We start from the raw sequence: 72,089 nt of genomic DNA on the forward strand, positions 1-72,089 counted from the left end.
TGAGGTAAATGTGATAAATTGTTGTCTAAATTTTGTGTACATTTAAAGTATGTCACATATCTAATATATATATATATATATATGGTTGCATCTACATATGTAGAAGACCAGGAAGAAACAAGTTGACAACAGACAAGAGAAGTCTAAGTTACAATCGTCCAATGTGCCAAGACCCTTACACATCTTATATAGTTATTTTCAGCGTCTTGATGAAACAGAGAATGTGATTTTGGAATTAGTTCTTGATGTATTTGGCATGGAGCGCACAGTCCATGTTAATTGCGATGGCATATTTCCCTTTTGTGAATTGAAGCCAATCACAGACACTTGCATAGTTGTGTATATGTGGTAAGCTTTCAATTGAATTGGACTTTATTTATGTGTTTCATTAATTTAGATTTCATCATTTTTTTGGGATATTTTCCCATTGTAGGCATCTATATAGAAAGATACAGGAAAAGATGTTGCTGCAGGATTTCAGATTGGTGGATCCAGTGCCTGTGGAATATGTACCATCAAGAAATCAGAAAAGAGATTTCATCCAAGAACAGTTGAATAAAAGGGCTTGTTACTTAAGCAGTAGGCTAATTGGTACCTCATCTGGTCAATTGGTTGTTGTGCCATGCAACGTTGGGTGAGTAAGAATAACATTATATATCACTCTCACTTGCATATTTTGAGAACTTGCAAGATGCATATATACACTAATTATATTTCTTTGTGTAGTTTTCACTGGATTTTGACTATCATCAATGTTGAGAAGGAGATTATTTTTTTGTTGGATCCTCTTAGTCACCGCATTCGTGATCAAGATTGGAAATATGTTGTCAACATGTAAGTTTTTTGGCTTCTTTTCTTACCTTTGTTGAAACATTCAAGTATTTTGATGTGGCAATACAATTCCCATGGGTTATATGCATGTAGGGCCTTGAAAATGTATAATGCGGAGGCTGGAAGGAAAGGGAAAAAAACAACCAACATGGGTAGTTGTCAAGGTATGTCCTTTTGATTAGCAACTGTTTCACTATCCTTGAAGGAGTTATTCCAATATTTCTTTTCTAACATAGGCTCCTCAACAACCGGATGCGGAGCAATGTGGTTTTTATATCATGCGATATATGAAAGATATAATTGAAAATTTTGGAGTTGACCACAAGGATTCACTTCCAGCGATGGTAATAATACAATATTTTCCATTTTGCATATAAGCCCTAAAGATAATTTGTTTCATTTTCCAACACTGTTTTAGTATCATAATTGATACAAACTCATTGATTTTGATTGATTATGAATGTCTCTTAGCTTTTGAGATCTTGCTGCTGCTATGCTTTTCCCCTGGTGCTTGATGTGTTTCTATGTTACAATGATTTTTTTGTGAACAACCGGATGCTTTTCCCCTGGTGATTTTGATACTTTCTATGCTTTTCCCCTGGTGCTTGCTATGATTTTTTTGATACAAACCGGATGCTATGCTTTTGTTACAATGATTTTTTTGATACAAACCGGATGCTATGCTTTTGTTACAAACCAGATACTAGTTGGAGACTAAATGATTGCCTAAGAAGAAATGAATTAGAGATTAGGAGCTGCAGTGAGTAGAGTGGCTGGATAAGCTATCTTAAATGGTAACCTTAGGATTAAAGTATTGATTACATTTTTTGAACCTGCTCAACTTCCTCTAAATATCTAACACATTGATACTCGAATTTAACCTAACCTATTAAGATAACACATTGATACTCGAATTTAATCAAACCTAAAGGGTATGCCCATTACCATATTTAGCTATACCAATGAATTTCAAGTTCAACTAGAAGTAAGAGTGAGTGTCAATATGCCTGTGCGTATCTCCTACATGAAGCAAATGAATAAAAACTACAAGTAAAGTTTACCTACGTACCCTGTTATGACTTCAGAAGAACATGCTGAATTTTCCATGTATGCTAGCCTTTAATATAGAGGGCTACAAGAGGATTATATCTTAGGTCAAGACACTCCAAATCCATCATAAACCAAAGGGAAAATAGTTTCTACTTATTAGAGGATTGAATGGACCCAAAAGGAAGCTCTAACTAGAGGACTGCTGTTTTGTGTGCTGAACTAAGGAGGCAGCTGCCTTCTTGTCGCATTCCTTGCTGCTGTGGTTGGTAGCAGAAATCACAGAAAATAGGGGGCTTTGTGCAGGATATTCAGGATACCAATATAGCATCAGAGGTAGTACAATAAATAGTATATCTCTTCATCAGAGGTAGCTTTGTTCTTCTATGCTTCCTTCACTGGATTTGTTGTGTATATTTCTTTGTTCAACCATTATCATGCCTAGTAAGTTGTTGTATGATGCTGTCGGTTCTTATCAATCTGTACACTTGAATTAGAAGGAGCAAATTATCTATGTTATATTCTAAGCAGCATATATAAGTGTTATATATGAAAGTTTTAGATTCTATGTTATATTCGTTATCTTCCACAGCAGCCTTTAAAAACTCAGTATTCTATTTTATTTGATACATGTACACATTTGTTTTAGTTATTTGACATATGGTGGATTTATGTGTTTTTACAGTTTACAAATCTCAAGTACTCCAGAGTTGAAATTGATGAAGTGCGGTTCGAGTGGGCTGAATGCATGCTAGATTACATTTGAAGTGTGGTTCTACCTTGATGTGTTAAAAGAATGTTCTACCTGGATTTTGATATCTATTAGCTAGCTTTTGATGTAAAAAGAATGTTTGGGTATTTTATGGATACTGTTGTAAGAAGAATGTTTGGGAATTTGTGAATATTTGTGTATTTTATTGATATTATTGAATGAAGAATATTTGTATAATTTGTGTATTTTTTTTTATTGTCAGTTTTTCATTGTTTCGGAAATCAAATGTGTGCTGTTAAAAAATATACATATTACATCGGTTTTCCACCGCTGCAAAACCGGTGTTATTAACTAATATTACATCGGTCATGTACCGCTGCCAAAACTGGTGTTATTAACATACAATATTACATCGATTTTACACCGTTGATGAAACGGTGTCGTTAAGTGATACTACACCGGTTAATAACCGATTTGAAGACCGGTGTCGTTAAGAGATACTACACCGATTTTTACCCGATGTCAAAAATGGCAGACTTTTAACATCGGCTTCATAGATATCGGTCGAAAATGAAATAGACACCGGTGGAAAACCGATGTCTATGAAGGTTTTTGTTGTAGTGACACCTTTCTGATTTACACCTTTTTGCTGCTTCTCAACGAAAACCCTTCATATTCTTCACAAAAAACCTGAGTTTTTATTTCCGCCGCTACTTCCCTTCTTCTTCCCTTCCTCAAGCGCGTTCGGACATTGTTGCCACAATAGCCGCCCAACCTCCGTCGCCACACCTCCATCTACACCATCTGCTGACGGTGACGGTACATTCCTCTCACAGTACCGCACCTCATCGCACTCTGTTTTTTTTTCTCGCAATGTTAGTTGGCGATCCCAGCACCTGTCTAATAATCTTACTGTATCAAGTTTCATATTGTTAGTCAATTTGACTTGCAGATCTATTTGATCACCCGCTTCACCCTCTATGCTTCTACAACATCCACCTCTCCTACAAGTAGATGTCTTTCACCTTTCAATCATATTATTTGTCCCTTGAAAAAATATATCACAGATTTCCTTCATCCCTTTTCTCATTTAAGTGAGAACTTAGTCTCCAGATTATTCTGAAAAAGTCAGGCGATCTTCCCTCTGGTAACACCAAGGTGACAATTTTTTCTAAATTTTGAATATGGCTCATGGCTCAATATAATTCATTTTAGCAGGACATTACAAGCTTAGATTTTAGTACGCCACTGATTTGATCAACATTAGCTTGTATTAATTTCCTACAAAAGGTTTGCATATCATGGCACCTAGTTCATCATTCATCTTATTGATAGACTCATTATTCAAAATAACTTTGTTTATGCATAATTTAACCATCTTTTATCATGTAAAAACAACAACAACAATACATATGATGAAGGTGTTATTTTATAGGAGCATTATTACTTATTAACACTTTTAGAACTAGATAATGAGACAACATTATCATTATTTGAGAGATATGAGAGGAATAAATGCTAGTTGAGGAAATTGAAATGTAAACTGAACCAAAGTTAGTATTATAAGTTGATCTAGTGTATAATTAATAGGCACGGATTGTTGAACATGTTTATTCTCATTCATGGCTTTTATTATTTGGATATGCATATTAGATTTTTGAGCATGTTTATATCTATATATCATTTTTCGATCTTTTTATTTAAATTATTAACCTACTAAGCCTTTTTAAAAAAAAAAAAAAATTGTAGATGCCACCCAAACCACTTCACTTACAAACTAGTTTAACCATATCAACTAGTTTAACCATATGGTTTCGTGGCCGAAAGGTCCAGGGTTCGATCCTCGGGGTGTCATTACCTGGGGTTAGCGTCCCGGCTATGCGCTTTTAGCTGTGTACCTGTATTTACCTCCCTCCATATCCTTGAGACCGGCTCTAGGGGGGCCGTTGATGTGACGGTTCCACATTTAGTTTAACCATATCAACTGAGCAATCCTCTATTCCTATTGATGTTGAACTTTTACAAACAACATCTAACGCTACAATCACATTAGTTGTTCCTCCATCTATCAGCCATCCAGATTTATCAACTATGACTCCAACATTTTTACGACAAGGTATATATTCACAGTTGAATTAAATTCTATTAATTATTTAATATTTGTTTATTATTTCAACTGGTTCAAGAATTGATACTTTTTTAATTTTTTTTATAGGTCGTCATTCACGTTCATCATCCCAGTCATCTAAAGGGCTTTCACATGCGCATCGTATAGCAAACGAGACAATAGGAGGAAAGAAAATTACTGTGACATTAAAATCAATTTATGGTAGGCCAACGGGTCCGACAAGAGACAGCTAATATATTTACTACTACGCTTGGGGCATTGGTGTGCAGTTTCTTACCATTTACATACAAAAGTTTTAAAGAAGTCCAAGAGTCATACAAAAATCAACTAATTTAGTGCATTTAGGTAATATTTTTTAAGATAAATTATTTGCAATAATTTCTTTTTTAATAAATTATTGAACTAATTATTATTATTTATCAGTCTATGTTTTGAGTTTCAAGGTTATGATGATGTAGAGGTCTATCTTTTGAAGTTGATGAGGAAATCATATTCTCTCAAGTAAATGAATGACACCAAAAGTATAACAAATTTCCAACTAGTTGGACTTTAGACCAGAAAAAATAAAAAAAAAGCAGAATAATTTACCATCACAGGAATCATGGACATTTTTATGCAATTATTGGGAGTCCAAAGAGTTTAAGGTGATTAATTTTATTTTATTACAATATTTTCAATTTACAATCTTCATTTTATCATATGATAGTTACTAATTATTGGTTGTATTTTTTTATAGAAAATTTCTACAACAAATAAAAAAATCATCACGGTGGCTCTAGACATGTGGTTCAACACATAGAAGATGTATGTTAAATTAAAATTAATTTTATAATTATATGTTTGATTCTATATAAATATTTTTTTATTGTTTTTTTACTAATGACATGATGTTTATTTTTTTAATAAAATTGCAAGGGACATGATGCAATTGAGGCATGACGTCGATATTATTGCATAGAGGAGGTTGGGTGGACGAGCGTGCTTGCACGAGAGTAATATGTAAGTTATAATTTAATAATTATTTTTTTAATATTTATATTTTACTTTTGGTATGATAAGTATTTTAGATTCATATATATTTGTTTAATAGGAAATGATGATCACCCTCTACAATGATAAGAAAACCTTACTTTTGGCAAGAACAACAAAAGATGGAACTTCTCCACCCACCCTCGATGATTTTAAGAATTTAGCATTTGAATGCCGCCAGTAAGTACTTGGTCACAAATCTGGTTATATTCGTGGGTTAGGATTGGGACCCAAATCGTCACCAAAGATATACAAGACTTCGACATCTGCTACTCCTACATCATCTACTATATAAGCATAGATGGATGTTATGCGAGAGACAATTGTTGTACAAGATGCGCAGATATTTGAACTAAAGGCCCAACAAGTCAAGATACAAAAAATATTACAATAGCTCCTCATGCGACAACAAGATAGTGGATTACTCGGACAGTCTGAGTCGACTCCCACCCACGAAAGAGAAGATTATCTAAATATTTGATGTTTTAGTTAGATATTTTATTGTAGCATACTTTTATCAGTTACTTTCATTTACTTTCTTCTATCATTTTTAGATAATTTACTAGTATGGTAAAATTTTTCTTTTTATCAGTTATTTAATTAAGTTTTGAAATTTATCCATTATTATTTTATGAAAACACTTCATAAATTGATAAAAATAATTTTTTTAAAAAATTTAGCAACAAAATGTACTTTGGCTGGTAACTGAATTGAAAATACCGATCAAATATAGATTGGTGGATAATTTTTTTAATATATTACCAGCTATATATATATATTTGGTAGTTATTTAAAAAAATATTATCGGTAAAATTTTACTGGTCAAATGTGTATTTGGCCGATCAAACCGTTGTATTCTGGGAAACAAACAACCATAGTAAGCTTCAAAGCATAGTCGGAGGTGGGTGAATATGTTTCGAGGAAACTGCATCAATTGCAGGTCTCAATCTGCAGCTCAAAGCCCGACCGGCTTCGCTCGGTCTGCTCCTAGACCTATTGCTCAGCAGATTTGTCGCTCTGTGACATAAATCTGCCGCTCTGTAACGTAGACTTGCCGCTCTGCAACGCAGACCTGTCGCTCTGTAACGCTGCACTGTCGCTCTACAACACAAACCTGTAGCTCTGTCACTCTGTAACACAGACCTACTGCTCTGTCACTCTGCAACACAGACCTGCTGCTCTGTCGCTCTGCAACACATACCTACAGCTCAGCCGATCTGCCCCCTCGACAACTGAGTCAGCTCTTCGGTATGTAACAGAAACATGCCCCTGCTGGCAGCCTGAGATTATCCGCTCAGGTCATTTCGACTGTAAGTTGAATTTAATTCAGTGTAGTTTAAATTCAACTAATACGCTGTAAATTTCCGACAACAGATTGTTTCTTCCAACAATCACAATGTAGAAACTAGGAAGGTGACTGTCAGCATAAATGAAGAATTTGAAGATGAACAAAAGTAAATTCTTAAAATTTAGGAGGATAGAAATAGAAAAAGTTATGGAAAGGAGGAACTCTGTGTGTTTTTTCTCTCTTTTTTTATTACTTTTACAAAAAGTCCATAATATTTTAAAATTTATTATTAAATCATTATTTTTTTTTAAAGCTTTACATAAACAATATAAAATAATTACTTTAAAAAAATTAGGCCCGACCAAAGGGGGCTTATGTGCCAGCCCCACCTTAACCATCCTAGAGTAGACTCTAGTTATAACTCCCTAACTACTACATCTAAAGTTGATCATGTTTGTGCAATTCCCCTAATCTTTTTCCAGAAGGCTAAAACATCTGAATCCTGTTTGGAATCAGGAACTTAAGTTATCAGTTTCTAAAAACTACAGGGCACTAAAAGTCGTAAGTTAATTCTCCTCATACTTGATCAATGAACTTTTGTATCCTATATATACACACGCGAATGCCTCCTAGAAATGTTCATGTAAGATTTTTGTTCCACAAGCAGCAACTATTTGATAACGACCTGATTTCCTCCGATGATCCGATGAGCGTAGCCGAGGTGGACCTCCAACCGATGATCACAGCAGTCATGGCGTTTGGCGATCCCGACTTGCTCGCCAATATGCAAATTGGGAAGTGGCTGCGATCCAATGACAATGCCCTCACAAAAGACAGCATCATCAATATAGTGTCACTAAAGTTGCAAATAGCTGAGTGCGGAGAGATTGGCCTAGAACTGGAATGGATTTCCCTGACCCAGTAAATCTCAAGTTCATACAATGTTTACAACTTCAACTAAGTCTTGTTTAGCCACCCTATTTTGTTTCGTGCATATCAAACTTTTTGCAATGTTCGATGAGTGCCGAGACGAGCAACGAGTGAAGCGATGAATGTCGACCGAGCAACAGTGGTGAGCGGAACGTGGGAGCTGAGTGCCATGTAGAGCGGCGAGTGGAGTGATGAACGTCGACCGGGCAACAGCAAAACACGAATGATAAGTGCCGAGCAGAGCGGCGAGTGGGGCGGTGAACGTCAACCGGGCAACAGCGAAACGCGAATGATAAGTGCCAAGCAGAACGGCGAGTGGGGCGGTGAACGTCAACCGGGCAACAGCGAAACGCGAATGATAAGTGCCGAGCAGATCGACGAGTGAGGCGGTGAACGTCAACTGGACAACAGCGAAACGCGAATGATAGGTGCCGAGCAGAGCGGTAAGTGAAGCAGTGAGTATGATGAGTGCCGGGCAGAGCTGCGAGTGAGTGATGAACGCCGACCGAGAGGTCGTTGAGCGTGAGAATATGCTCACTTATAACTCGCACTGGGGCGAGAGTATGGGACAACCGACCTAAAAGGTCGTTGGACGTGGGCACAGGGCTCACTTTTGATTCTCGCATGGGAGCCGACCTGAAAAGTCGTTGGGCGTGAGAACAGAGCTCACTTATAACTCGCACTGAGGCGAGAGTCTGGGACAACCGACCTAAAAGGTCGTTGGGCGTGAGCACAGGGCTCACTTTTGATTCTCGCATGGGAGCCGACCTGAAAAATCGTTGGACGTGAGAACAGAGCTCACTTATAACTCGCACTAAAAATATTCAGGCAGGTTCTGATTTCAGCCTTTTCAGGTTTCTGAATTTTTCAGAATTTATGAACGTTTTCTTTTGGGAATTTTAGGTTTTATACTTGCAAAATTTTAGGTTATATAAAAATTGTCACTTTATGGTGAGGATAAAATACAATTAATGCACAGATTATTTATTATTATTATTGTCTTCATTACCACTTTATAAGTAATAACTATATAATATATAATTATATATTCATATGTATAATTGCATAAATAACTAACTGGCTTGAGTCAGTTTCTTCTAGTTTTATATAAAAACTGAAAGACCTAACCCAAAGCCAGAATATATTTTGCATCTTCAAAATCCAAACAAAACACCATTAAAACCCAAGAAAACCTCAAGTTTTGGTTTGGTTTGGTTCTTTTTTTTTAATTCAATACAGGCTCGATATGTCTAATTTTTTACCCACCCCTACTTAGAGTAGATGTTGAAACTCCAATGTAATTTTTATCTAAAATACCTTTATTAGTAATCTCTCTTATTGTCAATGTCTCTCTTCCAGCATCATCCTCATTCTCTTGAGGAATATTTTTCCAACAATATTAACTCCATCACAAAGATAAGTATTTTTCTTGCAACCCTTCATGATTTATCACTTTGTGTATAAAAACTTCAGAATCCTAGGGTATCCTTAATTTGAGCAAATAAAGGAAGAAGATATAAATTCAAGAAGATTTTTCATCATGTCTGGCAATCAACCCTTCATGAAGTATTTATTTTTTGGGTATTTGGTCAAATCCTATACGTGGTGTAATAGTTTTCTTTTAATTACAAAAACATAATTATATTCTTCTAAACTTGTGAAATATCTTACCAATTTTGATCCAGTTGGCAATTCATGTGGTTTCACAGTCATCCAGTCTCTTCTTTCAAAATTGAAATCATTCTGTGAAAAACAAACATCATTGGTAAGTCGTACAAGAAACTTAACATAGCAATACAAATAGATATTCAAGTCGGCAAACGATTCCACTACATAAAGAAAATGAAAGAGAAGAATATACTTTTGTAATAATTACTTGAGAAGTGTTTCTGTAGCCATTCCTAACCAAATTAATCCAAACAGGGCATTTTTAAATTGCATTCAATCTAAACTAGTTTCGTCAAATTGCAAAAACAATCTCCTCTCTCCAAGCAAAGAGCTTTTTTCCATGACTCAGTGCAAGCAAATCAAACAAATGCCGGAACAACTTTGAGGTCACCAAGGTTTAGAATGGGCAGCAGCACAATTCTACCCCAAAGTTAACATTTTTGGAATAATTTAGAAGAACATTGGCAGCCATTGGAGACTATTTCAAAACTTTTTTTTTTACTTTGGAAGTCGATCCTTCCATCGATCAAACATCAGTAAAACGAAAAGAACAGACGACGGAATTATCAATCTATCGATTTTTCATTTTCCGAACATCATTCGAAGACTCAACAGACATGAAGCAGAAGGAAGAACCAGATCCGGAAGTGAATGATCGCCGGATTCATCCCTTATCACGGATCGTCAACAACACAACCCACAACAAAAACGAAATCTAACGTTATTACTAATTGCGGCGGAGGGGATGAAGTTCGTCTACGAGAGCTGGCCGCAGTCGGCGATGACGACGGGCTTCTTGGTGGCACCGCTCTGGGATCCGACCTCCTCGATCCCCTTCACCACGTCCAGCCCCTCAACGACGTGGCCGAAGACCACGTGCTTACCGTCGAGCCACGCAGTCTTTTCGGTGCAGATGAAGAACTGCGAACCGTTGGTGTTCTTCCCAGCGTTGGCCATGGAGAGAACACCGGGGCCGGTGTGCTTCTTCACGAAGTTCTCGTCGGCAAACTTCTCGCCGTAGATGGACTCGCCGCCGGTGCCATTGCCGCGAGTGAAGTCGCCGCCTTGGCACATGAATCCAGGGATCACGCGGTGGAAGCTCGAGCCCTTGTAGTGTAGCTGCTTCCCAGACCGCCCCACCCCTTTCTCGCCGGTACACAGCGCTCGGAAGTTCTCCGCCGTCTTCGGCACCACGTCGGAAAACAGCTCCATCACGATCCTACCTGCCCGAACGCCGCCGACGGTCATGTCAAAGAACACACGAGGGTTCGCCATCGTCGTCTCAAAAACAGGAGGCGCTGTTCTGATCGGTTCTCACTTGTATTTTTCAGTTGATTAGGGCTCATCATTTATAAAGGCGGCGAGGGCGAACGACTGGACGGAGATATTCTTTAGAAAATATCTGGTCCGTTGAAATGATACGCGTGTCAACATCTTAAGCATCGTAGGGTTTGAAAGGCCGGGAGGAGTCATTACCGCACGATGCCGCTGATTGGCGCAAGCACGTGATTATCACGTGATTCGAGCATAATCGCCTGGCCTTATTTGTGGTTCTTATAAAATAAAACAAATGGGCAAATTAAAGGTTAAAATCAAAAGTCGTCTCATTTATAAAATTATCATGTGAACAGCTTATTAAAGTAATGAACTATCTAAAATACTCTTAATTATTTAATCAATCAGGGGTATTGATCCGGCAGTAAGAATGGGGGACCCACTTCCTGAAGGGTCTTAGCTTGAGAACCGATGAAGGACTGACTAAGCGGTTAATGGCCGAGCCGATCAGCCGGGTTGGTCCGAGCGGAGTTAGAGATAACTCATCCATGGGGTTGGGTGTCCGACGCCAAGGCAGGAGGATCGAAGGGCCGACCAGGAGCCCGAACGGCAGGGGCCAAAGAGCCGAGCGGGCAACCTGCCCGGACAAAATAAGGGCGAGGGGACAAAAAGGTGGCCGAGCGGCCTATGCGCTCGGCTCGGGATATGGGATATCGGTAGAAGCATGTCTGATGATTAGGTCGTACACAAGATCGCACGATGGAGGATCTTGCCGTCACATCATGGAAAGGTTGATACAGTAGCAGTATGGCCTCGGGGACGCCTTTTCTGACGGATCCATATCTGGGCATGGCCCTTCTGACAGACCCATGCCTGGGCATGGTCAAATGCAGGTGATTGCTTTGATTGGCGCGCCCAGGCTTCTTCGAGGGGTCTATATAAGGCCTCAATTTCTTCACCGGAGGTATGCACGTCTTCATCTTGAGGCCACCTTTTTGTCATTCCTCGCCTGACTTGAGCGTCGGAGGACCGTCGCCGGGACACCCCTCCCGGCTCGGTTTTGTTGTAGGTTCGCCGGAGCACTAGAGGATCCAGCAGAGAGCGCCACGTGCCTAGCGTCCACTGACTCTTGGTTCGGACAGGATCAAATTGGCGCCGTCTGTGGGAACGCTCCTGCATCCGATCGGAGACAATGGACGAGGCTGGACGACAACACACGGTGACGCTTTCAACAGAAGAACTCGAGGCTCTGGTCGAGATGAGGGCCGCCAAACTCATGGAGCAAAAACAAAAAGCATCCGCCGAGCGGGCGGAGCAACAAGCAACATCTGCGTCTGGCGGCCTCCAACCACCGTCGCATTCCATCGGGCCTTGTTTCGCACCCCTGAAGCCATACCAGCCCGAAGAGATAGAGGATCTTCCTCAGATGAAATGCCAAGGCGGGATGACAGGAAGGGGAAAGCTCCCCGAGCGGACTCCTCCCCCGAGCGGATCAATCGCCAATTTTCGGAGGTTATCCTACGAGACCCAAGCACTACGTGCCTCCGACGATCGGCGAATACAATGGAACAACGGACCCGGATGATCATCTGGGTAAGTTCGATAATACAGCCACGCTCCATCAGTACACAGATGGAGTAAAGTGTAGAGTTTTCCTTACCACCCTCTCGGGATCGGCTCAACGGTGGTTTCGAAGGTTGCCGGACGGATCCATCACGAGCTTCAAGGAATTCCGAACGGCCTTCCTCCACCACTTCGCCAGTAGTCGGCGTTATCAAAAGACAAGTGTCAGCTTATTCGCCATCAAGCAAGAGCCGAGAGAATCGCTTCGAGGCTATATTCAGCGATTCAACCAAGTGGCGATGGATATCCCAACGGCCACATCGGAGACGATGATGAATGCCTTCACGCAAGGCCTTGTGGATGGGGACTTCTTCCGGTCGCTCATCCGAAAGCCGCCCCGAGATTATGATCACATGCTACATCGGGCCAACGAATATATAAATGTGGAAGAAGCGCAAGCCGCTCGGAAAAAGGAAACTCCAGCCGAGCGCGCACCTGTTCATGCCGAGCGGAAGCAGCACACCGCTCAGCAGCCACCCAGAGGACCGAGGGCCGAAGCAATTCGATCCCCTCACGTCAGATCGCACGTACAAGAAGTGGCTGCCGCTCGGCCCAAGCCAAAGAAGAGGTGGACCTCTATGTTCTGCAAATTCCACCAGACGGATACGCACAACACGAGGGATTGCCGAAGCCTTCCCTTTGTGTCTAATCCTGTTCCCAGGAAAGCCGAACGACGGTCGCCTCCCATCGACAGGAGACGTAGGACTCATGAAGTTGACCGGACCCGCACCGAGGGACGACACCAGCAGACACCCGATCGGCACCGATCCCCGAGGCAGGAGAATCGCCGGGCGTCCAGAGAACGGTCACGACCGTCCGCTCGGGAGGAGGAAAATAGGAGCAATACTTCCCGGGGCGAGATCAACGTTATTGCTGGTGGGCCGACCGGAGGAGATTCCAACCGAGCTAGAAAGGCGGGCGTCCGTCAGCTGCAGATCCACGCGGTCGGCTGCAGCCAAGAGCACCGTCGTTAAAAATCGAGAGCCGCGCCGATCGGCTATAAACATCCGTGCCGACGAGCACCGTCGTTAAAAATCGAGAGCCGCGCCGATCGGCTATAAACATCCGTGCCGACGAGCACCGTCGTTAAAAATCGAGAGCCGCGCCGATCGGCTATAAACATCCGTGCCGACGAGCACCGTCGTTAAAAATCGAGAGCCGCGCCGATCGGCTATAAACATCCGCGCCGACGAGCACCGTCGGTAAAGATCGAGCCGGCCCGGCGACTATAACATCCGCCGACGAGCACCGTCGTTAAAGATCGAGAGCCGCGCCGATCGGCTATAAACATCCGCGCCGACGAGCACCGTCGTTAAAGATCGAGAGCCGCGCCGATCGGCTATAAACATCCGCGCCGACGAGCACCGTCGTTAAAGATCGAGAGCCGCGCCGCGACGAGCACCGTCGTTAAAGATCGAGAGCCGCGCCGATCGGCTATAAACATCCGCGCCGACGAGCACCGTCGTTAAAGATCGAGAGCCGCGCCGATCGGATATAAACATCCGCGCCGACGAGCACCGTCGTTAAAGATCGAGAGCCGCGCCGATCGGCTATAAACATCCGCGCCGACGAGCACCGTCGTTAAAGATCGAGAGCCGCGCCGATCGGCTATAAACATCCGCGCCGACGAGCACCGTCGTTAAAGATCGAGAGCCGCGCCGATCGGCTATAAACATCCGCGCCGACGAGCACCGTCGTTAAAGATCGAGAGCCGCGTCGATCGGCTATAAACATCCGCGCCGACGAGCACCGTCGTTAAAGATCGAGAGCCGCGCCGATCGGCTATAAACATCCCGAGCGGAAGAACGAATATCAAAGTAAGACCGTGGAAACTACAAATATTAAAAAATTCGGGCCCGATTGGGAGTTGGTCCTTCGATACTCGGCTTTGTGGACTTCACGCAGGCAGGATACGTGCAAAGTGAGTAGGCTACCTCGCTCGGACCCTATGCAATGTGCCAAGCCGATCGGACGCGTGAAGGAGAACCCTTAAGAGCGGGACTGACTCTAAGTATCAACGTTAAGCAAACAGAAGAATATTATGGACAATGAGTAGGAAAACAAAGGAGCAGCGTTTCTTTAGAAGAAGAATTATGCCGAACGGCACGCACAAAAATTTTACATCCGCCGAGCGGATGAAATACAGAAGGTACTCGAAATAACCCGCCTCACTCAGGGTCTTCAAAGCTGAAGAAGGCGTCAGGAATATCATCAATCATGGCCGCCAGGTCGGAAGCGGGAATATGCATTCCCTCGGGAAGGTGGCCCCCTTTCTTCAAGTATGTCACGGTGACCTTGACCGCTTCGGCGAAAGTGGAAGAGACGTTGCCACCGAATTTTAGGCCGAACCTCTCCGAGTGGAGGTATTCCTGGCGCGCGACTGCTAGGCGACTCGGCTCACCCTCTTTATATTTTCTGAGTGCCGCTCGGGAAGCGGTTAAGGTGTCTTGAACAGCCTTCAAGTCCACCTCGGCCTTTGTGTGCTCTGCCGAACGGATCTCTCGCTCGGTATTCAGCTCGGCCTCTAGCTTCTTAGACTGCTGATCTAGGGCCTGGACTTCGACTTTCATTTTATCCAGATCAGCAATCGCTCGCCTCTTCCGGCCACTGGCGCGCTTCACGTCCCCGTCCCGCTTCTTCACCAAGTCTTCGAGTTGGGCCACCTCCGCAGCCAGATCGGCAGCCTTCTTCTGTTCGGCCTCGAGGGTTTGTTTCTCCCGCTCGGCCGACGGACCCCCCGACAATTGAAGTTTTTCCAGGAGACCCTCCAGCTCGGCTAGCTGACGGCTAGTGGCGATTTGCTCAGCCCAGCGCTGTAAAGGAAATAATGAAATCAGGAATCAAATAGTGGCATGGAACAGGAAGAAAAATGAATACCTGAGTGGCCTGCTGCATGTTGTTGTCGCCAAGCTGCTTGGGCGTCATGAGGGCCGCTTGAATCTGCGCGTCCTCAAAAAGCTTGGCAAGCGGACCCGTCAAGGTTATTTCGTGAACGGGGCTTGAGGGCCGATCGGCGGACAGTAAATATTCCTCCGATGGGAATCGGAGGGTGGTCTTGATGGTTGGGTGGCCGGCCGGCGCTTCTTCAGCTGCGGTCGCCTGGCCAGAGGACTCCCCTATGGTGGAAGTTTCGCCCAACCGATGTAAGCGGCGACGAGTCCGGGGAGGAGAGTCGGTGGGCTGCGCAGGAGGCGATGTCACAGGAGTCCCGATCTGCGACGGCGTGCGATCGGGCGAAGTTACGCCGATCGGCTCATGTGGTTCCCCCTCTTGGGGTGGCGGAGGACCGGAGTCTCTTCGACGTTTTCGCCGAAGTTCTAGCGGTGGATCCCCGGACGGGGGAATTCCCAGCTCGGCGGGAGCCGAGGAAACAGGATCCGCCTCAACCTCCGTTGAAGCGGATGGGGCAGCATCTGTTTCAGGGGCGGACTGCGCCCCCCCTCTCCCGCATCTGCCGGGCGGCTGGGGATGAGACCCCGCTCGGCGAGCTCCTTTTTGGTGGCCGCCTCGATCTCCACGGCCTTCAGTTTCAGATGAGCGGTAGCTTTGGAGCGCCACATGACTTCAGCTGCAATAGAAGAAATTAAAATCAGTTAGATAAAAAAGGTGAAGGGAGTAAAGAGTCTCTTACCCATACGGTAGGGAAGATTGGCCCGAACGGGAGATAACCCAAAAATATATAACACCCCCTTGAGCAGCAACTGGTCGATCTTGTATCGCTGACCAGACAACCAGTTCGCTGCATGAAGATAGGCTGGATTGCTTCTGAACTTGCCGAGCTCCGGCTGAGTCGGCACAGCGGTCTGCCACCTAGTTCGGAATGCTGGCCGCTCAGGAAGTCGGATATAAAAGAAAAACTCCTTCCAGTGTTTGTTGGAGGTCGGCATGTTATCAAAAAATTTAAAGCCTATTCTACTTTGGAAAATGAAAGTGCCCGGCTCGGATTGTTTGGGGTAGAAGAAGAAGTGGAATATTTTGGGGTCAAGAGGGATACTGTGCAGCTTGAAGAGGACGACCACCCCGCTCAGCAGCCTAAAGGAATTCGGCACAAGTTGGCCGAGCGGGATGCGAAAATAGTTACAAACCTCTACAATAAAGGGATGGGTAGGAAATCTAAGGCCACCTTGGAATTGGTCGAAAAAGAAATAGATTGTGCCGATCGGCGGATCATGCGGTCGGTCAGTCGGGTCGGCTATAATTATTTCATAGTTGTTGGGAATCCCATACGTCCGAGCAAGGCGCCGAGCACCCTCCTCATCAAACCGACTCTCCATGGTCATATACCAGGGACCGTGAACGTTGGTGGCGGGTTCAGAGGAACTTGCCATCTCGGAGGGGCAAGAGGATAGCCAGAAATCGAAAGAAGGGGAGCGAAAGAGGCGAAATGGGCAGGGAAAACCTAGTAAGTGAAGAAAGAAGACTCACTGAGAAGGAAACGGGCGGAAAAGATCACCGGGGAAAAGGTAGCAGCCGGAAACTGGGACTGGATCGTCGGAGGCTACAGCGGCAGGGGAGGCAGACGGAGGAAGCACGAGCAAGCATGCGGCGAAGAGAGAAGATGGAGGCTTTATACTGCCGAGGTTGGTTGGCCTCCGCCGTCGGATGCAGGTCACGAAAGACGAGGCCCTCATCCGACCGTCTATTTCAAAGCAATCGCGTCCCATCGTACTAAGCATCGCCGCCACGTGAGAAGAGCCACGTGGCGCCTTGCCACTAGGCGCAATTAATGCGCGTCATACCGCGCATGCTGCGACTTAATGGGAAGGATTTGCGCGATTTTCGAGAAGATTTAAGCAAGCAAACGTCCACGTTGAACAACAAGGCATCCGAAACGAAGAGCCGAGCGGCTGAATCCGGCATAAGGGCCGAACGGCTAAAAGGAAGATTATGGAAGCGGCGACCGCCCGCTCGGACACATATAGTCCAGTCAGTCGGACTCACTGCCTCCTTCGACTAGACTTGAAGGGAAGGCAAGTGATCCGGCAGTAAGAATGGGGGACCCACTTCCTGAAGGGTCTTAGCTTGAGAACCGATGAAGGGCTGACTAAGCGGTTAATGGCCGAGCCGATCAGCCGGGTTGGTCCGAGCGGAGTTAGAGATAACCCATCCATGGGGTTGGGTGTCCGACACCAAGGCAGGAGGATCGAAGGGCCGACCGGGAGCCCGAACGGCAGGGGCCAAAGAGCCGAGCGGGCAACCCGCCCGGACAAAATAAGGGCGAGGGGACAAAAAGGTGGCCGAGCGGCCTATGCGCTCGGCTCGGGATATGGGATATCGGTAGAAGCATGTCTGATGATTAGGCCGTACACAAGATCGCACGATGGAGGATCTTGCCGTCACATCATGGAAAGGTTGATACAGTAGCAGTATGGCCTCGGGGACGCCTTTTCTGACGGATCCATATCTGGGCATGGCCCTTCTGACAGACCCATGCCTGGGCATGGTCAAATGCAGGTGATTGCTTTGATTGGCGCGCCCAGGCTTCTTCGAGGGGTCTATATAAGGCCTCAATTTCTTCACCGGAAGTATGCACGTCTTCATCTTGAGGCCACCTTTTTGTCATTCCTCGCCTGACTTGAGCGTCGGAGGACCGTCGCCGGGACACCCCTCCCGGCTCGGTTTTGTTGCAGGTTCGCCGGAGCACTCGAGGATCCAGCAGAGAGCGCCACGTGCCTAGCGTCCACTGACTCTTGGTTCGGACAGGATCAGGTATAAAAGTTAACAACTAATTTCTACCATAATCATTTTGTATATTGTAATTTCATTTTTCTGAATAATAATCTAATTAAAATAATAATTTAACTAGTAAAGCAAACGATGGAGACTCTAGAATATTACTATATTTTAAATGAATATTTTTTTGGTCATGATCATCCATGTGAAAGTTAGGATGTAACTTCTATAATATGTAGAAGTTAATTGTTAGATTGTATAATGATTATTTTATATTATTTTAATTTTACTTTGAATAATAACTTAATTAAAATAATATTCAATATTAAAATTAAATATCCTCTCAACCAAATATTTATAGATTTCACCTATCAAATATCTTATTCTCAAATATCTCGAATTATATAATAAAATATTTTAATAAAATAATCATTATCTTTTATGGGGCTCACTTGCATACCACCACCTATCATAAAATCACCAAACATAAAATTATGCATGATGTTTTTTATTCATCTCTCAAAATATCCCCACAATAAAAAATATTTAGGGGGAATATTTGAAAAAAATATCTCCTCAAAATATCCCATTAAAGATGCCCTAACATATCATTTCTATAACATGCAGTAATTACTTACTAATTTCTACACGTTACTGATATTAGACAATAACTTTTATACCTTTTAAAATTACGTACTAGCTTCTATATATTGTAAAATCCACCTGCAACTTCTACAACAATACTAAATTCATAAATATTTTTGATATAAAATTATAAAAGGGATGACCGTTTAACTTCTTTTAGAAAAAGAGACACTAATGCCACGTTTCACTTAATTTAAAACGCCTTTCTAATTGTAGCCATTTAAACATGCTGAAGCAATTTTTAATGTATAATTAATTAGGAAAAAAATACTTTTTATCTTAAAAAACAATTATTTTATCTTCTCAAAAATCCGATAGGAATCAGTTTACAAACTAAAACTAAAATTGGAGAGAGATTTGATTTTGTTAGTTGTAATTTAGGTAATTTAGATAAACCACCTTATGAATAAAGATATTAAAATAGAAAAGTAATATCAAATTTGAAGTCAATCTTGTCTTTTTTTTTAAAAAAAAAAAATATCCATTTATTGGTTCAGCGAAAAATAATAATTTTGAATTCGAATTGATTTTTCGCTAATTTAATTTGGTATGATTTGATGAATTTTTAGCATTCTAATTTAAAAAAAAAAATCATAACATCTTCCCTCATTTTTTATCTAAAACTATAGCAATTTTAACTCAACAAAAATTAAAGCACGACGAAAACGGAAGAGTACGATACTGCTAGTTGTGGTAGAGAGCGAAGACGACGATGCCGTTCATCTATCAGAGCTGACCGCAGTCGGCGATGACGACGGGCTTCTTGGTGGAGCCGCTCTGGGAACCGACCGCCTCAACCGCCTTCACCACGTCCATCCCCTCCACGATGCGGCCGAAAACCACGTGCTTGCCGTCGAGCCACGCAGTCTTTTCGGTGCAGATGAAGAACTGCGAACCGTTGGTGTTCTTCCCGGCGTTGGTGCAGATGAAGCATTTACGGCACCGAAAACTCTTTACGGTTTCGATGAGCATTATGGTCTTTTCTTTTTCCTGGAGTCCGTCGACTGCAGCAACACTAGCCTGTTCATTCAAATTTTCTGCCAAGCGATGGTGTAAATCCTCAGCTGGGTTCCCAGTTGCTAGTTCTTGTGAGACTTTACATTTGCGGGTGATGAGGAAGCATTAGCAATAAGTTGCCGATGTTGACGAACCAAAATTGGGTGATAGGATCCGCCTTGCATCTGTACAGAAAGGGGAGGAGAGAGAACTGAAGTCCGAGCACTTTGGACAGGAGGAGCAGAGGAGTCATGTATCCGCTCATTCTGTGGCACTCCGATAGCTGCAGGAGGGCAGTAGTTAGCATAATGAGCTTGCCAGAGCTGTTGCTGCTGGTATTGTTGTAGCTGTATATTGCTGATGGTGTTGTCTATTTGGTGTCTATAGAATTGATTTCCGATAAAATGCGGTACTTGTAGTTGCACCTGGATACAAAAAACAAAAAAAAAAAAACAGTTAAGTTCCAGAAACCTCATCCTGAATTCCCAATTATGTAGTTAAGTATCCTGAAAAGTTAATCAACTAATGATCAAGTCAAAAAAGAAGGAAATGAATGCAAAATGACTTAATAGACAATGATCTTTTTTTTACCTGTTGAGCGGCTACAGGTACTAGCTTTTCTGAGTAAGGTAGAGGATAGGGAAAATTAGGGAAAGGAAATGGCACAAGGGAATGATGTGGATGGGTATGCAAATAGGGGGAATGAAGCTGAGCGGCAGACTTGGCTCCATCGACAGGACTTACAGTATCACCACCGGCTGACAATGAGAGAAAGTCGTAGGCCTGAAAAACAAAGCTGAAATCTATTAGGTAAAGTACATCTAAAATAAGAACAACGATAGCCAGAAATTACCTGTTTTTGCTTGGCATCTACTAGGCCAGAATATTGGTGGGTTTGCATCAAGCTACTATTACAGAAAATTCCATTTCTTTCTTCGTTCTTATTCCTCTCCAGTACAGAAATAGAAGCAGAAGCCCTGCCACTCAATCCGCTTTGTGAGCTAACTCTCACATTGTTTGCTGGTCCACATGATTTTGTATCCTCACTTTGCTTAGATTCATCACAAGTCAACAAAAGTTTCCTCTGTCTCTCCTTATCCTGATAGCATTTGATATTATGTCCTATGAATACATGAATGGCACACTTCTTCCACGTCGACATTGCAGTAAGAGGAACCTGCAGCGAGAGAAACTACATATCTGCATAAAAATTCAAGACTAGGAACTAATGAAAAGAAAGAATCGCAGAAATGACTAGTATTTTGGAAGTGGCAAGATTAGACAATCCAAATAAACATTTGCCAGGACCGAAGTATGAAAACTACAAAAATAAAGCATTCAGAAAAATGACAATACACAAAAAAGATAGTCTAGCTTCTCCTGAAGAGAAAAAAGAAGAAGAAAAAAAACAAAGAAAGCCAGACAAGTAAGAAAACTACATATCTATTCAGTATAACTTTCAAAAGTTTATACAATTGCAAGGTGTCAGTTAAACCAGTATAAGCCATTGAAAAAAAAAAATTTAGCCATCAAATGGATAAGTTCAAACTAAGTTATGGAGGTTTAAAATACAAAGGAATCTATAGAAAATTGTCTTTCTTAAGCATGCATTTATTACCTTCTCAGTTGGAAGTTCAATTACTCTAGAAGAAAGTCCAGTGATACTACTCACAGGACCAGGCCAGACAGTAGAATTGCTTGATTGCTGGATGTTTGATGGAGTTGCTGTAAATTGCATTAGGAAGTTATTATCAATTGAATCATAGATCAAACTAATTAAAACTTAAAACATACTCAATTATTTATGTTATAATGTTATTGGGAATCAATTCACTACCTACATCATGCGCACACTTTACAATACTTCCATTGTCACACTCAACTTGCTGAACTTCATTTCTCAGGGTAGTAGATTTGACACATCCATTCTAAACATAATTAAGACAAATTAGTGCATTTCACAAGGAAAAAACATCTTAACTCAGAGAATAAGTATTACTTGCTGCACTTCATATTTGCATGAAGAGTGGGTTTCAGTAGCATCAGCCTGACCCGGTTGTATTACTCGATCCCCAAATTTTTTTTTAAAAAAAGGTGAATTAAATGTTATGCGTTGTCAACCAAACATTATGCACAAGAACATAGCACAGATGGAAAAATCAACCTATCTTCAGTACAGCAACGAAGTAGGGCTCCTGGATGGCTGGAAAATTTCATAAATGCTGTGGAAGGAGTATTTTCTGGGGGTTCATTTTCAGTCAAAATGAGTTCAGGAGTTATATTCAAATCAGAATCAACAGTTTCTCTTTGGCCAACTTCCATGGACTGCTCAGGAGCATGCACTTCATTTTTTGCATCTTCTAATGGTTTCTCCATGCAAGAAGAGGTATTTTCATTGGGCAGGGATTGATGCAAAAGATTTTTATCCACTTTCGAACCTGTTCAATCAGATACGATGCAAAAAATATTCCAAGAGAGAAAAAAAAAGAATGTACAAAAGTTGTAAGATTCACCTTTTGAACAATTAGCCAAGTAAACCTGGTGTCTATCCAGTGCTTTACTGTCTTCCTTATATGCAATTTGCTCACCTATCGGTAGCATTCTGGATAGTTCATACAAAGCCTCAATAACAAGCTCTTCATCCTTTGTAAATGCTTCAAGCAGCTACAGAAAAAAGAAAATAAGGATGAGATATACCACTAATTATAAGTTGTAAGCAAAAAAATTCTACCACTATAAACTGACCCCATTCTGCTTCCCTTCCCTTCCGCCACTGTTTGGTAACCCCTGAAGTCTATTAGAAGTTCGATAGTGTTTCTTCTTAGCATTTGGTATCGTGAGAGATAAGGGCCCTCTGCTGCGTTTATTCATAGCTGAAGCGAAGAAAAAAAGATGACGAACTAGTGTAAATTAACCTGAAATAATATAAGCAAAACATTCATGCATAAAGACACAAGCTATATAACCATGTCATGTTTGGTAATATTTCACGAAAGGAAAGGCAAATAGTTGCAGAAAGGTTCTGAGAAACTAAAAAACTTCAAATGACAATAGAAATTGGCTGAAAAATGATTTCTATATGATTCTTAAGTTAATAACCAGAGATAAGCATTAGAAGTGACAAACAAACAAAATTAGAAAATGTTGCTAATCAAGCCCAAACTTTCAAGTATTCTGGTTCCACAACACTTGCAAAGCATGTGGACAATTTCACAATGAGTTTGGATTGCAATGGAATACAATGTAAAATGGACTCCATGTTGATTATGAAGAGTATGATCATGACAATTTGACTGAAACCAAAATTTAGTGCTACCATCTGCGCATCTCCTCAATAGCATCTCTCACAAAGAGGGCTCTCTTGATACATCATTTACATTCATAGTGTCAATATAAAACTCGCTGATACACTTTTATATGGTTCTCTATATCAAGCAGCCTTGCCCCCGGGGCAGGGTTGAGTTGGCTAATGCGGAACAAAGTTGCTATCATAGGGCAAGGGTTCAAATCTCGGCAAAATCGAGGGAAAAAAAACCCTCCTCTGCATTGGCCAACTACAGCTTCCTAATTTACCTCCTCACAGATGGTCGTGGGGCAGTTCGTGTGGGGCCGTTAGGGTGGCAGATTCCACCTTTTTGCTACCATCTATATCAAGCGGCCTTGAGCAATTAGCATACCTGGACTGGAACAAATTAACTATCAACCTATGGTGCCTTCTAAACATATCTATGTTTTATTTACTTGGTGATCTAGCAATGAAATTTTTTTCAGCTGCGCATCTAATCAAGCTGTCTTATTCAGTTTCTGTTATTTAACCATTGATTTTTTCTATGGATAGGATTGGAATAAGAGTGCAGTCAAGCCTATCATTACTTTTCTTTGTTCTTTTGTTCCTGAACTTGGGACATATCTGCCCCTCTTTTTCTACCGTTTCATGCTCCTCTGGAATCATATTTTTTTGATATGGTCGTGTGATCCAAAAAAGGCATAATTTTCACAACATATTACCTAAAGATAACTGTTGCGCACACTTTTCTTCTTCCGACAACAATAAAGCAACAATAAAAAAAATAGCAAATTCATACCCGATCTCAGTTTCCTTGGAACAAGGGCAAGATCAACAGCATCATTCTCCTCAGCAACCTTTTGAAGCAAAACAATCAGCTAAATAAACACAACTTAATCAGCGCAAAAGGCAAAAAAGGATCAAACCTTTCCACGCAGCCTTTCTTTCTGTCTACTAGGTAGACTAGTGATAGAAATGGGATTAAGCATTGGTTGGAAAGAACCTAGACCCACTTCTTCAGACTCACTGCTGCCTGTGTCGCCAGAGGCATCCTTATTGCTTGCTTTCCACCTGGAAGCACTAACCATTTCCTTCTTCCGCCTATCCATAGGCACACTACCATCCACTCCATCTCCCAAACTGCAATCACCGTAATCATTTGAAACTGCAAATATGTAACAAAACTTAAATAAATTAGGCATAAAAGATACCCATCATACGAATGAAGGAGGGTGAGAGCATGGAAGAGGACAAAGATAAACAATCTAGCACACACAATGTGTGTCACAGTGGTAAACACAAGACAAAACAGTTCCTTGTTATTATTAATTTATTTAAATAACAACAGCTAGGTCCCTCCCCGAGTAAATTGGATGAGGGACCGAGGGCAATCCAGGGAACTCCAAAGGGAAAGCGTACAAGGTACCGGCTGGAGAAGAAGGGCCCATTGGCTGCTGTCGCGCTGCGGGCGAGGACCGATTAGCCATGCTTCTTCCACGCATCAAACCTCGCTATCCCTCCCTGTCCTTTGATTCATCCATGATCAGACGGCTAGATCTTCTTCGTTCAAACCTCGTCTCGCACTATGGATGACCCAAGCCTACGAGAAGAGATTTTTAGCATCCTTCTGTTTGCCACTTTGTAGATATGCCTTCAAGAAACTAGACAGTCATATTTAAGACAGAGAGAGAAAAACTTTGTAGGGTAAATAAAAACAGAATATTGGCTGTCAAAAGCTACTTCTTTTTCTTATTTTTGAACTAAAAGAGAAATTTTTATTTGAGATTAATCGAAGAGTTCGAATTTGGCGAGACAACCAAAACCTGGAACGTGTAATATGCTACTATAATCGAAAAATTAGGAAACAAAGATTGAGAAGGAAGGGGAAAAAGGATAAGGGAGATGGAGACAAAAAAAAAACAAAGATAAGCAACAAAGAGGAAAGGAGGAAGTTTTGCCCCGGACATTTATGGGATCATTCAAAAAAATACGAAGCTGGAAGATGAGCACGATGAACAAAAAAACAAACAACAAAAACCACCGAACTCCGACCTAAACCTCCATCATTGTCACCATAGAATGAAGTCCTTAGCCGTACAATTAGGTCAGAAGAAAAAAAGCCGACAAATCCGAAGAGTTCCTTCGCAAAGTTCCTAACCACGTTCTCCTCAAGATTACTCAAACCAAAATCAACTCCATTTCCCAAGAAACAAACGATTAAAAAGAAGACAAATGCGACTATCGAGACTCATTCGTCAAGATTCAGCATATCCATTTTCCACGCAGAAAAACTCGGACAAATAAAGGGTAAAACGCAAGAAAACTGAGAGCAGAAAGTACCAAAGACGCTTTCTCGAATCCAACGCCGACCACAAGAAACGAAGATTCTCGCTCGGTTTCTCGATTCCGGTCCTCAATCCGATTCCATCGAAGCGATGCAAAGGGACAGACAGATCGAAGCTTCTCCTCCCTCTTCACCAACAACAACAGCGGCCCGATGCTTCTCCAACGGCCCCTCTCTGCCTTGTCTCTCGCTCCACTTTATCCCCGTTTCTTAATCCCCCTTCCTCTCCCGTTAGAAGCATCTTTAAGAAATTAAATGAAACAGTCAGAAGCATCTTTAAATCTTACGCTTCTCCCCCGTTTCCATCCGTCAGAAACGCTTCTTCCTTCCTCCCTTCGTGCGCTACTTACTCTCGCCTCGCATTCGTTTTTCTTTTGTCTCATCGAAATCGGTGGCGGTGGGGGAGAAAGGAAAGGAGGAGAGTAGAGCGATGGGAGCGGGGTCGAAGCGGCCGATCAACACCGTGGTGGGATGGGTGACGCGGCAGCCGCCCAAGGTCAGGGCTTGCCTCTGCGTCGTCGTCAGCATCGCCGCGCTCGTCTTCCTTGGCCTCGTAGTTCATAACCACGACAACCTCTTCGTCGCCGCCGAAGCTGCTCACGCCGTCGGCATCTCCGTCCTCATCTATAAGCTGGTTAAGGAGCGGACTTGCGCCGGTGCGTCGTTCCTTGCCTTTCTGTTTTGGCTGCTTGCCCTTCTTTCATTTCTCGCTTATTCGATGGGTTATTTAGTGTCGTTTTACCTCTTTTTTATTTTTTATTTTTTTTCCTTCCGAATTTATTCGACGTCCGACGAGATACCTACAACCCGTTGATTTACGATCAACTGAGAAGAGTTAATAGAGATGCATTTTGCTAGTTTTCAATTTCCACTGTTTATTTTATTGTGGAAAAGATGTCAAGCTTTTGCTTGTAGCCAAGATACCTGTGCATTTGTGGATAGTTGTTAGTCATGCACATCCATCTTTCTTTATCACACTGAACTGGGAGATGGGAACCTAATGCGCACTATACTCCAAAATTAAATTAATTCTAGCCTTGTTTTCAATGTTTACCATTTGTTTATAATTCTAGTTTGCTTATTTCAACATCTACATTTTCAATCTCCAACTAATTATTTTGACGTTCAATTTTCACAATGCAGGGCTTTCGCTTAAGTCTCAATATTTAACAGCTTTATTTTTAGCTGTAAGACTATATTGCAGCTTTATTTTGGAAAATGACATACATACAGTGCTAGATACTGCAACACTTGCAACTACTCTTTGGGTAATTTACATGATTCAATATAAATTAAAATCAAGCTACATGGAAGACAAGGACAATTTTGCAATTTACTATGTGGTAAGATTCTGAAAGAGAATAATTGATCTAGAAATTTTTAACTTTCAGTTGATTATTTCTTGACTATGTGTTGTTAAATTTAGAGAAGTAATAGAGCATGTTTAGATCACCAACTTTTTAACTTGTCATTGTTAAGGCTTTGATCTGTTCATACACATTAAAAGCATTTCAAGTATTTTTCCTGAGACGATCTTGGAATTGTTTTGGAGTTGAATCTTTATTGTTCACTCATGTTCTCTGTTTTGTTTCGAAATTATCTTGAAACATACCATGAATGTTTACAATAACCTAAAGTTGTATTAAAGACTAGCTGACAAGATATTACCGTCTTAAATTCCTAACTCTTCCTCATTTTATTTGCTTCCCACTTTATATTGATTTAACAGCAACAACATTCAGGAGCATTGAGCTAAGATCTTAGTTTTTTTTTTGAATGATAACGTGGTTAAACTCTAAATAGACGGAAGGGAACACCTCATTTATTCAATGTCTTAGAATGGAGATAATCATATGCATTATACTGAAAGTTCAATCTTCCTATTAAAAATTGAGATAAATGCCATTAGTTCTGCTTTTTTGTCATTAATTTTGTAGTTGAAGATATGAGATATCCACAAGTTCAATGTTCCTTTTGCACAAGTACTGCACAAAAAACTTTTCGTTGCTACTTTTTAGTAACTAACACACACTATATGTAGAATTGCAGTAGTTGCAGATGTTTCCAAAAAATTCACTTTACACAGTACAAAACTAAGATAACTTTGTTCTTTTCTTCAAATATCTAGTTGATATTGTGAAAATTTGTCATGGAGAAGTTACCATCTTTCATACATATTGTCCTTAGATGATATTTTCTCTGATATATTCTTTTTTCCTTGTAGATTGTTCCTTCTGTCCTGTTAGCTGTTGTAGTTCATCCTTCAACGGCCCATTTTATTTTTAATAGGATTTTCTGGGCATTTTGTGTTTATGTGGAGGCTGTTTCAGTGTTGCCACAGTTACGTCTTATGCAAAACACTCAGGTATAAGTTGAAAACTGATAGCATTGCTCTCGTATCAACTTTTCCTTTTAATAATTCAACCTAATGGCTGCCAGATTGTTGAGTCATTCACAGCTCACTATGTATTTGCATTGGGGGTTGCAAGATTCCTGAGCTGTGCACACTGGGTCCTAAAGGTGCCACTATCTGTTTCTCTGCTAAGTTTTACCAATGTCTGAACCATTTCACTTGAACCTTTTATTTTAATCTTAGTCACATTGATTTGATTCAAGTAAGATGCCAGTATTATCTGCTTAACCTTCTCGGCAAAATCCTTCTGACATAATCCGATTCTTCAGGTTGTGGATACTCGTGGAGGCTTGCTGACTGCTATGGGACATGGTTTGTGGCCACCTATGGTTCTTATTGCTGAGATTGTTCAGACCTTTATCTTGGCAGATTTTTGTTACTATTACGTGAAGAGGTAAGTATTTAAGTTTCGAATTCGATTGCCCAAGGATTAGTTTTTGAGTTTCTTATCCCATTTCCCTCCCTCTTTTCATCTCTGCTGCAGTGTATTTGGTGGCCAGTTGGTGTTGAGGCTTCCTTCTGGTGTGGTATGATCTTCCAAAGAAGCAATTCAAATTCCAGATGATTTTTTTTCATACTTGTCATGTTATAGAGAATTTATTTCAACATTTACCATAATAATTCCTACTTCAAAAATAATTATCCTGGTTATTTAAGTAGGAAAAAAAATTCCTTTCCTCTAGAACATTTTAATACATAGAAAGCTTGTATTTCCTTCAAGAATCAAGTCTTAATATTAAGCTTTGATTCTAAATTATCTAATTGGAATTTGATACTTTGACAATATCATTCATTTGCTAAGTACATTGTTGTTTTTGTTTAAGTTTCATTTTAAATCTATGTTTCACAAATGTTTGTACATTTTGGTCTAATTTAACTTGAACAGTTTGTAAAATTTTTAAAGACTTATAAATTTGTATCTGACAAATATGCATGTCAAAAACTACAATAGAGTTCTATATTACTTAATCATTCAAACACCCGTTAAGGTCTATTTTTTCATTAAAAGTTTAAAACATGTTTAAAAAATTATTGTTTTAGAAAAGTGACATAATTTATCTTCATTAATAAAGCAATTTGATTGTTGGAGAAAGTTTATGTTTTTTTTATGGAGCTACGAGTTTACGAAAGATAATTTTTATTATAATTATTTAGATAATTTCTATTTAAAATTATTTAAATAGTATATTCCAACTATTCTTTTGACACTGCAGAAACTATTTTTCCTTTAACTGGGTATTTAACCATCAACTATTTTAGTTTTATGTTTATTTTTATTTTTTTAGTTGGTAAGTATTCAGTTTATATAGATTAATTTTAAATTGATATAGTGAACAGTTGTTCAATCTAATATTCTTAAATCAACAATAATCTCTGGACAACTAATTTATCTTGTAAAATCATACTATAAAATATATTAACAAATCTAAAACTTTTAAAATTAATTTTTGTGGCGTAATAATTAGAAAGTAGCATTTAAACTTGTATAATTTTAGTTTGTTTTGTTGATACGCTAAAATCAAAATTAATTTCAAAATCTTGAAATAAAAAATCAATTCAAATTTTCTATCCTCATATCCCGTATCCTCAGACATATATGATAATCTCATGATATACATTATATTCTTAAGATGTGATATAATCCATCCAATCAATAAATTATATTCTTAAGATGTGATATAATCCATTCGATCAATAAGTGGAATAGAGTGGACATCAGATCTGGGAAGATAAGATTGGAGCTGATGAAAAATAAGTATAAAATGTTGATTTCCATTAACTTCTTTGGAAATTTTAAAATGCTTATATATTTATAATTCATATAAATAAAAAAGTAATATTTATAATCGTTAAAGAATCAATATCCTGCTGCACACCGCCACCTGTGCACGACAACCGTGGGCGAGTTTGTGTGGGCGGTGTGCTTTATTTTTAACATTAGTTACAAATACTTTAATTAAAATATAGTAGTTAAAATGACTATAGGAAAAAATTGGAATAAGAATATTTTTAAAATAAAAATAGAATTAGTACTTTTTAATAATTTTAAAAATAAAGAGAGCCCTTTAATTTATTTTCTCCAAAATATAAACATTTCTATTAAATTTGTATAAAACATTATATATGATTAATTATCAACTTAATGCTGGATGATTTAGTTGGTGGATTTAAAAATAAGAAAATAAAATGATAGTTGATCCTGTCCGAAAGCTGAATCAACGGACGTTGGACACGTGGCGCTCTCCGGTTGCTGACGTAGATCTTCGACCGCTTGTATAAACTTCCAGCGAACCTGTAAAAAATTCGACCCGGGAAAGGGTTCCCGGCGACGACCCTCCGACGCTCAAGTCAGAAAGATGAACAGTAAGAAAGTGGCTCCAGGGATCCTTGATTGCATACCTCCGGTGAAGTCTAATGGCCTTTATATATAGAGCCACGGGAACTTGGTGCACACAAACCGAGGTGTACATGTGTCATATCCCATACCGCAGCATGTGCTTGTCAGAAGAGCATGTCTGACTCCATACCGCTACAGTCTGAGCGTCTTCTTGATGGGACAGCAGAACATTCGATCGCACCATACTGAGTATGGTCTGGTCTTCGAACATGCCTGTTGTCAGCAATAGGAGTCACTGAGATGACGTTCACACTGTCCTCTACTCTTTGACTTCCTCTTCTCGGATCGACCATCAAGCCGCTCGGCCAGAGCATTCGTCTCTGGTCCTGCATAGGTGGTCGTCCGTTCGGGAAGGTTGAGGGTCGTCCGTCCGCTCGGCTCGTGTCGTCCGAGACCCTGGTCGAGCAGGCAAACGGCTCGGCCTTCAGTCGTGCGTTGCATCGCGGCCGGGCTGATTATCCGCTCGGCCATATGGAAATATGGGCTCCCGGCCAGATGGTTGTCCCTTCGAGTAGGGGTCATTGCCTGGTAATCGGCATGTCCCGCCTGCTCTTCGAGTCAATGGGGTTGACTCCCCTTTGACTGCCGTCCTCCACGTGTCGCTGGACTTTCCCTTATGAGGACCCCCCGGTCTTACCACCGGATCATTTGCCTCCCTCTCAAGTCTAGTCGAAGGAGGCGCATAGTCCGACTGACTGGACGCCCGTAGTGCCGAGCGGCGCATCCAAGAAACCATCCTCCGTTTCTCCTCGTCAATCGCTTCTCATCCCACCTCTCTTGCGTTTTACAAGGGATTTCTCACGAAGTATTTTGTATAGCTAGTCCGCTCGGCTGAATATATCTCGTTTCGCAAATGAGATTTTCGTCAGATGTTTACGGGGTACTCTTGGTAACCCGCCCGCTTGCACACTTGGTCCGCCGGACTCGCTTAGTTGAATACATGCATGGCTTTAACTGGAATGACCGATAAACAGCATTACTTCCGCCCGGAGGGTTTATAGTCGTCGGTCTGACTCTCAATATTTAACGTCGGAGCTCGACGGTCTTCCGGCCGGAGGGTTTCTAGTCGCCGACGCGACTCAATTTTTAACGTCGGAGCTCGACGGTCTTCCGGCCGGAGGGTTTATAGTCGCCAGCGCGACTCTCGATTTTTAACGTCGGAGCTCGACGGTCTTCCGGCCGGAGGGTTTATAGTCGCCGGCTCGACTCTCGATTTTTAACGTCGGAGCTCGACGGTCTTTCGGCCGGAGGGTTTATAGTCGCCGGCTCGACTCTCGATTTTTAACGTCGGAGCTCGACGGTCTTCCGCTCGGATGATTTATAGTCGCCGGCTCGACTCTCGATTTTTAACGTCGGATCTCGACGGTCTTCCGCTCGGATGATTTATAGACGTCGGCTAACGTCGGAGCTCGACAGTCTTCCAGGCGGCGGATTTATAGACGTCGTTTCGTCTATCGATTTTTAACGTCGGAGCTCGACGGTCTTCCGGTCGGCGGATTTATAGACGCCGTTTCGTCTCTCGATTTTTAACGTCGGAGCTCGACGGTCTTCCGCTCGGAGGGTTTATAGACGCCGGCTCGTCTCCCGATTTTTAACGTCGGAACTCGACGGTCTTCCGCTCGGAGGGTTTATAGACGCCGGCTCGTCTCCCGATTTTTAACGTCGGAACTCGACGGTCTTCCGCTCGGAGGGTTTATAGACACCGGCTCGTCTCCCGATTTTTAACGTCGGAGTTCGACGGTCTTCCCCTCGGAGGGTTTATAGACGCCGGCTCGTCTCTCGATTTTTAACGTCGGAGTTCGACGGAGGGTTTATAGACGGTCGGCTCGTCTCTCGATTTTAACGTCGGAGTTCGACGGTCTTCCGCTCGGAGGGTTTATAGACGCCGGCTCGTCTCTTGATCTTTAACGACGGTGCTCGACGGTCTTCCGCTCGGAGGGTTTATAGACGCCGGCTCGTCTCTCGATTTTTAACGTCGGAGCTCGACGGTCTTCCGCTCGGAGGGTTTATAGACGCCGGCTCGTCTCTCGATTTTTAACGTCGGAGCTCGACGGTCTTTCGCTCGGAGGGTTTATAGATGCCGGCTCGTCTCTCGATTTTTAACGTCGGAGCTCGACGATCTTCCGCTCGGAGGGTTTATAGACGCCGGCTCGTCTCTCGATTTTTAACGTCGGAGCTCGACGGCCTGTAAGGCTAATTTGAACATTGTCGTTCAGCGAAGCTATTCGTCATTCTTTAATCATTTTTGCTGCCTGCATTACAAGTACATAGGCGACCAAAACGTATGCAAAACTACATCAGCGCACCTCTTACCCAGCTCGGTACGGCTGGAGATGATTCGCGCTCCATGGTCGATCCAGCTGCCGCCCGTCTTCATCCTCCAAATAATAAGCGCCCGAGCGGAGCTTTTCGATGATTTTGAAGGGGCTTGCCCAGGGAGCCTCTAGTTTGCCGACGTCGCCGACCGGCTTTACTTTCTTCCAAACAAGGTCGCCAACCTGGAATGATCTGGGGATTACGCACCGATTGTAGTTTTCCTTCATCCGTTGCCGGTACGCCATCAGCCGGACGAACGCCTTGGCTCGCTCCTCGTCGACCAAATCCAGCTCCATGTTCCTCCGTTCGGCGTTGCCATCATCATAGTTCTGGATCCGGACGGACTCGACGTCGACTTCAACAGGAATCACCGCTTCGCCGCCGTACACCAGATGGAAAGGCGTGACGCCCGTTCCTTCCTTTGGGGTCGTGCGGATGGCCCATAAAACGCCAGACACTTCATCCACCCAGCTTCCTCCCAAATGGTCGAGCCTAGCGCGCAAAATACGAAGAATTTCCCGGTTGACTACTTCAGCTTGACCATTGCTTTGGGGATATGCCACGGACGTGAAGTGTTGCTCGATGCCATAGCTTTTGCACTAATCTTCGAGCAATTTTCCTGTGAATTGCCGCCCGTTGTCAGAAACAAGTCGACGGGGGATGCCGAACCGGCAGATAATATGTTGCCAGATAAACTTCTTGACCATCTGCTCGGTGATCTTGGCTAGCGGCTCGGCCTCCACCCACTTGGAAAAATTATCGACTGCCACCAGTAGAAATTTCCGCTGCCCGGTCGCCATAGGAAACGGACCCACAATATCCATTCCCCATTGGTCGAATGGACAGGACACAGTAGCTGCTTTCATTTCCTCCGCCGGTCGGTGTGAGAAGTTATGATACTTTTGGCAAGAAAGACACGTCGATACGGTCCGAGCGGCGTCTTCTTGTAAGGTTGGTCAGAAGTATCCGGCCAGCAGGATCTTCTTAGCCAGCGATCGTCCGCTCGGATGCCCCCCGCACGATCCTTGATGCACCTCTTGGAGGATGTACGCCGCGTCTTCCGAGCTCACGCATTTCAACAGTGGGCGGGAGAAAGCCTTCTTGTATAGTTGGTCTCCAATGAGCGTGAACCGACCGGCTCTCCTTCTTAGTAGCTGGGCCTCATCCCGATCGGACGGTGTAGCACCCAAGCGGAGAAACTCCATGATGGGTGTCCGCTAGTCGCTCGGAAACGAGAGGCCCTCCATCCGATCGACGTGTGCCACTAAAGATACTTGTTCAATTGGCTGCTGGATGGCGATCGGCGTTATTGAGCTTGCGAGTTTGGCTAACTCATCGGCCGCCTGGTTCTCCGCTTGGGGTATCTTCTGGATAATAACCTCTCTGAAGTCGGCCTTGAGTTTCTCGAAGGCTTGAGTGTAAAGCTTGAGCTGAGCGTTGTTGATCTCCAAAGAGCCTGAGAGTTGTTGAGCGGCCAATTGGGAGTCTGAATGCAGCATCACCCGTCCGGCCCCTACATGTCGGGCAGCTTGTAAGCCGGCTATAAGGGCTTCATACTCTGCTTCATTATTCGTAGCTCTATAATCAAGGCAAACGGATAGATGCATCTTTTCTTCTTGGGGAGAAAGCAATAATATACCAATACCGCTCCCGAGCCGAGTGGAGGATCCGTCCACAAATATCTTCCACATGGCTTCGGGTTCTGGCCTTTGTACTTCGGTGACAAAATCCGCCAAGGACTGCGTCTTTATCGCCAACCGGGGCTGGTATTGAATGTCAAATTCGCTTAACTCCATTGTTCATTTGATGAGCCGCCCGGACGCTTCGGGATTCAACAACACTCTTCCCAGTGGGCTGTTCATCCGGACGATGATAGTGTGAGCCAAGAAATAGGGACGGAGGCGCCGAGCGGCGAGAACCAAAGCGAAAGCTAGCTTCTCGAGTCCGGTGTAACGAGATTCAGCATCTTTTAAAATATGGCTCAGAAAATATACAGGCTCTTCTCCGCTCACCCTTACTAGTGTCGAGCCGACTGCTTGCTCGGTTGAAGATAAGTAGATACAAAGTGGCTCACCCGCAGCTGGCTTGGCTAGTACCGGGAGAGAGTTTAAATATGTCTTCAGATCTTCGAACGCCCGATCGCATTCTTCGTCCCAGTGAAACTTAGTGGCTTTGCGCAAGATTTTGAAAAAAGGTAGGCTCCGGTCGACTGTCTTGGAGATGAATCTGGACAAAGCAGTTATCCGACCGGTCAAGCGCTGCACTTCCCTTAGATTTCTTGGGAGCGGCATATCTTGTAATGCTTTCACCTTGCTGGGATTTGCCTCGATGCCCCGCTCGGTTACTATGTAGCCCAGAAAACGCCCGCCTTTTACTCCGAACAGGCACTTCTGAGGGTTTAGCTTAACTTCATACCTCCTCAGCGTTCAGAAAGTCTCCTCCATATCTTTACAGAGGTCGGCCGCTCGGACAGACTTGATGAGAATGTCGTCCACGTATACTTCCAGATTTCGCCCGATCTGCTCTTTGAACACTTTGTTCATCAAGCGCTGATAAGTGGCTTCCGCGTTCTTCAGTCCGAATGGCATCACATTATAGCAATAGGTGCCGTCGGCTGTAACGAAGCTGACTTTCTCTTGATCTTCTCGGGCGAGCGGCACTTGATGATAACCTTAATAAGCGTTGAGCATGCATATCAACTCGCAGCCAGCCGTGGAGTCCACCAGTTAATCGATCCGAGGCAGGGGATAAAAATCCTTTGGGCACGCCTTGTTAAGGTCCCGGAAATCGATGCACACTCTCCACTTGTTGCCCGACTTGGAGACTAGCACTACGTTCGCCAACCAGCTCGGGAACTAGACCTTGCGTATGTGGCCGGCTTCCAGGAGTTTCTCGACCTCCGCTCGGATGATGACATTTTGTTCGGCGCTGAAGTCCCTCTTTCTCTGCTTCACCGGCCGAGCGTCCGGTCGGACATGGAGCTCGTGCTGCGCTATACTCGGTGAAATTCCGGACAACTCATGCGTCGACCAGACGAAGACATCATGGTTTCTCTGGAGGCATTGGATCACTTCCTCCTTCTAGCTCGCCTCCAGATCGGCCGCAATGAATGTCGTGGCCTCCGATCGGGTCGGGTGAATCTGCACTTCCTCTTTTTCTTCATAAATCAAAGAGGGTGGCTTTTCAGTGATAGCGTTCACCTCGATCCGGGGTGTTTTCCGAGCGGCATTGGCTTCTGCTCGGACCATCTCGACGTAGCATCGCCGAGCTGCTAGTTGATCTCCTCGTACTTCTTCCACTTTGTCCTCGACGGGGAACTTGATCTTCTGGTGGAAAGTGGAGACGGCCGCTCGGAATTCACTGAGAGCTGGTCGCCCCAATATGACGTTGTATGCCGACGGAGAGTCCACCACCACGAAGTTTGCTGTCCGCGTCCTCCTGAGTGGCTCTTCTCCCAGCGAGATAGCCAGTCGGATTTGTCCGACCGGCTGAACTTCGTTGCCTGTAAACCCGTAGAGGGGGGTTGTCATGGGCAGCAGCTCGGCTCGATCAATTTGTAGTTGATCGAAGGCCTTTTTGAATATGATATTGACCGAGCTTCCTGTGTCAATAAAAACGCGGTGAATGGTGTAATTGGCTATTACCGCTTTGATGAGAAGAGCGTCATCGTGGGGCACTTCAACTCCTTCCAAGTCCCTGGGCCCGAAATTGATTTCGGGTCCGCTCGCCCGTTCCTGGCTGCAGCCGACCGCATAGATCTGGAGCTGCCGGACGTTTGCCTTCCTTGCTCGGTTAGAGTCACCTCCGGTCGGCCCGCCAGCTATAATGTTGATCTCGCCTCGGGAAGTATTACTTCTATTTTCTTCTTCCCGAGCGGACGGTCGGGGTCGTTCCCTAGACATCCGGGGATTCTCACGCCTCGGAGTGTGATGTCGCTCGGGAGTCGGTTGTTGTCGCCGGTCGACTATCGTCCGATCGGCTTCACTAGGCCTCTGTCTTCTGTTGGCTGATGGCGATCGACGGTCATCACTCCGGGGAATGGGGTGGGCGATTAGAGGAAGACTCCGGCAATCCCTGGTGTTATGTGTGTCCGTCCAGTGGAAGGAGCAGAACATTGGGGTCCATTTCTTCTTTGGCTTGGGCCGTGCGGCAGCTACCTCTTGCACGTGGGACCTCACATGGGGGGAGCGGATTGTTAGGACCAAAAGTAGCTAGAGGGGGGGTGAATAGCTCGTCGCGTTCGCTCGTTGCTCGGCGTTGCTTGTTCCTTCAAAGATGTGCAGCGGAAATACAAAGAAACAATCACACAACGCTAACACGGTTGGTTTACTTGGTATCCACCTCACAAGAGGTGACTAATCCAAGGATCCACACCAACACACACACCCTCCACTAAATAAAACTCTCCTTTATGGTAACTACCAAGGGCGGAGAAGCCCTACAAGACTCAATACAAGAAGAGAGGGAAAGGATACAAGAAATACAAGCTTACAAGCTTACAATGAGTACAAACACTAACCCTAGCTTCTCTTCTTGACTTTGATCCGCCTCTTGACTTGGAAACCTTCCAAGATCCTTCAAGAACTGGCGATCTGAGCTTTGTGAGTGCTGTGGAGGAGCTGGCGAGAAATCTGGAGTGAATCGGAGAAGAGATGCCGAAGGAAATGAACGCCTGCGGCCTTTATCGACACCAACGGTCGGATCCCGATCGATTCGAATATTCCCAATCGATCGGGGAGGCTTTGGATCGATCCACGGATCGATCCGGGCCTCCTCGGAAAAATGCGGATCGATCCACGGATCGATCCGGCCATTCCATCGAAGCGGTAGCGTCCCAATCGATCCGATCGATTGGAACATCTGAATCGATCCACGGATCGATCTGAGAACGTCAGCGGAGAGCGCTGGATCGATCCATCGATCGATCCAACACTGGTTTTTGCCCAAAACCAAGTTCCAAGCCTCTCAAACCAACATCCGGTCAACCTTGACTGTTGGTACATCATGCCTAGCATCGGTCACTCCTTTGACTGCTAGGACTTCCCACCAAGTGTCGGTCAATCCCTTTGACCCACTTAGACTTTTCTATTCCTAGCATCTGGTCACTTCCTTGACCTACTTGGACTTCCATCGATGTCCGGTCAATCTGTATTTCCTCGTGCCAAGTATCCATCAATCCTTTGACCTACTTGGACTTCCCAACACCGGATGTCCGATCATCCTTGATCCATCTGGATTTTCCTTACGGCTTCACTCACGTGACTTTCACCTAGCTTCACTCACTAGGGTTTTCATCCGGCTTCACTCACCCCCGGCTTCACTCAACGGGACTTTCACCTAGCTTCACTCACTAGGGTTTTCCTTATGCCAGCTTCACTCACCAGGACTTTCACCTAGCTTCACTCACTAGGGTTTTCACCTGGTTTCACTCACCAGGACTTTCACCTAGCTTCACTCACTAGGACTTTCACCTAGCTTCACTCACTAGGGTTTTCCTTCTGGTTTCACTCACCAGGACTTTCACCTAGCTTCACTCACTAGGGTTTTCACCTGGTTTCACCGACCAGGACTTTCACTTAGCTTCACTCACTAGGACTTTCACCTAGCTTCACTCACCAGGTTTTCCTTCTGCCTGACTTCCCACTCAGGACTTCCCTGTCAAGTATCCGGTCAACCTTGACCTACTTGACTCTTCTTCAATCAATTTCTTATTGTCAAACATCTAAACTCAAACCAAGACTCAGCTTGGTCACCCAGGTCAACCTTGACCTGAGGGATGTTGCACCAACAATCTCCCCCTTTTTGATGTTTGACAATACCACAATAACACTTACAATACCACATGTAAGTTAGGCTAATCCTATAGCCTCAATCTTCATGCCACTAGGTAATGAACATATAAATTAAGCTCTTCATTCTCCCCCTACGAGGGCACACTCCCTCTAGGTAATGAAAGCCTAACTTACACTCATTCATAGGTCCTTTCATTCTCCCCCTATTGGCACACATCAACCCATCTTTGGGCACACATCAACCCATGCCCCAATTTTGGGTACACATCAACAAATCCATTTGTTGACGACTCTCCCCCTGAAGAGTTACTCATCATTGTTCACAACATCACTCGTTGTGATCAACATGATAATGAAGGTCCCATACCCTTCATTTATCCTTAACTTCTCCCTCAATGTAGACAAATACCCAACCTTGAGCATTATCTAACCACTTGAGTTCCCACTTGAAATAATGAGGATATCCACTCCCCATTTCAAGTTCAAAAGCTCATACATGAGCATTTTCTTTAAAGAAGGTTAACCACCTTCCAAGGTTCATGAAAAATAATTTTTCATGTCTTTAAAGAGTCCCTCCCCCTAAAGACATGGTGGTAACTTCTGTCATTGCACCAACAATGACTTGGAATCCCTAAACCTTTAGGAAACCCAAATTTAGAAGTTTTGAGGTTCAAATACTCAAAATTTGAAACAAACCTCAACCTAAACTTCAATGAAGCCTTCCTTAACCAATCCATCCTTGTTTTCACATGAAAACACCCTTTGTATGTATACAAATGTATTTTAGGGGTTTGGAATGGTTACCTAGACTCAAAGAGGTTCAAAGATGCTGAAATCAAGCATTCCCAGCCAAAATCAGCAACTTGGATCGATTGGAGTTGGGTTCCAATCGATTGAACCTTTCTGAATCGATCCACTGATCGATTTAGACTACCTGGATCGATCGGCTGATCGATCCAGCGAGCTTCTGCTCGCGGCCTTCTGAATCGATCCACGGATCGATTCGGGCACTCCAATCGATCCATGGATCGATCGGAGCTCTGATAGTTGCTGAAATTCCATTTCAGTCAACTTCAGAAACCCCTAGAAAATTCTACAAAAATCTAAAAATCATGAAATTTCGTGTAGACATTATTTAGGGCATACTTAATCATGGAAAAATAGCTTTCTATGAAAATACATCATATTTTCAAAGATTGACACAAACTTGAAAACTTGCAAAAACTTTAGTGTTTTTCTTCAAGTTTGTGTCTAACTATTCAATGGTGATTACTATCAAAAGATAGCCTTCACCAAGGTTTTCCAAAAATATTTTAAAAACATTTTCAAAACCAATATCCCATCATGTTCCTTGGGCATAATGCACATGACTTGTACATTAGCTTTCCCAATGATGGGAAAACACATAACTATGTGTTTTGATGAACCTAAAAACTCAAAAGAATGCACTAATTCAACATCTTGAGCTTTGTTCATCATCCTAACATCTCACTTGCATCTCATGTGCACTAATCACATACAAGTCACCTTATAGTCTTTGTGAGATGTAGATTTTGGTTTTTGCCCTAATCTAGGGATCATGCATATCTATCTAGGCATTTTAGAAATATTAGACATCCACCTAGGATGTCACTTGTCAATAAGTGTTGTTAAATGTCATTTGTCCTTAATTACAAGGAATTAAATTTAACGCATGATTATGTTATGACATACATCAAAATAAAATAATTTTCAAAAGAAAAATATTCTATAACTACATGATGTATGAATGTCATGACATGGTATTTTTGGATTTTTCATAATAAAACATGAATGCAAAACTAGACATGATGTCATGGCATATAATGGGCAAACAATCATGGCAAGATTTAGCATAAATAAAATATACCTAGATTAACTATCTAAGTATCCTTAAAGTCTTAGCTAAACTTACAACTTAAACCTAGATTGCCCTAAAGTGCTTCAAGAGAATGCCAAAGCCTAAATTGGCATTTCTAATTTCCTTGATTTAATGTATGCCAATTGAAAATAAACATGTCCTCAAATGTTGGCATATTCCATTTTTCCTCAAGAGTGATTACATAAATCAAGGCCCGGATTACCTTAAATTTCCAAGAGAATACCAAAATCCCAACTTGGTATTTCTCAAGGTTTTCCCAAATTTGTGCCATTTTAAGATAAAATCAAATTTTCCACCAATAGACACATGTTACTCTTTCAAGAAGTAATCAATAGGTCTATTTCATTTTCAAAGGTTAACTAAAACCTTGAAAATGCTCCTTGAGTGTCAATTTCCTCAAAGTTGGGTTAACTACCCTTCTAATCGGAGTTGACACTCTCTAACCCATCTATGGGGTAGAGAAGATGCTCCTAGGAACCCAACACCTATTGGTGCTCCTTGGATGCTCTAGGTACTCACTAGGGATAACTTCCCTAGATACCTTCCTAGTGACCTTGTTGGGCTTCTTAGAAGCCTTGGTCACACTTTCTAGGTCAACTCTAGGGATAGCCTCCCTTGTGACCTTGTTAGTGACTTTCTTAGACTTCTTAGAAGTCTTAGTCACTGTGGTTGCAAAGATACTTCTAGGGATATCTTCCCTTGTATCTTTGACTTGACCTCTAGACTTAGGGCTTGTTCCATAGCTATATGGAACCCTATGATAACTAGGCACATCCTTTTTAGCTTTGGGTTTGTATCCCAAACCTCTATAGCCATTGGATGACCTTTGTGCACCTAGCCCTAGGTATTGCTCATTTTGTCCTTTAAGGATATTCTCCATCCTTTTTAGGGTCTTTTCTAGTTTGTCAAGTCTTGACCTCAAGACTTGATTTTCTATCATTAAATCCTTAGGTTTTGGTCCATGAGCATTTTTTATCTTGGGCATGTGTCTATTTTCCTTAGTGTTCCCGCCCATGTGTCTATCTACCTTCCTAACCTTAGGTTGGGTAGTTTTGGCATGTAGGGCCACATGTTTTTCCTTAAAGCCCTCATGCTTTCTATTCTTATGGTAAATTGCATTAAAATGAAAAAAGTTAGAACTATCATGCTTTTCACCATAATGTAAGGGGGTAGGCTCAATAAAAGATACCTTCTTCTTTACCTTGGAGGCTCCCCCTTGACTAGTGCCTCCTTGAGCCTTGACCACCTTCTTCCCCTTGGGGCATTGACTTCGGTAATGCCCCTTTTGATTGCAAGAGAAGCATATAATATGCTCCTTGCTCTTCTTTGTGTTGGGGATGATCTCCTTGGGCTTCGCCTTGCCCTTTTGTGCCACTTGGCCCTTCTTCTTGGCCAATTTAGGGCACTTGCTCTTGTAGTGCCCATGTTCCCTACACTCAAAGCATATAATATAATTTTATTTTTAATTGAAATATTTATACCTTTGCTTGTAGGGGTGGCATCTTTTCCTTTGAATTCGGAGGTAGAAGCTTCCTCTTGATCCGATCTTGATTCTCCTCCATTTGATTTTTCTTGACTCGTGGAGGTAGAAGCTTCTTCAATCTCTTCATCTCTTGACCCGGATGTAGAAGCTTCTCCTTCTTCTTGATCCGGCGTCACCAAGGATTGCTCCCCCTCAATCCTAGAGGTGGAGGCTTCATCATCTTGAATATGAAACAAGGAGTATGCTCCCTCATTGTTCCCTTCGTTGCATTCCCTTGAGGATGAAGCTTCTTGGATTTCTTCTTCTTCGGAGGTTGAGCATCTCTCAACCTCGGAGCCCTCCTCTTGGTCTTGCTCCAAAGAGTCACCCTCTCTGGATACTTCTTGCTCTTGTACAGTGGAGGGGATCTCTTCATGAAGCTTGGCCAATTTGCTCCATAGTTCCTTTGCATCTTTAAATTCTCCAATTTTGCAAAGGATGGTGCTTGGCAATAAATTGACCAAGAGCTTGGTCACTTTGTCATTGGCCTCGCACCTCTGGACTTGCTCTTGGCTCCACTTGCTCCTCTTAAGAACTTTGCCCTTTGAATTTCTTGGAGTCTCGAAGCCTTCCATTAGAGCAAACCATTGCTCTATCTCCATCATAAGAAAATTTTCGATTCTTGATTTCCAAGAATCGAAACTCGTAGAAGTGTATGGTGGAGCTACCCTTGTGTCAAATCCAAGCCCATCTTGGAATTGCATCTTGAAGTTGAGCTTGATAAAGTCTTGACCTTAAGAATTTGCTCCAACTTCTTCACCCTCTAGCTTTTCTTGATATGTTTGCCCCTTCCGGCGGTGATTCCGGTGAAGAGCAACCTTGCTCTGATACCACTTGTTAGGACCAAAAGTAGCTAGAGGGGGGGGGGGGGGGGGGGAATAGCTCGTCGCGTTCGCTCGTTGCTCGGCGTTGCTTGTTCTTTCAAAGATGTGCTGCGAAAATACAAAGAAACAATCACACAACGCTAACACGGTTGGTTTACTTGGTATCCACCTCACAAGAGGTGACTAATCCAAGGATCCACACCAACACACACACCCTCCACTAAATAAAACTCTCCTTTATGGTAACTACCAAGGGTGGAGAAGCCCTACAAGACTCAATACAAGAAGAGAGGGAAAGGATACAAGAAATACAAGTTTACAAGCTTACAATGAGTACAAACCCTAACCCTAGCTTCTCTTCTTGACTTTGATCCGCCTCTTGACTTGGAAACCTTCCAAGATCCTTCAAGAACTGGCGATCTGAGCTTTGTGAGTGCTGTGGAGGAGCTGGCGAGAAATCTGGAGTGAATCGGAGAAGAGATGCAGAAGGAAATGAACGCCTGCGGCCTTTATCAACGCCAACGGTCGGATCCCGATCGATTCGAATATTCCCAATCGATCGGTGAGGCTTTGGATCGATCCACGGATCGATCCAGAGCGCCTCTGTGCTCTGGAAAAACGCCTGGATCGATCCACGGATCGATCCAGCGCTTATCGCGCGAAGCAGCCGCGTCCCAATCGATCCACTGATCGATTGGAACATCTGGATCGATCCACGGATCGATCCAGAGGCTCTCTGTTCGCTTAGGAGAGGCCTGGATCGATCCACTGATCGATCCAGCTCCTGGATCGATCCACTGATCGATCCAACACTTGGTTTTTGCCCAAAACCAAGTTCCAAGCCTCTCAAACCAACATCCGGTCAACCTTGACCTGTTGGTACATCATGCCTAGCATCTGGTCACTCCTTTGACCTGCTAGGACTTCCCACCAAGTGTCTGATCAATCCTTTGACCCACTTAGACTTTTATATTCATGCCAAGTATCCGGTCACTCCCTTGACCTACTTGGACTTCCATCGATGTCCGGTCAACCTTGACCTATCTCAGATTTCCTCGTGCCAAGTATCTGGTCAATCCTTTGACCTACTTGGACTTCCCAACACCAGATGTCCGATCATCCTTGATCCATCTGGATTTTCCCTTGCCTGGCTTCACTCACCAGGACTTTCACCTAGCTTCACTCACTAGGGTTTTCCATCTGCCTAGCTTCACTCACTAGGGCTTTCACCTGGCTTCACTCACCAGGACTTTCACCTAGCTTCACTCACTAGGGTTTTCCTTCTGCCTGGCTTCACTCACCAGGACTTTCACCTAGCTTCACTCACTAGGGTTTTCACCTGGTTTCACTCACCAGGACTTTCACCTAGCTTCACTCACTAGGACTTTCACCTAGCTTCACTCACTAGGGTTTTCCTTCTGCCTGGCTTCACTCACCAGGACTTTCACCTAGCTTCACTCACTAGGGTTTTCACCTGGTTTCACTCACCAGGACTTTCACCTAGCTTCACTCACTAGTGTTAGGACCAAAAGTAGCTAGAGGGGGGGGTGAATAGCTCGTCGCGTTCGCTCGGTGCTTGGCGTTGCTCGGCGTTGCTTGGCGTTGCTTGGCGTTGATTGTTTCTTCAAGAATATACAGCGGAAAATACAGAAACAAATACAACCACGCTAACACTAGGATTTTACTTGGTATCCACCTCCAAAGGAGGTGACTAATCCAAGGATCCACACCACGCACGCACCCTCCACTATGAAACACTCCTTTTCGGTAACTACCGAGGGCGGAGAAGCCCTACAAGACTCTCGGTACAAGAAGAAGAAAAGGGAAACAAAATACAAGCACAAAGCTTACAATGAATGCAGAAAACCCTAACCCTAGCTTCTCTTCTTGCCTTTGATCCGCCTCTTGACTCGGAGAGCTTCCAAGAACCTTCAAGAACTGGCGATCACGAGCTTTGAGAGTGCTGTGGAGGAGCTAGAAGACAAGGAAGCGGTGAAGAGATGCGAAGGAAATGAACGCCTGCGGCCTTTATCGACGCTAACGGTCGGATCCCGATCGATCGAATGTTCCCAATCGATCGGGGTGGCTTTGGATCGATCCACGGATCGATCCAGCGCCTATCGCGAAAAGCGCTGGATCGATCCACGGATCGATCCGGCGCTTATCGAGCAAGCGGTCGCGTCCCAATCGATCCACCGATCGATTGGAACATCTGAATCGATCCACGGATCGATCCGAGCTCTGCTCGCTTAGGGAAGCTCGGATCGATCCACCGATCGATCCAGCTCTGAATCGATCGATCGATCAAACACTTGGTTTTGCCCAAACCAAGTTCCAAGCCTTCAAACCAACATCCGGTCAACCTTGACTGTTGGTACATCATGCCCAGCATCCGGTCATTCCTTTGACCGCTAGGACTTCCCACCAAGTGTCGGTCAATCCCTTTGACCCACTTAGACTTTTCTATTCATGCCAAGTATCCGGTCCCCCTTGACCTACTTGGACTTCCATCGGATGTCGGTCAATCCCTTTGACCTCCATCAGATTTCCTCGTGCCAAGTATCCAGTCAATCCTTTGACCTACTTGGACTTCCCAACACCAGATGTCCGATCATCCTTGATCCATCTGGATTTTCCCTTGCCTGGCTTCACTCACCAGGACTTTCACCTAGCTTCACTCACTAGGGTTTTCCTTCTGCCTGGCTTCACTCACCAGGACTTTCACCTAGCTTCACTCACTAGGGTTTTCACCTGGTTTCACTCACCAGGACTTTCACCTAGCTTCACTCACTAGGGTTTTCACCTGGTTTCACTCACCAGGACTTTCACTCTGCCTGGCTTCACTCACCAGGACTTTCACCTAGATTCACTCACTAGAACTTCCCTGTCAAGTATCCGTTCAACCTTGACCTACTTGACTCTTCTTCAATCAATTTCTTATTGTCAAACATCTAAACTCAAACCAAGACTCAGCTTGGTCACCCAGGTCGACCTTGACCTGAGGGATATTGCACCAACAATCTCCCCCTTTTTGATGTTTGACAATACCACAATAACACTTACAATACCACATGTAAGTTAGGCTAATCCTATAGCCTCAATCTTCATGCCACTAGGTAATGAACATATAAATTAAGCTCTTCATTCTCCCCCTACGAGGGCACACTCCCTCTAGGTAATGAAAGCCTAACTTACACCCATTCATAGGTCCTTTCATTCTCCCCCTATTGGCACACATCAACCCATCTTTGGGCACACATCAACCCATGCCCCAATTTTGGGTACACATCAACAAATCCATTTGTTGACGACTCTCCCCCTGAAGAGTTACTCATCATTGTTCACAACATCACTCGTTGTGATCAACATGATAATGAAGGTCCCATACCCTTCATTTATCCTTAACTTCTCCCTCAATGTAGACAAATACCCAACCTTGAGCATTATCTAACCACTTGAGTTTCCACTTGAAATAATGAGGATATCCACTCCTCATTTCAAGTTCAAAAGCTCATACATGAGCATTTTCTTTAAAGAAGGTTAACCACCTTCCAAGGTTCATGAAAAAATAATTTTTCATGTCTTTAAAGAGTCCCTCCCCCTAAAGACATGGTGGTAACTTCTATCATTGCACCAACAATGACTTGGAATTCCTAAACCTTTAGGAAACCCAAATTTTAGAAGTTTTGAGGTTTAAATGTTCAATATTTGAAACAACCTCAACCTAAACTTCTACTTAGTCTTCGTTAACCAATCCATCCTTGTTTTCAACATGAAAACACCCTTTGTATGTATACAAATGTATTTTAGGGGTTTGGAATGGTTACCTAGACTCAAAGAGGTTCAAAGATGCTGAAATCAAGCCTACCCAGCCAAAATCAGCAACTTGGATCGATTGGAGTTGGGATCCAATCGATTGAACCTTTCTGAATCGATCCACTGATCGATTCAGACTACCTGGATCGATCGGCTGATCGATCCAGCGAGCTTCTGCTCGCGGGAGACTTGCCTTCTGAATCGATCCACGGATCGATTCGGGCACTCCAATCGATCCATGGATCGATCGGAGCTCTGATAGTTGCTGAAATTCCATTTCAGTCAACTTCAGAAACCCCTAGAAAATTCTACAAAAATCCAAATATCATGAAATTTCGTGTAGACATTATTTAGGGCATACTTAATCATGGAAAAACAGCTTTCTATGAAAATACATCATATTTTCAAAGATTGACACAAACTTGAAAACTTGCAAAAACTTTAGTGTTTTTCTTCAAATTTGTGTCTAACTATTCAATGGTGATTACTATCAAAAGATAGCCTTCACCAAGGTTTTCCAAAAACATTTTAAAAACATTTTCAAAACCAATATCCCATCATGTTCCTTGGGCATAATGCACATGACTTGTACATTAGCTTTCCCAATGATGGAAAAACACATAACTATGTGTTTTGATGAACCTAAAAACTCAAAAGAATGCACTAATTCAACATCTTGAGCTTTGTTCATCATCCTAACATCTCACTTGCATCTCATGTGCACTAATCACATACAAGTCACCTTATAGTCTTTGTGAGATGTAGATTTTGGTTTTTGCCCTAATCTAGGGATCATGCATATCTATCTAGGCATTTTAGAAATATTAGACATCCACCTAGGATGTCACTTGTCAATAAGTGTTGTTAAATGCCATTCGCCCTTAATTACAAGGAATTAAATTTAACGCATGATTATGTTATGGCATACATCAAAATAAAATAATTTTCAAAAGAAAAATATTCTATAACTACATGATGTATGAATGTCATGACATGGTATTTTTGGATTTTTCATAATAAAACATGAATGCAAAACTAGACATGATGTCATGGCATATGATGGGCAAACAATCATGGCAAGATTTAGCATAAATAAAATATACCTAGATTAACTATCTAAGTATCCTTAAAGTCTTAGCTAAACTTACAACTTAAACCTAGATTGCCCTAAAGTGCTTCAAGAGAATGCCAAAGCCTAAATTGACATTTCTAATTTCCTTAATTTTATGTATGCCAATTGAAAATAAACATGTCCTCAAATGTTGGCATATTCCATTTTTCCTCAAGAGTGATTACATAAATCAAGGCCCGGATTGCCTTAAATTTCCAAGAGAATACCAAAATCCCAACTTGGTATTTCTCAAGGTTTTCCCAATTTGTGCCATTTTAAGATAAAATCAATTTTTCACCATTAGACACATTTTACTCTTTCAAGGAGTAATCAATAGGTCCATTTCATTTTCAAAGGTTAACTAAAACCTTGAAAATGCTCCTTGAGTATCAATTTTCTCAAAGTTGGGTTAACTACCCTTCTAATCGGAGTTGACACTCTCTAACCCATCTATGGGGTAGAGAAGATGCTCCTAGGAACCCAACACCTATTGGTGCTCCTTGGATGCTCTAGGTACTCACTAGGGATAACTTCCCTAGATACCTTCCTAGTGACCTTGTTGGGCTTCTTAGAAGCCTTGGTCACATTTTCTAGGTCAACTCTAGGGATAGCCTCCCTTGTGACCTTGTTAGTGACTTTCTTAGACTTCTTAGAAGTCTTAGTCACTTTGATTGCAAAGATACTTCTAGGGATATCTTCCCTTGTATCTTTGACTTGACCTCTAGACTTAGGGTTTGTTCCATAGCTATATGGAACCCTATGATAACTAGGCACATCCTTTTTAGCTTTGGGTTTGTATCCCAAACCTCTATAGCCATTGGATGACCTTTGTGCACCTAGCCCTACGTATTGCTCATTTTGCCCTTTAAGGATATTCTCTATCCTTTTTAGGGTCTTTTCTAGTTTGTCAAGTCTTGACCTCAAGACTTGATTTTCTATCATTAAATCCTTAGGTTTTGGTCCATGAGCATTTTTGATCTTGGGCATGTGTCTATTTTCCTTAGTGTTCCCGCCCATGTGTCTATCTACCTTCCTAACCTTAGGTTGGGTAGTTTTGGCATGTAGGGCCACATGTTTTTCCTTAAAGCCCTCATGCTTTCTATTCTTATGGTAAATTGCATTAAAATGATATAAGTTAGAACTATCATGCTTTTTACCATAATGTAAAGGGGTAGGCTCAATAAATGTTACCTTCTTCTTTACCTTGGAGGCTCCCCCTTGACGAATGCCTCCTTGAGCCTTGACCATCTTCTTCCCCTTGGGGCATTGACTTCGGTAATGCCCCTTTTGATTGCAAGAGAAGCATATAATATGCTCCTTGCTCTTCTTTGTGTTGGGGATGATCTCCTTGGGCTTCGCCTTGCCCTTTTGTGCCACTTGGCCCTTCTTCTTGGCCAATTTAGGGCACTTGCTCTTGTAGTGCCCATGTTCCCTACACTCAAAGCATATAATATGATTTTTATTTTTAATTGAAATATTTATACCTTTGCTTGTAGGGGTGGCATCTTTTCCTTTGGATCCGGAGATAGAAGCTTCCTCTTGATCCGATCTTGATTCTCCTCCATTTGATTTTTCTTGACTCGTGGAGGTAGAAGCTTCTTCAATCTCTTCATCTCTTGACCCGGATGTAGAAGCTTCTCCTTCTTCTTGATCCGGTGTCACCAAGGATTGCTCCCCCTCAATCCTAGAGGTGGAGGCTTCATCATCTTGAATATGAAACAAGGAGTATGCTCCCTCCTTGTTCCCTTCGTTGCATTCCCTTGAAGATGAAGCTTCTTCTTGAACTTCTTCTTCGGAGGTTGAGCATCTCTCAACCTCGGAGTCCTCCTCTTGGTCTTGATCCAATGAGTCACCCTCTTTGGATTCTCCTTGATTTGGTAAAGTGGAGGGGATCTCATGAATTCTTGCCAATTTGCTCCAAAGCTTCTTGGCATCTTCAAACTCTCCAATTTGTTCCAAGATGTTGCTTGGCAATAAATTGACCAAAAGCTTGGTCACTTTGTCATTGGCCTCACATCTTTGGATTTGGTCTTTGCTCCACTTGCTCCTTTTGAGTACTTTACCCTTGGAATTTGTGGGAGCTTCAAAACCTTCCATGAGAGCAAACCATTGCTCTATCTCCATCATAAGAAAAATTTCGATTCTTGATTTCCAAGAATCGAAGCTTGTAGATGAATATGGTGGAGCCACCCTTGTGTCAAATCCAAGTCCATCTTGGAATTGCATCTTGAAGTTGAGCTTGATAAAATCTTGAACTTGAAGAATTTGCTCCAACTTCTTCACCCCTCTAGCTTTTCTTGTTATGCTTGACCCTTCCGGCGATGATTCCGGTGAAGAGAGGCCTCGCTCTGATACCACTTGTTAGGACCAAAAGTAGCTAGAGGGGGGGGGTGAATAGCTCGTCGCGTTCGCTCGGTACTTGGCGTTGCTTGGCGTTGCTTGGCGTTGCTTGGCGTTGATTGTTTCTTCAAGAATATGCAGCGGAAAATACAGAAACAAATACAACCACGCTAACACTAGGATTTTACTTGGTATCCACCTCCAAAGGAGGTGACTAATCCAAGGATCCACACCACGCACGCACCCTCCACTATGAAACACTCCTTTTCGGTAACTACCGAGGGCGGAGAAGCCCTACAAGACTCTCGGTACAAGAAGAAGGAAAGGGAAACAAAATACAAGCACAAAGCTTACAATGAATGCAGAAAACCCTAACCCTAGCTTCTCTTCTTGCCTTTGATCCGCCTCTTGACTCGGAGAGCTTCCAAGAACCTTCAAGAACTGGCGATCACGAGCTTTGAGAGTGCTGTGGAGGAGCTGGCGAAGATCTGAGATGAAACGGTGAAGAGATGCCGAATGAAATGAACACCTGCGGCCTTTATCGACGCCAACGGTCGGATCCCGATCGATTCGAATGTTCCCAATCGATCGGGGTGGCTTTGGATCGATCCACGGATCGATCCAGCGCTTATCGCGCGATGCAGCCGCGTCCCAATCGATCCATTGATCGATTGGAACATCTGGATCGATCCACGGATCGATCCAGAGGCTCTCTGTTCGCTTAGGAGAAGCCTGGATCGATCCACTGATCGATCCAGCTCCTGGATCGATCCACTGATCGATCAAACACTTGGTTTTTGCCCAAAACCAAGTTCCAAGCCTTTCAAACCAACATCCGGTCAACCTTGACCTGTTGGTACATCATGCCTAGCATCTGGTCATTCCTTTGACCTGCTAGGACTTCCCACCAAGTGTCTGGTCAATCCCTTTGACCCACTTAGACTTTTCTATTCATGCCAAGTATCTGGTCACTCCCTTGACCTACTTGGACTTCCATCAGATGTCTGGTCAATCCCTTTGACCTATCTGTATTTCCTCGTGCCAAGTATCCAGTCAATCCTTTGACCTACTTGGACTTCCCAACACCAGATGTCCGATCATCCTTGATCCATCTGGATTTTCCCTTGCCTGGCTTCACTCACCAGGACTTTCACCTAGCTTCACTCACTAGGGTTTTCCTTCTGCCTGGCTTCACTCACCAGGACTTTCACCTAGCTTCACTCACTAGGGTTTTCACCTGGTTTCACTCACCAGGACTTTCACCTAGCTTCACTCACTAGGGTTTTCACCTGGTTTCACTCACCAGGACTTTCACTCTGCCTGGCTTCACTCACCAGGACTTTCACCTAGATTCACTCACTAGAACTTCCCTGTCAAGTATCCGTTCAACCTTGACCTACTTGACTCTTCTTCAATCAATTTCTTATTGTCAAACATCTAAACTCAAACCAAGACTCAGCTTGGTCAACCAGGTCAACCTTGACCTGAGGGATGTTGCACCAACAATCTCCCCCTTTTTGATGTTTGACAATACCACAATAACACTTACAATACCACATGTAAGTTAGGCTAATCCTATAGCCTCAATCTTCATGCCACTAGGTAATGAACATATAAATTAAGCTCTTCATTCTCCCCCTACGAGGGCACACTCCCTCTAGGTAATGAAAGCCTAACTTACACCCATTCACAGGTCCTTTCATTCTCCCCCTATTGGCACACATCAACCCATCTTTGGGCACACATCAACCCATGCCCCAATTTTGGGTACACATCAACAAATCCATTTGTTGACGACTCTCCCCCTGAAGAGTTGCTCATCGTTGTTCACAACATCACTCGTTGTGATCAACACGATAATGAAGGTCCCATACCCTTCATTTATCCTTAACTTCTCCCTCAATGTAGACAAATACCCAACCTTGAGCATTATCTAACCACTTGAGTTTCCACTTGAAATAATGAGGATATCCACTCCTCATTTCAAGTTCAAAAGCTCATACATGAGCATTTTCTTTAAAGAAGGTTAACCACCTTCCAAGGTTCATGAAAAAATAATTTTTCATGTCTTTAAAGAGTCCCTCCCCCTAAAGACATGGTGGTAACTTCTATCATTGCACCAACAATGACTTGGAATTCCTAAACCTTTAGGAAACCCAAATTTTAGAAGTTTTGAGGTTTAAATGTTCAATATTTGAAACAACCTCAACCTAAACTTCTACTTAGTCTTCGTTAACCAATCCATCCTTGTTTTCAACATGAAAACACCCTTTGTATGTATACAAATGTATTTTAGGGGTTTGGAATGGTTACCTAGACTCAAAGAGGTTCAAAGATGCTGAAATCAAGCCTACCCAGCCAAAATCAGCAACTTGGATCGATTGGAGTTGGGATCCAATCGATTGAACCTTTCTGAATCGATCCACTGATCGATTCAGACTACCTGGATCGATCGGCTGATCGATCCAGCGAGCTTCTGCTCGCGGGAGTCTTGCCTTCTGAATCGATCCACGGATCGATTCGGGCACTCCAATCGACCCTAAACCCTAAACCCTAAACCCTAAACCCTAAACCCTAAACCCTAAACCCTAAACCCTAAACCCTAAACCCTAAACCCTAAACCCTAAACCCTAAACCCTAAACCCTAAACCCTAAACCCTAAACCCTAAACCCTAAACCCTAAACCCTAAACTCTAAACCCTAAACCCTAAACCCTAACCCTAAACCCTAAACCCTAAACCCTAACCCTAAACCCTAAACCCTAAAAAATAAGAGGAACAATTTTGATAGAAAATATACTCGATTTTTAATATAAAGTACTGACTTTAAGAAGAATTATACTCATTTTTGGACTTTTTGTACTCAATTTTGAAATTTTTGTACTAAAAAATCTGAGGGGCAATTTAGGTATCAATATTTGCATGAGGGAGTTGAAACAAGTAATACTTTGTATGCAGGGAGTGGAAACAAAGTTTTTTGGACACGGGAATTGCATGCAAAGTTAACATTATGATTGGGGATTTTTCTCTAATTTACCGTAGATATAATTGTATAGTTGCTATAAGCTAAATGATGAGTGAATAAGGACACAGGTTGAATTCGCATGATAATAATTATGAAATTTAATTGTGAAAATGTGAATATTTTTAAATATGTTAAATAGATATTATAATAATTATGAAATTATAATTACTATAATATGTATAGTAACCACACACTATAACTATTACAATGTGCTTAATCGGTGTTCCTGTCTGGAAGCTGAGAAAACGAACCTGCCGGTGTGACGTGTCTGGAAGGTTGACCTCATCCCCATGACCCGGTTGATGATCTGTCCGCTGCGTTGACCAAGTCGTCTGAAGTCCTCCTCCGGTCAACTGTACCTGTATCCAGCGACCGGGTTCCCCCGGTCTCTGGTACCTCGGTGCTCGAGGCGAATCCCACAAATGTATGAGTAACCAGACAATAACAGAATAATAGTAAAATAAACAGATACCGAGTACGAGAACATACCCTGGCCCAGGGGGGCGCCCTCGGATGGATGAGTGAGCTGGTCATGTCGCCAATCAAGTCTAGCAGCCCGGAACGATACAGCGGCTCACAGGCCGGCACACGGCACGCAGGCCGGATAATACGAATGACTAACGAGCATAATAATGACACGAACAATGAAATACATCGGCCCGATGGCCGGATCCACATCGGCGGGCTGCCAAGGGCGACTATGGCGATGGTTTGGAGGTGGTATTCGCCGTGATCGCCGGCACCCACCACGGGAAGTGTAGGCGACAGTGGCGGAGGTGTCGGATGTTTCTGGAGACGCCGGCGACGGCTGTGGCAGTCGCCGGAGGCGGCCGTGGCGACTGGAGACGCCGGCTGCTGCTAGAGGAGGCGACACTGGAGGGGGAGGCGGCGCTGGACGCCATACGCGACGGCGGTGCTCGGTTCTCTCCCTGGCAGCGGTGAAAACGCCCTCTCCTAGGCGGCGTCGATGGTGTGAGACCGGAGGAAGGGGGTAGAGGAGAGGAGGATAACTCCGGCGGCTTCATCGGCCGCCGACGAAGGGCTGGCGGCGGGCTCCCTTTCCTCTCACGAACAGAACCCTCTTCCATTTCTCCCTGGCGGCGCCCCCCTCTCAAAACGCGAGGCCTCCTCCTCCCTTAAAGAAACCTAAACATTCAATTACCCAAATGCCCTTTGACCTCCCCTTAATTCCTCCCATGCCACATTCATATCCGGAACAATCGGTTTAAGCGGGAAATAGTAATAAGAATAATATTAAAAAGTTTAGAGCATTCACATCAGTTTCTCTATTACTATATCTAAAATTTAGGATAAATGACCCACTTTATTAAATTTAGATAATCACTTTTCACTGTACACTACATCAAATACCCTAAAATTTCTATTATCCTTAATTTTTTTATTATTTTCTTCTCTTTCTTCTATTTTTTATTATTATATTTATGGAATGAGTGGAAGGAGAGAGATTGAGTGGAAGGAGAGAGATTAAAAAGAAATATTATTTTATTTTTAGGGTAGAGGTTTCATTCCCTAAATTTAGAGAATCATTATTCATCAAATCTAAATTTAGGGAATGCATAGGGTAACTGATGCAGAGAGTTTTTAGTTATCCTATCTAAAATTTAAGATAAAATTTTTAGATAGAATAGCTGATATGGATGCTTAAGAGAATAAATATACATGACAAGATACGTCTTTTTATGAAAAAAAAAAAAAAGTAAAAATGGGAGGTCCTGTATGATTAACAAAAAATTGGACACCTTTCGATTTTTACCCTAGAGCTTTTTAATTTCGGATTTACCAAAAACCGCCATCATGTTTCTTTATTTATGAAAAATAAAAAATCTCTCCTAAATCCCCTCTCACCTTTTCTAATACATCATCTTTGGACTATGATATTATAATAGGATGTTTAAATTATCGATCAAGTATTCATGGTTCAAATTTCAACTATAATATATTTATAGAAATTTTTCTTCCAAACGAAGGACGCAATCAAATGATGATGGGCTTCTGGCGTGGTCGTCGTGTGCGCTTCCCGATTTACCCTGGTGACCGATGAAAAATTTCTATGGGGTCAACCTGGTCACTTCCATTTAATAATAAATAAGACTAACTGAGATTAATATTATCGAGAGGAGGATTGCTTATCAAATTATCGCCTTGATACCCGCAATTTCATCCCAACAATAGTACATTTATAAAAAAAATTTCTCTAAAAGAGTCACAGAATACTAAACTTTTAGACCGCGTTTCCTGATCTGATTTTAAATACATGCCTTTTTAACATTTTAAATTATTAAAATATATCATTTCACCTTTAACCATTAATATTATTGGATTTGTTTAAAAGAATAATAACGTGGCATATTAATGGATAAATGATTAAAAATAAGAAAAGCTTAATTTTTGTAGATTTATTTATTTAATTAATACGGAATATATTACAATGATACTACAATATAATCAAGCAAACCCACGATCTTATAAAACTCGATCGTGCATGCTAATTAATCCATGACACAAATCTCTACATGATGCTGCAGTTCTCTTGCTCATCACTGCGCACCTTACGGTTGCGCGGGGGGTTGGTACGGATAATTATAGCTCACCGGCCGCGGCGGCGACCAGGTGATCGCGTCGTCGTCCTTCCAGTAGGGGCCGACGCTGAGGAGCTTGACGCCGACGGAGCCTATCTTCTTCCGCAGGACGACGATGAGCGTGACTGAGTCGATCCCCTCCCCCACCACAATCAGGCGGTCTCTGTCCCACGACACCGACACAACGCCTGCCGGAACCACGATCGATCGGCATTTAACGACCACGAAACTAATGAATATTATCGAAATAATTAATTAATTACCGGGAAATCCTGAGGCATCGGCATTTAACGACCACGAAACTAATGAATATTATCGAAATAATTAATTAATTACCGGGAAATCCTGAGGCCGTCTGTAGTGCTTTGGTTCGCTTCTTTGCATCCGACGTCGGCACCCTCATCACCACCTTAACCATCCTTGATTTTGTCTGTTTGGAAGAATGTAAAAAGGTCAGAGAGAAAACGATTACTTTCTTGTCGTTAATTGTCATCTTAACAAGCCTATTTATAAAGATTGTTAAAAGAATATACGGAAAAATATAATAATAATAATTAGATTATAAAGATTCACCATGAAGATTTTCTTGAATATTTTAAGAAGCAATCGCACAAGATCGAAAAATGACATAAATTCATCGGGGGAATATTCCCTCACATTGTATATTTGTCACATCCTCCAAATTGTGTCATGATCAGCGCGTCTCAAAATTTTCCGAGACACTAGGTAATAATAATAATAATAATAATAATAATAATAATAATAAACTCTTTAATATATTTTTAAATTTTTTGCTCAAGTATTTTTCATTTGAATTTGAGATTAAGAATGACCGATTTTAAAAAATAATTTATTTTTTAAAAAATAAAATATTATTTTTATATAAAATTTAGCTTTCTCGTTAATATTTAGATAATTTTTTTAACATTGTTAAATTATTTAATCTTTTTGAGACATTGTTGAACGTAAATAAAATTTTGTTAATTTTAATTTTGAATTTTTTTTTGTGATGAAGTATTTTACTTTACGTTAATTGGATAAAAAAAATCTCTGATTCATGTTATTATCGAGGAAGAAAAAGAAAGAGTAAGAAAGAAATATTATCGGCGAGAGAGGAGAAGAGGGTTTCTGAAAGTATCATGGATGAGAGAGCATAAAATAGACTAAAATTGACACGAAGCACTGATTTCTGAAAGTATCATGGATGAGAGAGCATAAAATAGACTAAAATTGACACGAAGCACTGATGAGAGAATAATTAGGATTTTTTAGAGATATTGAAAAGGAAAGAATTTATTAGTTTTATAAGATATATAATTAAATAGAATAAAATCTTGGCCAAGTGAAATTAATAGGGAATAAGATTAAATAAAATAAAATTTTAACTAATTGTAATGATGAGAAAACAAGTATAATAGGAATAATGAATTAATTAATAAGATGCAATTAATGAGTTAGCATGATATTTATTAATGTGTATGCTATCATTAATTAATATTAATGACCTAATTTAATTTTTTTAATGTCTACATAATTATTTAATTGCCCCAAAAATATTAATGGCCTATGCCTTGAGCCAAGTCCGGTCATGATCATGATAAGTTACTCTTCCTCCTCGGTTTAATTTGCATAGAGACATTTTGAACCACCTGCTTGTGTATACCAGTCTCTGTGATCTTATCAAATATTCCCAATACAATAGTTACAAAATTATTCCCTTTTTCTTTCCTGTTTAATTCTTCGCTTGAAATAGTATATTTTTACAGATCTTGCATATTTATATACTTGTTGATATTGGTTTTTTATCTTTTTGAAATGATCAATCTTCTCATTACTCCAATACATTTGATGTTTAGATTTATCGACTGACCGATACCCATGATGACTACAACTATGGAAATGACTCGTTGAGCGTCTGACGATGAGTTATACACACTCAAATTAACCCTGTAAAGACCATTTATATCGAAATTAGCTATATAGATCTTATCCTCCATAGCTCATTATTTCATCAGTATCAAAATGATGGGTCAGAGTGATCACTTCAAGTTTACATGAGATACCGGTTAAAACTGTTAAAATCACTTCAAATTATTTAAATTTTATTAAAATTATTTTAAAACAGTAATATAGCAGTTACTTGTATTAGCTGTTATATTAATGTTATAATAATATTGTATTGATTGTTATAGTGTTGTATTCCTTTGGGTTTGTTTTTTTGGAGAAAAAATACATCTTACACTTAATTTTGACTTTTGCGCGTGATAGTTTAAATTAAATTTAACCATATACATTAAACAGATCAAATATAATCTTCATATTTGAATATTAGATTCTATTAGTGTGTGATGCGGCGATGAAGGGAAGTCTATCTAGCACGAGGTTAATTGCTAGGGTGGAAGTCAAAATTAAGACGGTCAACATCCGAATGTCAAAGGGTCGAGTGGAGGACAATTGCAATGGTCGGTTTGGTGGTCAAGCCCCGACCGGAAGGATACGAGTTTGAGCCGACCTCCACTCAGGCTCGAGATGAAACGCAAGGCAACCGACATTCGATACGAAGTGACAGAACGTCGTACGGGACCTGGCCAAGGACACAGCGGAGTCCCGACCGAGCGGCTACCTCGCTCGGCCCAACAATGGGGCCTAGCCATGGACGGAGCGCAGTCCTGGACGAGCGGCTACCCTCGCTTAGCCAAGCAGTGGGACCACTGTAGTATCTCTCGGCATCCTCGATATCCTTTTGGGAGATAGTGTCGCTGACACGAGGCGTGGTCGGCAGGTAGATCGTACGACCGAAGCTTCTGCTGTCGCGTAAGGGATATGCATGACCTGCTAAGGTATGGTGTCGGAGGTACTTTCTTGACAAGGTCCTTTCATGGGACATATAAGAGAGCGTACACATGCCTCGAGAAGCGTCCCCCCCCCCCCACCGAGGCTCTATATAAAGGGGGGTCCTTCACCGACGGAGGTACGCGTGACTATTGAATTCCACTGTTACGTTGTTATTGTTGTTCTGCTTCTCCACATTTTCCGGTGACTGACTTGAGCGTCGAAGGGCTAACGCAGGAGATCTTTTCGCGGCACTGACGCTGTTTGTTTTGCAGAGTGGAACGAAGTCCACGTCTGGTCAGCGAAACCGCTACCTCCCAGCTTTCCAACTTCACGCTTTCAGATAGGATTATTTTGGCGAAAAACTAGGAGAAGATCGATCCAGCCGTTGAATTTGAAAAGGCACCTGTCACGACAAACATGCGGTTGCAGAAAGAGGGACACGTGGCGCTCACCCATTGGACGACATTAATGAGGCTTAATTAAAAAGCATTGCCGCGTGTTAGGCCATAATGATCGAGGATTTGCACGACTTTCGAGAAATCTGGATGACATCATGGCGCTCGGCCGAAGAGAGCAAGGAAAAGTTTTCCCCAAGTGTTGTTGCTTATTGCCCGAGCGACACAAGTAAGCGATTATCACACAGCCGAACGATCGAGACACAGTTGCATCGGAGGAATTAGGCCGAGTGGCATTTATACACCCGGTCGGACCATGCGAGGGCGAACGACAAAGGTGTGAAAGTCGTCGAAGACTACTGGCCCAATCAGTCGAACTTGCAGCCTCCTTCGACTAGACTTGAAAGGGAGGCTTGTGATGCAGCGATGGAGGGAAGCCTATTTGGCACGAGGTCAATTGTCAGGGTGGAGGTCAAAGTCAAGACGGTCAACGCCCGGATGTCAAAGGGTTGAGCGGAGGACAATTGCAAGGGTCGATCAAGCGATCAAGCCTCGACCGGAAGGATATGGCCGAGCTGACCCCCACTCAGACTCGGGATGATACGCAAGGCAACCGATGCTCGATATGGAGTGACATGACATCGCACGGGACCTAGCCAAGGACGTAGCGGAGTCCCGACCAAGCGGCTACCCCGCTCGGCCCAGTAACGAGACCTAGTCATGGATGGTGTGAAGTCCCGGACGAGCGGCTACCTCGTTCGACTAAGCAGCGGGACCACTGTAGTATCTCTCGACATCCTTTTGGTAGATAGTGTTGTTGACACGAGGTGTGGTCGACAGGCGGATCGTAAGGCCGAAACTTCTACTATCGCGTCAGGGATATGAATGCCCTGCTAAGGTATAATGTCAGGGGTACGTTCCTGACAAGGTCCTTTCATGAGACATATGGGTGAGCGTGCTCATGCCTCCAGAAATGTGCACGCCACCCACTGAGACTCTATAAAAAGGGAGGTCCTTTACCGGCGGAGGTACGCGTGAGTATTGAATTCCACTATTGCTACTGTTGCTCTGCTTCTCCACATTTTTCGATGACTGACTTGAGCGTCGAAGGGCCAATGCTAAGGATCCTTTCCTTGGCCCGACACTGACACAGTTTGTTTTGCAGAGCGGAGTGAAGTCCATGTCCGTTCAACGAAGCTGCCACTTTCTAGCTTTCCAACTTCACACTTTCGGACAGGATCAGTGCGCATACTCATATTCAAACATATCAAAGAGTTAACCTCAAAATTACTTGAATTAGCCTAAAATACCACCCGTACTATATTCCTTCATCTTGTAAAGTCAACACGATCATTCATGCTGATTCATGACACAAATCTATGTTAGTGCAGCTAAAGAGATTCGTACAAGTAGAGGACAAAGGTCAATAGCGACATGCAAGAAAGAAGAAGTTACAATTTTCTCTTACTATGAAATCCTAATTAGTAAGGATGAGATAAAATAATATGCAAAAGAAATAAGAGGTAAAGGAATTTATTTGGTTTTAATGCCTGGGTTGTTAATCCAAAACGATGGAAAGCATATTAATAAAGCTCCTTCGATAAAAGTCAAAGGTAGAGAAGTCTTTTACCATGGTTAAGCACAAGAGCAATAAACAAGACCGAACGAAAGTAAATGTAAGCGTGTTCTTTAATTTCAAGCATCAATCCTCTTTTTATAGTCTTCGTTTTCGATCTGGCCATTTACTGACATGACACCTTTCAAGCGTCTTGAGATAATACGGGCGCTTGGATCCAATCGATGTCGATCCACTTGGCAATGGTATGCTCGATGACTCTAGATAACTTCGGGCATCCTGGGCGCATGGATCACTTGCTGACGTGGACACCATCTTGACAAACGGCTCCTGGTGATGTGGCCACTCAGTTAGGGTGCTTGGATCCGATCGATGTCGATCTATTTGGCAATGGTATGCTCGACGACTCTAGATAACTTCGGGCACCTTGGGTGCTTGAAAGTGATCCAAGCGTCTGGATTCTACTTATGTGGGCACCGTCTTAACCACGACTCCTAGTGACGTGGCCACTCAGTTCGGGCACTTGGAATCGTTCTGAGCGCCTGGAGTGGTCAACCTCTGTGTTGACCATTCTTCGACATCTACTCGTCTGGGTGATGGCTGGGTCATCTGGAGTTAAGCTCATCCGAATCCAACTCCTGCATTCTTTCTAGAGCAGACTTCCTCCTAACTTTTCGTCCCTTGGATCACGTTCTTTTCGCTATGTCGGTGCACTCTTCTGTAGCTCATCGTTTCTCGAAGCCACCGAGCTAGTAAACTTATTTCCCGTACTATCCTTTTTGTTCGTTGTATCTTTCATTAGATTTCTTGTATTCCTAAGTCCTTGTACAAGGCACAAGACATTAGATCTACAAGGTCCAACTCTAACTTGATTGATCACATCAAAAACACTCCACGAGGTACCTACAATCTATACTGCAGTGCTCTTGGATAGCACTCGCACCTCGCATAGGGGCTTGGTACACATACCTGTTCTTCTAGCACTTCGATGATGATGATTTTCAACGGAATAGACTCGACGCAAGCCCCCAATACTAATACAAGAATTTACTTGGTATTCAATTCAAAATGAGGTGACTAATCCAAGGATCCACACAGTGTGCACTCTTCACTATGAACACAAAATCCTTCTCGGAACCACTGCAGGTTTGAGCAGGGAATAATGATCATTAAACAATCATTAATACTGCTCATTGGTTTGAACTCCTATATAAGGAGGCTACGACCACAGGCAAAAGGTTATACACACTAAAAGTTGAAGCTCTCCACCTACGTTCCCCTCCGACTCTATTGTGTAACTCCTGCTCGACGGAGTGCCCGTGATAGCAATCGGGTGCTACTCAGTTCGCCGTGATCACCAATACTTTGTGGGAATTATGGTCAACCGTTGTATCCTGGGAAATAGACAATCATAATAAGCCTCAAAGTATAGTGGGAGGTGGACACATTTATTTTAAGGAGCAAAATGTCACGATAATTAAATTGATAGCACTGCATGATTATTTAACTTTTCTTTTAGTATTATATGAAAAAAAAAAAGAAAAATCAAAATGTCACGTGTAGGAGATGTAATCCTGAGCAATATAGAGCAACTACACAATTGCTAAAAGTTTATTTTTCTCGTTACGATGAAAAGAGAAAAAAAATCATTCGCAAGATAATTTTTTGTTGTGCATTCCAGGTATCTACTTCAAACCGATTTATTCTAACGAATTTGGTCCCAGTAAAATTATTTATTAATCATCAAAAATAAATTCGAAAAGCGCTACGTGGTCAGACAATTGCAGCAAGACTCTTTACAGTTAATCACGGACAAATACTTTGGTTGGAAATTGAACCCGGATGCTCTTGTTAGTGTCACTAAAGCCTTGGAATAATAACACAATTAATATTTGCCGTCCAAAATTGAATTTGATCATAAACATTTAAAATTATCAGACAAAATAAATTTAGCTAGTAAATAATTATAATTACATGTCAAAATTTATTTTAACAAGCAATTTTAATTATTACCGGCCAAAGTTAAATTTGGTCAATAATATGTATTTTTTTTATTGTCCAAAGTATGATTAGATTGGTAATATTTAAGTTTTTACCGACTAAAGTTATATTTTTTTATTGTCCAAAGTATGATTAGATTGGTAATATTTAAGTTTTTACCGACTAAAGTTATATTTTTTTATTGTCCAAAGTATGATTAGATTGGTAATATTTAAGTTTTTACCGACTAAAGTTATATTTTTTTATTGTCCAAAGTATGATTAGGTTGGTAATATTTAAGTTTTTACGGACTAAAGTTAGATTTGGTCGGTAATATTTATTTTTTTACTAACCAAATATATTTATATATTTGACTGGTAATGTGTAATTTTCTATAAGTCAAACTTAAATTTGCCTAGTAATATTTTTTTAAAAGAACATAGTTATATTATTAGATTGGTCAGTAATATTTAATTTTTATACTAACCAAATTTATTTGGTATGTGTAAATTTCTACTGGCCAAAATTAGACTGATAATATAATTTTTATACTAATTAAAGTTAGATCTATCAGTCATTTTAATTTTTTACTAACCAAAGTTATATTTGTCAAGTAAATTATAATTTTGTTTTGACTAAAGTTATATTTGACTAGTAATTTTTAATTAGAGGTGTAATTGAACCGAGCTGAGTTGAATAAGAGATTCCAGCTCGGTTTGATTGGTTTTTCCTATGCTCAAGAATTTGTTCGCATTTAAAATATCAATCTAAAATTCATTTAAAAATATATCCAATAATTATATTCATTTTGATTGCCAAAAACATTTAAAATATCATCCATTTTTTTAGTGGTTTCTTTTTAATATTTGAATAATATTTATGTTAATATTAGCTAGTAAAAAAATTTAAAAATATTAAGTAGAATTATTTTGATATAAAAAAAAGATAACCCTATACAAAGTTGTTTCCAAAATTCGAACCCATAACCTTTTGGTCATAAAGCAACAACTTTAACATTACACCAAGACTCCATTCAAAATTTGTTTTGATATATTTTTAGAAAATTTCTACTATTTACTTTTTTTAAACAATTTTATGATAAATTTTAATAAGATTATGGATAAAAATTTAATAAATAATTATTATAATCAACAATAATTAATTTTTAAGTCCAACAATAATTATATTTTTATAAAACTATTTTCTTTCATTTTTTATTCATTTTTATGTTAACATTTACTTTATCTTTGTTTACACATCCCTTTGAAAAACCCTTCATCTTCCTCATCAAAATACCAATTTTTAATTCCATGTCTTTATTTACACCTTCCTGATTTACACCTTTCTGTTGCTTCTTAACGAAAACCCTTCATATTCTTCACAAAAAACCTAAGTTTTTATTTCCGCCGCTACTTCCCTTCTTCTTCCCTTCCTCGTGCACGTCCGGACATCGTTGCCGCAATAGCCGCCCAACCTCCGTACCTCCATCTACGCCATCTGTTGACGGTGACGCCACATTCCTCTCACAATACTGTACCTCATCACACTGTTTTTTTTCTTGCAATGTTAGTTGGCGATCCCAGCACCTGTCTAATAATCTTACTGTATCAAGTTTCATATTGCTAGTCAATTTGACTTGCAGGTCTATTTGATCACCCGCTTCGCCCTTTATGCTTCTACAACATCCACCTCTCTTACAAGTAGACGTCTTTCACCTTTCAATCATATTATTTGCCCCTTGACAAGGTAATTACGGTCAAGGGAGGAAGAAGGGACCACCAGTTTGCCGTGACCACCAGTGCTTTGTGGGAATTACGGTCAACCGTTGTATCCTGGGAAACAAACGACCATAGTAAGCTTCAAAGCATAGTCGAAGGTGGGCGAATATGTTTCAAGGAAACTGTGTCAATTGCATGTCTCAATCCGCAGCTCAAAGCTCGATCGGCCTCGCTCGGTCTGCTCCTAGACCTGTTGCTCAGCAGATCTGTCACTCTGTGACACAGATCTGCCGCTCTGTAATGTAGACTTGTCGCTCTGCAACGCAGACCTGTCGCTCCGTAACGCTGCACTGTCGCTCTACAACACAGACCTGCAACTCTGTTACTCTGTAACACAGACCTATTGCTCTGTCATTCTGCAACACATACCTGTTGCTTTGTCACTCTGCAACACATACCTACAGCTCAGCCGATCTGCCCCCTCGACGACTGAGTAAGCTCTTCGGTACGATGAAAAGAGAAAAAAAATCATTATTGCTTACAATGATTTTTACAACTCACCCATTAAATCTCAAGTTCATACAATGTTTACAACTTCAACTATGTCTTGTTTAGCCACCCTATTTTGTTTCGTGCATATCAAACTTTTTGCAATGTTTGTGCGCGAACAACGACTTATGTTGTCTGTGTCGAAGATAAACTTGATAAAGAAAATGGAGATGTAGAAATAAAAATGTTTACTCATTGTTTCCCAGATTTGTTTTGAGAGCACAAACTCTATTAGAGTGTTATCAAGAAGAGAACTGATTTTCACCCCCAGACTATGATACAACAGAAGAATATCAAGTTATCATCCAGACATTCACTATTCCATCCCAACAATAACACATTTACAAAAAAATTTCCTCTAAATGAGACGCATAACAACAGAATGTTTAACTTCTGGACCGCCTACCACAAGCATTTCCTGATTACTCTACTATCGATGGGAAACTTTAATGGGAGTCAAGCCAATCACCTCAGGTACGACCTTACTTAGTTCATCGTACGGAAAGTCATTTTGTCCCACATTAATTTATCTACCAATATTTTATCATGAGACTAGTAATATTAGAGTGTCTATGATGAACTATAATACGATATCATCTTTTACTCAAAAAAAAACAAAAAACAAAAAAAAAACAAAACCAAACCGCGTGCTTCGATAATTAGTCGAACAAAACTTAGACACTTTATATTACCTCAAAAAATATATACGAAGGGAATCGATTCAAACATCAAATGCACTCCTGTGACTCACCAAATTGTACCTATTTAACAACCTGAAATGAGCAAGGTCAAGGTTTCGTTTTCGTGAAAAGAGTATCACAACAATGTTTGTGTCTAAGCGTTCTAACCGGCTTAAGCTACGTGTTAAGAACCATGACAAGTGTGCAAACCACCATGTGAATGCTAATATGAATTCCGGACGTCGTAAGAAGTGTTAATCACAACTACAGCTCATCTGACATATTTTTAAGAGCAAGAAAGTGAGTGGATCTTGCAGACAAAAATGGATAACTGTCTCTTTTTTGTCGGCCACTGTACAACGAACAGCATCTGTCAAAACTTCTGTGATTAGTCTATCCAACCACAAGAATTGCCTCGACTGGAGGAAGATGAATGTGGTCCAGATGGAAATCGAGGGAATTTAGCTTGGTCCCTCCTTGCTCCATGGATGTTGTAGTCATATGGATCACTTCTCCCAGGAAACTGGCCGAACGGGACCTGACTAATGGGCCTTGCATACTTTGTCATATCAAGATGTGGAGCATACCGATCCATCACTGACGACGCAGGGCCACCTGTGAATTGGCCATAGGAAGGGGGAGTGTATAGATGAGAATGTGTACTTCCTAGCAATATCATTAATGTTGTCATTCACAAGATTTTCGGAAATGTCATTACCTCCCGCTTTAACAGAAAACTCTACTCCAGAAGTAAAATGTGAGTCTCTTTCCTGTGGAGCTACAGATGATGGTTCTAACGGAAGATGACTTGGTGTATTTCTACGTAAAACAGTGTATAACAGTTTGACCTACGTAAAACAGTGTATAACAGTTTGACCAAAATTGCTCGTAGCAGTTTTAACCAACACCGCTAAAACAGTGTTGGAACATGGATATTTTGGATGAAAAAAGGGATGGGGTGCCCTTCTGATATATTTTCAATATGTGGCATCCTTTTAACAATAACGAAAATAAGGGGTTCCCTTCTGATTTTTGCCCATTAACAAATGTACCTTTCAGTCTCCTTCGGAACTATAAGGAACTTAACAAATGGAAAGTAATACAGCTTTTGCTGAAATTTGAAGTATGTTGCTATACTCGACAGACATATGATGTGTTTTTAATTAGGAGTATTTACTTTGGGTATTATAACATTATTACTTGATAATTCTCTTATTATAACAAAACCAGTATCTTATCCCTCTCACTTAGTATGAGAATAAGTAGACTCTTCTAGGTTTAGGAAAATCTTCTCAATGCTTTAAGAGGGAGACAGGTGAGTCTGATATGACGACATAGCCTCCCTTCCCCTCTTCAAAATCCAGACTTCTCCCTTCTCCACTTTTTTCCCAATAGTCACTCTTTCTCACTCCCCTTTTCCTTCAACAATGAGAAACTATATAATATATAATTATATATTCATATGTATAATTGCATAAATAACTAACTGGCTCGAGTCAGTTTCTTCTAGTTTTATATAAAAACTGAAAGACCTAACCCAAAGCCAGAATATATTTCGCGTCTTCAAAATCCAAACAAAACACCATTAAAACCCAAGAAAACCTCAAGTTTTGGTTTGGTTTGGTTCTTTTTTTAATTCAATACAGGCTGGATATGTCTAATTTTTTACCCACCCCTACTTAGAGTAAATGTTGAAACTCCAATGTAATTTTTATCTAAAATACCTTTATTAGTAATATCTCTTATTGTCAATGTCTCTCTTCTAGCATCATCCTCATTCTCTTGAGGAATATTTTTCCAACAATATTAACTCCATCACAAAGATAAGTATTTTTCTTGCAACCCTTCATGATTTATCACTTTGTCTATAAAAACTTCAGAATCCTAGGGTATCCTTAATTTGAGCAAATAAAGGAAGAAGATATAAATTCAAGAAGATTTTTCATCATGTCTGGCAATCAACTCTTTTGAAGATCTAGATCATTGCATCATGAAAACCCTAGACCATTACAGTAATATTCCATTGTTATGTCAGTTTATTTTTCCATTAGTTTTTAACAAGTTGGACATAGATAATAACGATACTCCAACTTGAGAGAGTGCTAGTTCCCAAATGATGTATTTATTTTTTGGGTATTTGGTCAAATCCTATACGTGGTGTAATAGTTTTCTTTTAATTACAAAAACATAATTATATTCTTCTAAACTTGTGAAATATCTTACCAATTTTGATCCAGTTGGCAATTCATGTGGTTTCACAGTCATCCAGTCTCTTCTTTCAAAATTGAAATCATTCTGTGAAAAACAAACATCATTGGTAAGTCGTACAAGAAACTAAACATAGCAGTGTCGTACATCCATATTTATACGAATAGATATTCAAGTAGGCAAACGATTCCACTACATAAAGAAAATGAAAGAGAAGAATCTACTTTTGTAATATTGACTTGAAAAGTGTTTCTGTAGCCATTCCTAACCAAATTAATCCAAACAGGGCATTTTTAAATTGCATTCAATCTAAACTAGTTTCGTCAAATTGCAAAAACATTCTCCTCTCTCCAAGCAAAGAGCTTTTTTCCATGACTCGGTGCAAGCAAATCAAACAAATGCCGGAACAACTTTGAGGTCACCAAGGTTTAGAATGGGCAGCAGCACAATTCTAAATGTTACTCCAAACTAGAAACCAATGTATGCTGGAATTTTGCACAAGGTAAAAGAATCCTAATTGTGATCAATTAGATTATGAAAATTTTCTATCAATCACTGCATCCTCCCTGTCCTTATTTTCTCATTATCTTTTCCGCCTCAGAACATATTATAGGTGCAAAGAAGTTCAAATTGATCAACATAGCTCAATGAACCATAAATTCTGAAGAACAGAATAATGATTCTCAATGAACCATACATTCTTTCTAGTTCATCACAATTCAGTAAGTTCTGATGTTAACAGACCCAACTGGTTGGCTGGTTGGGTCTAACATAGTTTCTTTATTATTATGCATAGTAAGTCTGAAGGTTAAATTTCACTTTCTTATTCTGATAGATTATAGTAAGCTACTGAGAGACTTCTATATTTCTAATGTGACATATAAGCTGTCACATTAGAATGGTACGCCTGTTATATCCTAAAAAGAAAATTATTTCTCCATCAGCACTACAAAAGGCAATTACCAACACACAGCATGTGCACATGCAAGGGTAGGCAAATAAGAAAATCTATCTATTTTTGTAAGATGCATTCCATGGATTTCTCCATCTTGGGATTGCACAATAAAACCTGACTTTAAACCTAGTCTAGTTGTGTGTAGTGCTAACTAGACCTATGCCAAAACAATTTCTCAAGCTACATTACCTTTTGCCCAGCTTACAAATAACTTGCTGCATGAAACAAACATTAAAATTGATGAATGTTATTTAACTAAAAAATGAAAATGCAGGATATACAACATTTAACAAAAAGAGAACAAAATCACTTAAGAGTAAAATTGGCCCAGCACACGTAGCCAAGCAAAGATATATTTAGGACCCATAACTACTATAGTTTATGAAAGCAGAGGTTTCTCAAATAAGTCTCTGAAAATCTTTGAGATTTGGCGAATCAAACATGAAATGCCATGCCTACAATTATTGATAAACATGGGTAGGATCAGTATCAGAACAGGTACATATTACAAAGATCAAAAAAGAAAACTGAAGAAGACATTTTTATTTTTCACTTCTTACCTTCGGTTGTATGATATCATAGTTCTTGAAATTGCATTTCTTTCCAGCAGAATCAAGCTTTTCTTTCATTAAAATGCTGAAATCATTAGCACCACAGCAGAAATCAACCATCTGGAGATAAACATACACATTCAAGAGGTGACTTGTTTTAGGAGGGGATCTATCATTCTATGCTGCAATAATAAATTAAGCCATCAGAATGCAATCCATATTAGTCTTCACAATTTTGTAGCTGTGGCTAGAAGGACAAGGATTACAGGGAAGATCATCTTCTCATAAAACAAATTAAACTAAAGGTGCAAACAATATAATTTATACATAGCAGAAACTTCAACAGATGGAGTCATACAAACAAAGGTGTACATATTAGAGTCAGATTCAGTTTTATTTTTAAAATTATTATCACTATATCCTTAAAAATTAGGTCTCCATAAAGCCTACAGAATAAGAGCCTAGCTCAAGGGAAAGTTGTCAAGGAGGGGAGACATGCCACAGGCCATGCTAGAATTGGGGGTCCATGACAGCCTTGTTGATGTAGCCAGGTTGTCACTATATTCGCAAGGTATTTCTTTCTAAGAAGATTTTACAGCCCACTCTACCGAAGAAGCATATGATGATAATTTCATGCATTTAAAAAGTTTTCATTTAACTAATCTATATAATCAGAGTGAGCACAATCAATATCTATCTCCAACTCGAGGAGTGCTAGACTAGTTTATCATAACTTGCTGAACTATTTTACTCATTACTTAATTACTTGTTTCCTCTATGTATAGGTTCTATTCAAAACAGTTCTTATATCAAGTTGCAACAACGGCATGATAACTTTCCCCATGAAGGGAACCCGCATCAAAAGTATAGTCATATTAAAGTAGAGAAGTAAAATTATCCAAATGTAATCATTTAAAGGTGGTGGATCTCTCCTTCTATGAGCATGTAATAACAATCTATACAACGTGTCACTACATTGACAATTCTAGAGCAAAATTTAAGCCACCAGCATATAAAATCTTGCTCAAATCCATAAGCTAACTTCAAGATTGATTACATCTTTCTGAATGAAATAAAGGTAAACTAAGAATTAATAAAATACTGTCTTCATAGCTACAGCGACCAACAAGAAACTTACCGTATCACCATCCTGAACATACCACTGCATTTTATCTACAATCTACATGGAAAGAGCAAGTTTATGAGGACAAAAGAAAGTACCATTGACATAATGAAGTAAATAACATAGGAAGGAAACTCAGTAATTATACACTTAATGGCATATAAAAAAATCAGAGATGTAGATATTTTGCGTTACAAAGGTAGGAAGTTAATTATTGATCTGAGTCACTAAAACTGCACACGTACACAAACCCATAAGGATTAACTCCAATGTTATTAGTTAGCATTAATAATCTCAGGTATTAGCTGTACTAAATTTACAATAGAATATTGACCAGATAATATTTTTCTTGTAATAACTTGCTCAAAGAAAAAGGAAATGTGATTTTCTCCAAGGAGGTGATAATCTCAGAATAATAACTAGTTATATAGTGTAAAAATTATAAGTTCCTATAAAAATTATACATAATAAAACATATTAACAAAATACATGATTTGATCGCACACATACAAAATGCAATGTATACAACAACAACAACAACAAGCCTAATCCCATTAGCTGAGTCAACTACTCAAGGCAAAACAAAAATTTTGTATTCCCACTATGATGTTAGAATTAATATGTTAAAATAAAATCTGTATTATGAAATATATACACACACATACTTTTATGCTCCTTTGCGGTAATTTAATAGTGGGAGACAAAAAAAAATCCAATAACACCATCTCATCAATTGATGTAGTCATTTAACTTAATATTTACATATGTCAATTAGATAGAAATTCATAATCAAACCAAACATGCCAATTAATAGGTAGATGAAGGAATACAATATAATATATTCATCTAAATGTAGAAGAATAAAATATCACTTTATGATGCTACGAGCAAAAGATTAGAATTGCAAAGAAGAGGATGTTAAATTGAATGTGTGGACATATAAAGATGGAGATAATAAACGAGAACATTAAAAAGTCGGGCTAATGTCGAATAAGGGAAAACTTCAAGAAGAGACAAGTTTTAGATATATATACATGTATTTAGGCATCCAATAAATATCCTAGTTAGACGATATAAGACCATCATAAATACTCACATTAATAGAGGAAGAGGGAGACCAAAGAAACTTAGTTAGTAATAATAAAATAAAATAAAATTTATTTAAATATAGATCAGGATATATTAGGGGATTAAGACTAATGGCGTAGGAGAATCCATATAGCTAATTCCAATTAGTGCGATAAAGGCTTTGACTGTTATTATTGTTCAATTATACTATTTAAGATTTGTTGTTGTTGTTGTTCAATGATACTACGCAACCTTTAAGATCTATTTGATTCACTAAAAATTAGTTTTTTCCTTGCATCATGAAAATAAAAAAGTTTACAAAAAAAAAAAAATTATTAGTCTTATTTTGACTCCTTAAGAGAAAAAAAGACGATGCACGAAGCTCCTGCTAATACAGGGTCTAGGAAAGGAAAAAGATATTCTTACGCAAAGGTTAATAGTGTTTCCTAGAAACAAGAAAAAAATAATCTATTTTTATTGATTCACGTATTTCTTAAAATTTTGTTAACATTTATATATTCATAAACAATCTAGTTTTATGAAGATATACATTATTTGACCGAAAAAAATCTAGCTTTATTCCTTTTGATAGAGCTTGACAAGAAATGGTATCCATGCAGTAAAAATCATGCAGTAAAAATACAACAACTAAGCTTTATCCCACTAGGTGGAGTTGGTTATATGGATCCTTCTACGTTATTTGACTACTATCCCCTAGTATATCATTATCTATACTTAAATAAATTTTATCTTATTTTATTTTTGCTAACCAAATCTTTTTTATCTTCCTCTTCATCATTTGATATGCGTATTTGTCATAGTTTTACATCGCCTAATCAAAGCATTTATTGATCATTTAAGTACATATCTGTACCATCTTAAACATATCTCTCGGAGTTTTTCCTCAATAGATACAACTC

The 72,089-nt window shown here is 41.3% G+C and overlaps 5 protein-coding genes across 21 annotated transcripts in view; 1 reads left to right on the forward strand and 4 right to left on the reverse strand.

Annotated features, from left to right (window-relative positions):
- Positions 1–10,196: 10,196 nt before the first annotated feature.
- Positions 10,197–10,959, reverse strand: LOC122002881 (peptidyl-prolyl cis-trans isomerase-like). Its single transcript, XM_042558252.1, has one exon. It carries the CDS (start codon positions 10,906–10,908, stop codon positions 10,390–10,392), a length of 519 nt encoding a protein of 172 aa, XP_042414186.1. The 5' UTR covers positions 10,909–10,959; the 3' UTR covers positions 10,197–10,389.
- An 8,443-nt stretch (positions 10,960–19,402) lies between these two features.
- Positions 19,403–19,926, reverse strand: LOC122002882 (peptidyl-prolyl cis-trans isomerase-like). The gene has a single exon (XM_042558253.1). It carries the CDS (start codon positions 19,819–19,821, stop codon positions 19,576–19,578), a length of 246 nt encoding a protein of 81 aa, XP_042414187.1. The 5' UTR covers positions 19,822–19,926; the 3' UTR covers positions 19,403–19,575.
- Positions 19,403–25,726, reverse strand: LOC122002878. 5 transcript variants are annotated; one of them, XM_042558249.1, is made up of 13 exons: positions 25,472–25,726; positions 24,558–24,731; positions 24,058–24,271; positions 23,931–23,988; positions 22,591–22,718; positions 22,359–22,509; positions 22,010–22,283; positions 21,845–21,917; positions 21,683–21,773; positions 21,464–21,570; positions 20,699–21,022; positions 20,437–20,628; positions 19,403–20,270 (listed from the first exon to the last, which is right to left on the reverse strand). In XM_042558249.1, the coding sequence occupies exons 3-13, from the start codon at positions 24,238–24,240 to the stop codon at positions 19,929–19,931; spliced, it is 1,923 nt and encodes a 640-aa protein (XP_042414183.1). In that variant the 5' UTR covers positions 24,241–24,271; positions 24,558–24,731; positions 25,472–25,726; the 3' UTR covers positions 19,403–19,928. The 5 variants fall into 5 exon arrangements, with proteins under 5 accessions (XP_042414183.1, XP_042414180.1, XP_042414181.1 ...); XM_042558246.1 differs by having other exon boundaries at positions 24,058–24,296; XM_042558247.1 differs by having other exon boundaries at positions 24,551–24,731.
- A 179-nt stretch (positions 25,727–25,905) lies between these two features.
- Positions 25,906–28,585, forward strand: LOC122002879 (ER lumen protein-retaining receptor erd-2.2-like). The gene is made up of 6 exons (XM_042558251.1): positions 25,906–26,131; positions 26,619–26,818; positions 27,700–27,840; positions 27,915–27,995; positions 28,158–28,282; positions 28,373–28,585. Exons 1-6 carry the CDS (start codon positions 25,906–25,908, stop codon positions 28,419–28,421), a joined length of 822 nt encoding a protein of 273 aa, XP_042414185.1. The 3' UTR covers positions 28,422–28,585.
- A 36,880-nt stretch (positions 28,586–65,465) lies between these two features.
- LOC122002883 (protein ENHANCED DOWNY MILDEW 2-like) overlaps positions 65,466–72,089 on the reverse strand; it is a 22,857-nt gene continuing 16,233 nt past the window's right edge. For 4 of the 13 annotated variants that reach the window (XM_042558256.1, XM_042558254.1, XM_042558259.1 and 1 more), the window contains 5 exons: positions 70,117–70,158; positions 68,988–69,098; positions 67,488–67,559; positions 65,983–66,112; positions 65,466–65,879 (listed from right to left, as the gene is read on the reverse strand). In XM_042558256.1, the coding sequence (XP_042414190.1) occupies positions 65,653–65,879; positions 65,983–66,112; positions 67,488–67,559; positions 68,988–69,098; positions 70,117–70,158 (582 nt within the window). In that variant the 3' untranslated portion in view covers positions 65,466–65,652. Of the gene's footprint in view, positions 66,113–67,487; positions 68,883–68,987; positions 69,161–70,116; positions 70,159–72,089 lie in introns of those variants that run through there. The other 9 variants (XM_042558257.1, XM_042558262.1, XM_042558261.1 and 6 more) reach the window with 9 other exon arrangements.

Source organism: Zingiber officinale, chromosome 7A (genome assembly GCF_018446385.1).
Source record: "Zingiber officinale cultivar Zhangliang chromosome 7A, Zo_v1.1, whole genome shotgun sequence".
Classification (NCBI taxonomy): Eukaryota; Viridiplantae; Streptophyta; class Magnoliopsida; order Zingiberales; family Zingiberaceae; genus Zingiber; species Zingiber officinale.

Excerpts from the sequence above, each read along its gene's own strand:
- LOC122002881 (XM_042558252.1), bottom strand. The coding sequence starts at position 10,908 with ATGGCGAACCCTCGTGTGTTCTTTGACATGACCGTCGGCGGCGTTCGG.
- LOC122002879 (XM_042558251.1), top strand. The coding sequence starts at position 25,906 with ATGGGAGCGGGGTCGAAGCGGCCGATCAACACCGTGGTGGGATGGGTG. Across the intron at positions 26,819-27,699 it reads ATTTTGCAATTTACTATGTG|ATTGTTCCTTCTGTCCTGTT; the intron begins GTAAGATTCTGA and ends TTTTCCTTGTAG. Across the intron at positions 27,996-28,157 it reads GTGCACACTGGGTCCTAAAG|GTTGTGGATACTCGTGGAGG; the intron begins GTGCCACTATCT and ends CCGATTCTTCAG.
- LOC122002878 (XM_042558246.1), bottom strand. The coding sequence starts at position 24,633 with ATGCGTGGAAGAAGCATGGCTAATCGGTCCTCGCCCGCAGCGCGACAG. Across the intron at positions 22,510-22,590 it reads GGGAAGGGAAGCAGAATGGG|CTGCTTGAAGCATTTACAAA; the intron begins GTCAGTTTATAG and ends TTTTTTCTGTAG. Across the intron at positions 20,629-20,698 it reads TAGATGCCAAGCAAAAACAG|GCCTACGACTTTCTCTCATT; the intron begins GTAATTTCTGGC and ends TTTGTTTTTCAG.
- LOC122002882 (XM_042558253.1), bottom strand. The coding sequence starts at position 19,821 with ATGCTCATCGAAACCGTAAAGAGTTTTCGGTGCCGTAAATGCTTCATC.